Source organism: Eubalaena glacialis, chromosome 13 (genome assembly GCF_028564815.1).
Source record: "Eubalaena glacialis isolate mEubGla1 chromosome 13, mEubGla1.1.hap2.+ XY, whole genome shotgun sequence".
In the NCBI taxonomy this organism is placed as follows: Eukaryota; Metazoa; Chordata; class Mammalia; order Artiodactyla; family Balaenidae; genus Eubalaena; species Eubalaena glacialis.
Window position 1 is genome coordinate 28,485,407 of NC_083728.1, and position 72,089 is coordinate 28,557,495.

General features: G+C 40.3%; 1 protein-coding gene across 2 annotated transcripts; it reads right to left on the reverse strand.

Moving 5' to 3' along the window:
* Window positions 1–7,102: 7,102 nt before the first annotated feature.
* Window positions 7,103–59,506, reverse strand: CSNK2A1 (casein kinase 2 alpha 1). 2 transcript variants are annotated; one of them, XM_061208200.1, is made up of 13 exons: window positions 59,369–59,506; window positions 29,882–30,091; window positions 27,746–27,857; window positions 23,285–23,386; window positions 22,720–22,770; window positions 20,623–20,682; window positions 19,049–19,132; window positions 14,276–14,386; window positions 13,268–13,369; window positions 11,668–11,768; window positions 10,689–10,837; window positions 9,576–9,662; window positions 7,103–7,383 (listed from the first exon to the last, which is right to left on the reverse strand). In XM_061208200.1, the coding sequence occupies exons 2-13, from the start codon at window positions 29,980–29,982 to the stop codon at window positions 7,268–7,270; spliced, it is 1,176 nt and encodes a 391-aa protein (XP_061064183.1). In that variant the 5' UTR covers window positions 29,983–30,091; window positions 59,369–59,506; the 3' UTR covers window positions 7,103–7,267. The 2 variants fall into 2 exon arrangements, with proteins under 2 accessions (XP_061064183.1, XP_061064184.1); XM_061208201.1 differs by lacking the exon at window positions 7,103–7,383 and adding an exon at window positions 8,863–9,110.
* Between the last annotated feature and the right edge of the window lie 12,583 nt (window positions 59,507–72,089).

Below are 72,089 nucleotides of genomic sequence, written 5' to 3' on the forward strand. Positions count from 1 at the left end.
CTCTCTGGCTTGGTGTCTGTCCTTTGGCCTCTTGTGCCCCAGCAATCCACCAGAACGTGCCCTGGGTAGCTGCCGCCAACTTCAGCATGGGACCCAGAAGGAACTACATGGAGCAAACCTGAAACCAATCAACACAGGAACCCAGTCCAGCCCAGTCAATCCTCAACCTGAAGCAGAGCTGCTTGGCTGAACCCAGTTTAGATCAGTTGAACTATAGCTGACCTAGAGATCTGTGTGAGGATAAATGTTTTTTGTTGAAAGGACCAGAGAGTAAAAAGCAAGAGAAAGAAAGTTTATCTATAATGATTGGTTAGAAACCTGGACAGGGATTCCTGGAAGCACAGCTATGAAAAGGCAGTCCAGGAAGCAGAACTAAGCAAGAGACATGGGTTCTGATGGCAACTGCGGGCCCTGGCAGCTCGAACTTGCTAAGGCTGACCTCTCTCAAGCCAGCCCCAGCAGTCCCTCCTCTGGGAAGGCTTTCCTGACCATTCTTCCTCCCCCAAGAGTACAGGACTTCTTTCTTCCTAAGGAGTTTTTGTACATCACAAACTCACTTCCCAGAAGCAACTACAGCTAATATTTTGTTTTCCTCTTATCTTTTTACCCGGAAGCGGCCTTTTCTTTCAAGTGCCAGGGGATTCTTTGTTTTTACCTTCAAAGGCACTGAGGCTGTCTCCTATCTCCCTGGGGGCATTCAAACCTTAGCCCCTATGCTCTGAGGCCCATCTGTATCCAAGCCTGGTGTCGGGGGCCCACTGTGACTTCAATACCCACTTACCTTCAGGATGAATGCTGTCTTCCTTTCTGCCACCTGGGAATTTCCACTTTTTTCTTTGAAATTGGCTATTTATTTGAAAGTAAATTACATCAGTCAGCATCCTCACATATTTGGAGCAGGAGGTGGGTACCTATCTGAGTTAGCTCAATCCACCATGCTGACTAGCAATATGATTTTTTCCTGGCGAACAATTTGTTTCCTGCCTTTCTGCTTGACAATAACACATTTCCCCATGGTCTTGCGTCTCATCTCTCCCAATCTCCAGTGTTCAGCATAGGACCAGGCTCGCAGACATCAACACATGTTTGTTGAGGGACGTATTTTATAAACAAATGAATTCTGGAAAGACCAGTCAAGAAGATGAGTCCATAAGAAACTCTGATTCTGGGCTGAGGGGACAGAGCTGAGTGGGTGAGCAGGGAACAGAATGAGGTGTGGAGAGCTGTGAGTATTTAGGTTTCTTCATAGGAAGTTCACCGTGGAGTTCCCAGAACTGTTCAACACACAGAAGCAAAGTCCTCCCTTTCTAGATAAGTCTACAAATGTTTAGCTATAGCCGAGACTCTGGCTCACAGGGTGAAATCAGGAAAGCAATTGCCAGCTGCTGCTGCTTTTCCTTTTCATCATTAGAGCCAAGAAAATTCTGTCAAAGCAGGTGATGCACGAGTAAAGCTGACTCAGAAATACGCAATCCCCTCGGGAACTTCTCTAAGAAAGGGACTGTCCATCCTATAAACTCCCATCTGGAGGTGCCTGGGGAAGAGCTTCTTACACTGAGACCACTAAGAATCTCTGGTGATTATGACCACAGGGAGGCAAATCCAGACTGTAATTTGCTATAGTGCAAAAATATATGGCTTTCAGTAGAGAAATTAAAAGTTCAGAGGAGACAAGAGTGATAGAATCTTAGAAGAGAAGAGTGAGAGGGCAATGGTGACCTTCATGGAAATGAGAAACAACTTGCATCTGTTGAAAACCTGTCATATTTAATGCATGGATTTTTTTCTTCTAGAACCAGATATTTTACTGCCATCTACTGTAAAACTGTAGAAATAAATGCACAAGTCTATGGCATTCCTATAGACGTGGCATCTTTTTCTGCATGTAACCTGCACAACTATACAATTCAGAGTGGAAGTGAATATTTAGCCCAACTCTACTGTGTGCCAGGCACTTTCCAAACATTTATCATCTAATCTTATAACCACCTTGTAAAATAGGTATTAACACCCCAATTTTACATATGAAGAAGATATTAGAACCTCTGGGGCAGGGAGGAAGAGAAGAGGGGCAAAAGGGGCTTCATCTGTATTGGTAATATAGACTTAACTTGGGCAGTGGGTTCATGGGTGTGTTACAGCCTCTTTACAACTTGGTACATCTAAAATGTTTTACAATAATAATTTAAGTCAGTTGTGAAGATTCAGAGAGGTTAAATTACTGAGCAAAAACTACACAGCCAGACATAACTCTTATCAGAACCAGGGCATTTATAGTTCTACTAGGTTGCTTCTCTGAAGTGGTTAAATTTAGCACAGAATCATAGTAGAGTTATGAAACCTAGAAAGCACTTGTCCACATTGACTCCAGAACCAGACTACCTTGTGACACCCTCTATGTATCTGTTCTACTTGGAGAACAGCCTGAATTTCACATTGTTATATACCAATGGTGGAAAGCAGGGATATTGTAGCACCTAATCCTACTAAATTGGTCAGGATCATTGCTCAGCCTTCAGCCACTCAAGATTTCACCAAGGGCTCATTAAATTATTAAATAATTTAAATAAATAAGTAAACATTAAATAAACATTTTGTCATGTTAATCCAGTCTGGCCTGTGGCTTATAATTATAGCTGCACATCTATGAACAAGGCTCTTCTCATCTTGAGATATTCTTTATTCAACAATACTCCCATTAACTTATTGTGTGTGGAGGAGGGGGAAGGTGGAACTGGGAGTGGAGGATGGAATTACTATTTATTGAGCATCTATTATGAGCCTGGTATGGTGCTAAGCATTTTCCTTGTGCTACTCCATTTGATCCTCTTCAATTCTGAAGGATATTAACACACTTAAAAAAAAAAAAAAGGTTTTTATGAGGATGCACAGATTAGTAAGACATACAAGGTCATCAGGGACTTTACATGCAGGTGGGGAGAGAGACAAAAATAACATAAGGTCAGGTGTTATAAGGAAAAAGGGCACAGGGGTAGTGACGGCAGTGGGGGAAGCAGAGAGAGGTGACTTTTACATAGGATGGAGCATCAATCAGCACAAGGGAGGAGGAAATGACCAGCAAGGAAGTACAGGCAAGGACTGTTAAGATTAAACAACTACTCAAACCCAATTCTAATCTCAGGAGAGAAATCTGCTGGTGGGAGTGATGACAAAACTAGATTTTTTCAAGAGATACTCAAAAGGTCAGTTCTAATTGTAACCACACTTGACAATAGGTGAAACAAGATGAAATTTAAAGACTGAGAGGAAATAAAAATTTCAAAATCTGTCAACCAATCCACAATTTTCTCTACTACTTTAGGACTACAGTAATTAGCCATACCCTGAAGATCTAATTTTACAAAATATATTCCTCTGTCTCTAACAGGCCCACTCTAACAATTTAATCTTCCTATCTGTCTCATGGATAAAATAAGAGTAAATGTGAGAAATTAATGTTCATGTAAGTTAGGCATTTCAGATATAAGATATTACACAATGGTTCCTTTTATCTAAACCACACTTCTCAACTCCCAATATTATTAATATATGGATGCACTGAACATTTAAAGGAAACTAGGAATTTGGGATAACAGCATTTCCTGATTTCAACTTTTCAACTGTGGTTAAATGAGAAAGAATAAATGAAAATTCAAGTATATACTGTTGTAGAATTCACTCATTTGACATTAATAAGCATGTAAACTCTGTTTCACCTCTTTTACCAGCCCTTTTGGTAGTTTCTACGAAAGCTGCCAAATATGTTCCCATTTGCTCACCAGCATACCTTCATTCCAGGCACCAAGACTGCACGTTGCCTCCTGCACTGGAGGTCTCTCCAAGGCTGACCTTCCACAGGGCTTACTGCCATTCACTGAGCACTGGTCTTTTCTGCTAACAAACCAACTGTCTCCATGGACCTCTGTATTTACGCACCAACTCAAACTTTCTAAAATCGGTGTCAGAGCTGAAAAGGAACTCAGAAGACATCTCATCCAGTCTCCCCTGACTGAACACACACTGGTCCCAAGAGAGCCAGAGGAGAGATCATACTGTGAATTACTTGCGAAGTCAGGGCCAAGGACTAATCCCCCATACCAGGGGCCAGGGGTATTAGGTTGAACAAGGGCATAACAGGTGCTAGACACTTGACATTTACTCTCATTTAATCCCAAAGAAGCAGTGGCTCCATTTTATAGATGATGAAACAGATCCAGAAGTAACTTGCCAAGTAGCCAAGTATGTGACGAGGGCAGGAATGAAACCAGTCCTGTTTAGCAACAACATCATGTTCTCTTCACTGTATCTCAATGTCAAAAACTCCTACACTTCAGTGCTCCTCAACCAACCTTAATTCATCCCATTTCACATCTCCATCAGCCCAGTATTAAATTCAAAGCACTTGAGAACTAAGCCATCTATCACACACACGGTGTCGGTTGGAGAAGCATATTGCTCAGGCTGCAGGGACATTTCATTTGTTTAAATGTTTTTATTTAAAAAAAATTAAAGACCTTCATGGCACAACTTCTTCCCAGCACAGTTATGTTTTAGTTATACCAAATACAATACAATTACAACCAATAAATCATCAAGGTGGGGAGGGGGAACTTACGACTTCAAACTTAAAAGGGGGGAGGGAGCACTTCAAAGTTAAAAAAATACTTAAAGAACCTTTCAGAGTAATTGCCAACACAACTGTCTTAGATTGGCTTTCCATTTCCTGCCATCTAATCAATGCAGACACAGGTAGTGCTGAGAAATGAAGTGTCCCAATACAAGGTATACAGATGAGGTAATTTACAACAACACAGAAGTTGTTACTCTGTAAACCCTTGCCCCCCCCCCATTGGGTCTTTTTTTTTTTTTTTTTTCATGCTTCTGCAGTGACTCCCTAAGTAGCATTTTAAATACTTCTATTTCTTTTAAAAGGCTCTCAGAGTCCTCTGCATTCACCTTACGTTTCTTGCAAGGTCTGATGCATGTTAGGAGGTCCAGCTGTTTGCAGCTCCCCACATCAGCCTCAGCTACACCTAGGTTCTCTGAGCTACAAGGGTGGGATGTGAAGTCTTGATTTACAACCCTCCTCCCCACCTCAAAAGAAATAATTCATCAGTCATAAGTGTCCTGTTCAAATCACAATCCAGTGCAAACATAATCTCAAACTGCATCTCTGGCACATCTGGTGCTTTGAGGTTCTGCACAAATTCAACATGGTAACCCCCACAGCATTCTAGGGCATAAAAGGGTCGAGAACAATAAATATCCACTGTTAAGTGGCCACGAAGAAGATCACCCTGCCACATAGTCAGAATGTTTTCCCTATGGTTGAGAAGCATTATAAAAGGAGGCTTTAAGCTTCCTCTAAAGTTTACCATTATATTCACTAAAGCCACCACCTTTGATAAAGTTACTAGAGCTAAGATGGGTTACAAAGTTAGATAAGTTCATTAAATTCAACTCCTCAAACAATTATGTTTATCTATGACGCCCAGGTGAGAAAGACTTGTGAATCTATAAAGGTAGGAGAATGGGGAACTAAGACTTCAGGCCTTAAAATATGTTGGAAGAATTTTTCCTAGTCCCCACAAGCAGCTACGGTAATGAAGCAACAGGAGAAAATACAGAGCTGATGGTTTTGCTGTTGTGCTTAAAAAACTAGGCTTCCTCAGTGAAGCACCTGATAAACTTAGGTGGCTGGATTACAGTGGAAAATCCACTTTACACAAAAACACACAAAAACTGGCGACTTTTCCCATCCCCAATCCCTGCACTGCTGAGACACAAAATGAATTTATGGCAAAGGATCCTTAATCCCCAGAGACGCTTTGGCTTGTGGAGCTTTTTTAAGGCCTCTCTGCCTGCCCGGTACCATGGGTTGAACGAGGATTGTATAAAAATGGGGGCCTTGGGAAGCCTCCACGGTACAGGGCTGCAGGCCCCTCAGATGTGAACGTGAGCCACCCACCCAGCGAGACCTTTACACAGGGAACTTAAATCTAACCTTGATAAATAAAACCAAACGTTTATTTACACCAAAGAATTCCAACACTGGATCTTTCACATATGAAGGACAAAGTATTATATATATACACACAGCAAGGGGTGGCAGGGCTGTAACAAGAGAGTTTAGTTTTCCCACAATTACAGGTCTACCACTTCAGTTTCACTGGAGATAGTGGCTCTGCTCCTACCTCTCAGGTACATTTACAAGACTGAGGGGCAGGTCTTCTCAATGGATGGCATGTGAGGGAAGGGGAAGGTAGGAGGAAAAGAAGGTAGAAAGCTTAAAATAAAATGCAGTGGCCACATCTCTCATTAGCTCTTCAAGAGTTACTAGCATGAAACCAACATAGACAATGTTTTTTTCTTTTGTAAAAAGCAATAATTATACCCAGTAACTAACTGAATTCAAAAGGGCCAAGTCAAAGAAAACTGAAATAGATTTTGCCTTCCCCCTCCTACCAGCTATAGAGCATGTTGGGAGATGAAAGGGGAAGAGGACCAAGGTAAGGAGCCTGGGAGGGACGGTATTAAAGTTTTAAACTGAACTGAAACTAAATTTTAAGTGAGTTGGATTTAGGTTAGGTCAATAAGACATGATTCATACTGAACAGACGTTTTCAGGACCTGTCTGCACTTTCGGTAGATTTTCAGCATCTCAGTGTAACTAAGACATATTTCCACTAGATTCACCAGTATAACCCCACTGAAGCACTCTTGGAGTAAAGTGATGTAAGTGACTAGCAGTACACTGCTCTTATAGGTTGGGTCCTTCCTTCCTCCTTCCTTCCCACCTCCCTTCAAGAAGCTACATTTTTGTAATCTCTGGAGGAGAGCATGAAATACAAACCCCTCAAAGTGTGGGATGGTAGGGGAGCAATGGTGGGCATGGGAAGAAATCTCCACCCAAACGCAGCAGCCAGAATTGAGGCTGGTTTATCTTTGTTCTTTAGTGATGAGGAACTGAATTTGGAAGGGGAGAAAAAAATTTGTCCGTGAAATATTCCACCTGCAGATAATTTTTCAGGGAATCCCCTGAGTTATGAAAAGTTCGAGTTAAAAAAAAAGAGAAAAAAAAAGAAAAAAAAGAATATCAGCCTATTATAATTTTTTTTTTATGACTGAACTACTATAAATCCACAAGCAACGGTTCAGACACGGTGCTTCTGAAGTATTTCACCCCTCCCCGCCAGGCGCAAGCTGCATCAAGGGAGTAAGTGGACTCCCCAACCTCTGCTCAGGCATCAGGAGACAGAAGGGGCCATTACTGCTGAGCACCAGCGGCAGCTGGAACAGGCATCCCGAGGGGGTTGGCAGCAGCAATCACTGGTGAGCCTGCCAGAGGTCCAAGGGGTGAAGGGGTTGGCACTGAAGAAATCCCTGAAAGACAACAGCTGACAGTGAGCTAGAGACACTAACCATGGAAATCTTAGTCACCAGTTTTTCAGAGCACCTATCGCAAAAGTGACACAAATTCTCATTTTATTAAAGGCCTCTCAGATTTTTACAAAGTAAATCTAATTTCAAATTAAATCTTCACAAATTAAAATGACAAGCTCCAATAAATTTAGTAGACAGGTAAAGAAATCTAAGTTTGGAGAGTTTAAGCAGTTCGTCCAAGGTGCATGGCTAGCAAGTGGCATCTATGCTTGGATTCCAACCCAAGCCTGTCTAGGGCAGCATGTCCAACCAAACTTTATGCTCTGTAATCTGTACTAACATGATGGCCACTAGCCATATGTGACTGTTGAGCACTTGCAATGTGGCTAGTGTAGCTAAGCAACTGATTTTAAAATTTTATTTGATTTCAGTTACTTTAAATAGCCACATGTGGCTAGTCACTATGAACTGAACAGTAGAAGGCTGGAGTCAAAGCTCATGCTCATGACCACATTCCCTAGTTAGCCAGCATTTTCAGTGCAGAAAGGATCATTTCTCATTTGTAAACTAAAATAGTGTTTTAGGATTTACTTCCATTTAGTTTCTTCCACCCATGATCAGACTACCTGTTAGACTGCCCTCAATCAGCTAGTTCTTTACATTTTCAAAATGTTATATATTTTCTGAATAGCTAATATAGTTACATGACTCAAAAATAGCTGAAAAGAGTATACAGTGAGAATTCTGCCTTGCCCTGTCACTTGGCCAACTTATGGCACCACTTTTGGGGTGTATCCTTCCAGAAATATTTTATGCATATACTTAAATATAATTTTATAAAAATATGCATATAAGAATCACATATAAGAATGTGATTATATATTCTTGCCCATTCCTGGTCTTGGACATGGTCCTGCATCTTGCTTTCTTCATTTAACATTACTACTTTGGAGTTGAAACTAGACAAGAACACGAAACACTCATTCTTTTCTCTAGCCATACAGCATTCCACTGAATGGATGCCCTGTAATTCATTTTATCAGTTCCCTACTCTACACGGAGCTGTTTTTAATGTTCTTTGATTACAGATAAGGCTAGAATGAGTAACCTTGGACATATATCATTTTGCACGTTGGCATGATACCCAGAGGATAAACTCTAGAAGGCAGCTAGTTCTTTAAAAAAAGAATTCAGACAACAGCAATTCTTTGAGGGTGTCTGAGTAAGTGCCCTCACGATCATGAGTATATCCATGTGGATGCTGCCTACATATATAATTCTTAGGGGACAGGTCTATGGTTTCTTTTGGGTAATTGTGGTTTCTGGGTAAAAACTCGCTCTAAATCATGACTCAACAACATTAAAGATAATTTCATATAAACCATTATAATTTACTAGGCACACTGTAGTTGCTCTGGAAAAACTCAGAGAACCATTCTTTTTTTAATTAATTAATTTTATTTATTTTATTTTTGGCTGTGTTGGGTCTTTGTTGCTGTGCGCGGGCTTTTCTCTAGTTGCAGCAAGCGGGGGCTACTCTTTGTTGCGGTGCGCGGGCTTCTCATTGCAGTGGCTTCTCTTGTTGCGGAGCACGGGCTCTAGGCGCACAGGCTTCAGTAGTTGTGGCTCGCGGGCTCTAGAGTGCAGGCTCAGTAGTTGTGGCTCACGGGCTTAGTTGCTCTGCAGCATGTGGGATCTTCCTGGACCAGGGCTCGAACCCATGTCCTCTGCATTGGCAGGCAGATTCTTAGCCACTGCGCCTCCAGGGAAGCCCGAGAACCATTCTTATACGCATATATACCCATGTACAAACCCCATCTCTACTCTCCCTCATTTTCTTAATCTTGTTTCTGAGGACAGCATCACCTACTGTCACTCTAACCTGTGAGATGAAAGGATCTCTTTACTCTTCATGGCTTGTTGAGACTTTCAAGTCCCAAATAATTTCTGTGATTCTGGCCTAGAAGAGACTGTTGATACTCTTACTCAAGGCAGGGCCATTAAGGTATACCAGGTTTCAAAAGCATCCTGAAACCTGGTGGGGAGAGCCATACAGGTCAGTATGTCAATAAGGTAATCATTATAGAGAAGAAGGAGGGCCACAGAAATCAGGTCACAAAGAGGGAGCAAAATTAAGAATGATAACTGACTTCTATCTTTTTTTAAAAAAATAAATTTACCAATGAACTGACCTGACATCATACTGGCGCTGCTGACAGGCGTACTGCCCCCTGGCATGCTAGATGAGCCCATTCGAGCCTGGTCCTTCACAACAGTGTCTAGAAAAGAGACAAAAAGGTTAGATTTTGTTATGCTTGAAGGATTAAACTAATGGTCTGGGGCCTTAAAGCAGTCATCCTCATTCTTTACATTTTATTTATATTCCATATTATTCCCTTAGTAATAGAATTAAGATGTCAACTACCTTCACTATGAATTGAACAAGCAATACAAAACAGAACTATCTTTCCTGTCAAACTGTGGTAAAGGCCAACTACTAAACTAAATAGTAGGAAAAGGAGGTAATTATCCATAGTAGAGCTAATTTAAAACAAAACCAATCCTGTTAGAGTTTAATGACATAATACAATCTACCCTTACCCAGACAGAAATATATTATCAGAGTGAATTGGTTTTACTGCAGTTCACAGCTTGGTGCCAAATAGGCCAAAACTACAGGCTTGTGCAAATTAGTGCTATGACCACAGACTTCACTCTACATCTCCATCAGCCTTTCAGTCTGCTTCAGGTACAGGAGACTGAGCAAGAGTGTAATTGATTCACTAAAATACCATCCCACCACTCCCCAAGGAACAACCCAACACAGTGAGGATGGGGTGCAGCTAAGTAGCATTTTCACTCATGACAGCAGTTAGCTATACTCACAAACCTAGGTCAAGGTGTTCATACAATAAGGTTTTCAAGGCTTTTTGGCTCTCTCCAACAAATGATTAACAAGAGACAGGACAGATACAGGGCTGTATGTTCTAATCCAACCACTCCAGACTAGCCACTGAGAAGTGTCACCCACACAGTAAGAAAAGCAATTTATTTAGGAGTGATCATGAGTCAGGTACTCTGTTAGATAAGAATCCTCTCAACAATCATGGTCCCCACTGAAGAAACCAAGGCTCATTGTGGGTGAAGTAACTTTGCAGCAAGCTAAGTACAGGAGGTTGGAATTCCAATTCTGTTCTGTAGGGCTCTGGGCCCAGAGTTTTCTTCACAGCATATATTCTCCCCTGCCTGGTACAATCTACTGGGCAGGCCTGCACAGGCTCCGTGGACTGAACAGCTGCACTCACAGAAATAGGGGTGCTCCATGGCCTCTCTTGCGGTGAGCCGTGACTGGTGGTCGTACCGCAGCAGCTTGTCCAGGAAATCCAAGGCCTCAGGGCTGACAAGGTGCTGGTTTTCACTGTGGACAAAGCGTTCCCATCGCTTACGGGAATGTCTGCAGAGCCAAAAGGGGGAATGAGAAATGGACGAAGGGGCAGAGAAGCCCAACATTTCACTCCTACATTTTCCTTAGTGGCTAGGATTCCAGCCAATCACAAGAGAAATAAAAACTCAAGAGACTAGTCTTACACCGCTCTGCCACTGCAGAGACAACAAAGCTAATTGGAGAGACTGGAAATAGCAGTGTTGCAGAAAAGAGAAATCTGGGTCCCCACAATTTTATGAAACATAATTCAGGTTACTTTACAGGACTGAATGCTCCTGCACAGCAAGGAGGGTCAGGTGGCTGGGCTAACCAGGCTTCCCTCCCCATCCCCCACACCCCCTTTCCTGGCATCTCTGCCACTTGGCCAGCAAAAGCCTTTGTATCAAGAAAGTCCACCTCTTCCTGTTAAGTGGTGAATGAGTTAGTATTGTGTCTAGTCACTATTTTTAGAGTCTGTTGTTTGCACATCAGTCTTGAAGCATGTACTTATTCTATGACTATTTCTTTCTCTTAGAGACAATTCTGTCATTTAGAAAAGCAAGCTGAATCAGGAGATTTTGATTTCTGACTCAACTGTAACCCTTCTACTAGACTCTACATAGTCAGGAATCTTCTGACTACAACCTCCACACTCAGAATCCTGTAAGTGAATCTGGGGAAATGGCCATTCAATCCAATGCTTTTATCACAGGCCTGCCTATGCAGCATTCTGTAGCAGTGGACCAGAGATACCTCAGCAGTCTTGGCAAAGAGAACATAACTATTCTGGGGATCCAAAGTACCAGTTTACACCCAAACTGCTTAAGGCACAGATGCATAGATTTTATTTTGTGACTTACCTGCCTAAGATATCGTTAAAACGTGGATCTAATTCAATGTTGTATTTGTCAATATAGTCATATAAATCTTCTGTCCCCAGAACCTTGGCTATCCTCACCAACTAGGATTGAAGAAGACAAAACCCACACCAAAAGCATATTATATGATTAAGTCAACAATTAACCATGACTGAATTAACAGAACGGGATCATCATGGCTACAGGTATGAATGTTACACCCAATTTACTTCAAATTTTTTTGCACAACTTGAATGGATTTCCACATAACGTTTCCTAAATTATTACTGATGTGAATGTATCAAACAGAAAAAGCAAACCACTTTATAACCTGCTTCCTTCCTTCTGGTGATGTCTTATTTTTCCCCTTACAACCCAGCTGAAGATGTCACTTCCTTTGGGAAGCTCCCCCCCAACCCCATATACTCAGACCACTCATTCCCATTACAACTGTCTTTTGTATCTTGTCTACACTTCTACCCTGACATTTACTACTGTAACTTACTTTGTTATATGTTTGGTTCCCTTACTAGATAGACTAAGAAGAACTTTTGAGATGAGGGGCTATTCTTTCTTTTTGTCTATATTCCTCAATTCTGCATGGCACCTGATAAAGAGTTGCTGATTTTAACTGAATTCACATGGTATTCTTCGACTCATGAAAAATGGTCATCATATGTATATAACATTCTTGAAATGATAAAATTGTAGAAATGGAGATTACAACAGAGAAGCATGAAAGAGGGGGAGGGGAAGGTGGTGCGACTATAAAAGGGCAAATGAAGGATCCTTGAGGTGACAGAGATCTTCTGTATCTTGGTTGTACTGATATCAACATCCTGGTTGTGATACTGTACATAGTTTCGCAAAAGTTATATTAGGGGGAAGCTGGATAAAAGGCACACCATATTTCTCTGTATTAATTCTTACAACTTCACATGAATTTACATTATCTCAAAATAAAGTTTAATTAAAAAAAAAAGTCATTGTGCTCAAACAAGGCAACAGTACCTTCCACAAGGCCCTAGAATCATTCCAGGTTCCCTTGAATGAAATGGCCCCTTGATCTACAAGGGGAAGTGCAGCTAGTATAAAAAATACCATCTATATTTCTACTGACATACATCAACTCAATCCGTATGACGAGACAAAAGGATCACAGAAATACCACATATAAACCAACATGTTGGAGAAAACATTCCTAACCCTAATGAAAGCTCACATTAGGAGATTCTAAGGTAATATCCTATATTTTAAACCATTATTCTTTGAGTTGTAAAATATTTCCTAAAACATGTATATACAAGTATATCTCACAATTAAACAAGCAATGCAAAGGAAAAACTCTAATTTCAAAAAGCTAAACCAATAGTTCCCAAGACACTAATCTGAGGATCAATGTCAGGTTGGCTGACAAGCCATTAATTGAAAATTATTCTAGGGTCCCACTCTCAGATTCTAACTTATTAATTTAATAGCTCTCAGGTGGGGGGGCTAGGCATCTGTATTTTAGCAAGATCCACTGCAGTTTCTAATGGGTAAGCAGATCTGGCCATCACTAGGTAAGACCAGTAAATTTCCTAATAGGAACAACGTATATCACCTGATCATAATTGTCATGTCCATGGAAAAATGGCTCCTTCCGGAAGATCATACTTGCCAGCATACAACCCAAGCTCCACATATCCAAACTATAATCATACATCTGCATTAAAGAAAATGTCGTCATCACACATGAAATGACAAGAATGAATCCTGTCACTTCAAATTTTTTTAGAAAAGCTTATTAAAAACAAACCACTCCACTGACTTAAAGTCCAAATACCAAAAACATGTTTTTCTTCTATGCATTCCCACCCATGCTCCCCCACCCTCTCATTTTAAATCTGTACATACTATTTTGAATTACTTTCTTCACTTACATAAGAACACCCCAATTGTCAGCCTATGGAAACCTTTTAATGTGTATCATTTTTTTATTGCATGAATGCTTCAGAATTTAATCTTTAACTTCCCCTACAACAGGATAGTGTTGTTTTTCACCATTATAAATAATGTTGTAAAGAATATTTTTATGTATAAAATGTTTTTTGAACTCAGGGTTATATCCTCAAGACCCCAGAAAAGAAATTTCTAGGACAGAGTCTGAACTTTTTAAGGTATCTGATAATAACACCTGGGAGGACTGGGGCAGGAAAGGTATTCCCAAGGATTTTGTTTCCGTGAGAAGAGTGCTTTCTTTTCTTTTTTGGTAGAGGGAAGGTCTGTATCTAGATATAATTTAAGAAGAGAACATTTTTTTTGTTTACTTTTAAGATTGGTTAAATCTAGCTTACAATTCTCAAACTAGCTGTGTAATTTCTGATTAGAAAAAGTGTCTTTCTCTTCAGTTAGGATCAAATGCAGATCTATTTATATTCTACTGACATTATGACAATACAAACATAAGTTGTGGCAGATGAATTGAAGTGATTCATATTTTACATTCATATAAAAGGGATAACCATGGATGTGCATAAATGGCCTACTCAAAAGTGCAAAATGACATTTTTTGCAAATTATGTGCAAAATAAACACAGGACCAAAATTTTATCTGCCCTCCTCTTCTCACCTGATAGTCTACAAGTAGCTCAGGACCTTTGAAATATCGGGAAGCAACTCGGACGTTATATTCTTGGCCAGGATGGTAAAACTCAGCCAAACCCCAGTCTATTAGCCGTAGCTGAAAGAAAAAGATAATAAATGAGTGACTTTATCTTTTAAGTTACCCCTCACACTGTCATTAGAGTACTTTTTTTTTTTGGCTGCGCTGTGCAGCTTGTGGGATTTTAGTTCCCTGACCAGGGATTAAACCCGGGCCCTCGGCAGTGAGAGCGCAGAGTCCTAACCACTGGACCACCAGGGAATTCCCTAGAATAATCTTTTAAAAAATAACAGCCATGTCACTCTCTATTGAAACCCCTTCAGTGACCACCTATTGCATTTAGGATGAAAATAAAACTTCTTAGCTTGACATACAGGGTTCTCTCCAGGATCTAATTCCTTTGCTCTAGTGAGACTACAGTTCCTGAAAAATACAATCTCATTTTGTGCTTCTGCAAATTTCTTTTTTTTTTTTTAGTAATTTTTTTTTAACATCTTTATTGGAGTATAATTGCTTTACAATGGTGTGTTAGTTTCTGCTTTATAACAAAGTGAATCAGTTATACATATACATATGTCCCCATATCTCTTCCCTCTTGCATCTTCCTCCCTCCCACCCTCCCTATCCTACCCCTCTAGGTGGTCACAAAGCACCGAGCTGATCTCCCTGTGCTATGCGGCTGCTTGCAAATTTCTTAAACTGCTCATCTGACTAGAATGTCTCCACTATTCAATCTAGACTCCTATTGTGGTGAACACCTCATCTTTTGAGTTATTTAAGTTAGCTCCTTTAATGAAGTCTTTTCTAATTATGCAAATAGAAGCAACTGTTGTCTTTGATATGCCCCCCTGCCCAACCAACCTCAGATAAATTTCTTTAATAGAACCTACTACAGCTCTTTACTGAATATTTGTTTGCTACCTTTTTAAAAAATATGGACTGGGGACTTCCCTGGTGGCGCAGTGGTTAAGAATCTGCCTGCCAATACAGGGGACATGGGTTCGATCCCTGGCCTGGGAAGATCCCACATGCCACGGAGCAACTAAGCCCGTGCGCCACAACTACTGAGCCTGCACTCTAGAGCCCTCGAGCCACAACTACTGAGCCCGCATGCCACAACTACTGAAACCCATGTGCCTAGAGCCCATGCTCTGCAACGAGAGATCACCGCAATGTGAAGCCCACACACCACAATGAAGAGTAGCCCCTGCTTGCCACAACTAGAGGAAGCCGCGCATAAGAACAAAGACCCAATGCAGACAAAAATAAATAAATAAAATAAATTTATTTAAAAAAAAAGAAACTGAGTAAAGAAGGAAACGTTTTTAAAAAAAATATGGACGGTAAGATCCTTGAGGGTAGGGACTGTTTTATTCACTTTTGCTAATTTTTAGAATTCAATGTAATGCCCAGTACACAGGAGAAAAGCTAAAAATATTTACTGAGTGAATGCGGTAAGAGAAAAGCCACACAAAACAGCTCTTACCAAAATGTATCCTGAAAGTGGAAACAGTAGTAGCAACGACAAGAGGCAACCGTAGCAACTATACCCCAATTAAAAAAAAAAAGGCAACCTTATTTGCCCTTCATGTGCAAACCATGACCATGATTTGAAGTGTGAGCAGTAGGGTCTGAGTAATGCCTGACTGCTCCAGCACTGTCTCCAAAAGTTCACTGTTAATTAGGTTCAGTGTCTTCTTTTAGTAAACAAAGGGAAATATAACAAAAGGTATGAAAGAAAATATAACTTTTTTATCATCTTTCTCTTCAGCCTCTTAATATCAGTGCTCCAGAGCTGTCCCTGAGCTTTCTGTCTTACCAATAAGTATTCCCAGATGATTATTTCTGGTCTTGTGGCTTCACACACAGTATCTCTGCTTTTCCCACCTATACTCTCTAGCCCACACATATCACCAGCCATCTCTCTGTGATCACCTAACAGACATCTCAAAACTAAACCTCTGATAATTCCCTGCAAAACCTGTTTCTCCCACAGATTCTTCCTCCTCTGTTACCTTCCATTTATCCTGTCATTCAGGTCAAAAACTTTTCACTCTGGACTCTTGTCTCCCTTCCACCCCAAGTCTAATCTGTCAACAAATCCTGTTGGCTCTACCGTATTCTGACCATATCATCACATCCACTGCCATTGCTCCGGTCCATGCCATCACCAATCTCTGATTTACTGCAATAGCTGCTTTTCTTAACTGGTCTACCTTTCACTTTTACCCTCAATTCTCCACACAGGAACCAGGATGATCCTTTTAAAAAGTATTTTTATTTAAAAATGATTATAAATTCATAGGAATTTGGAGATGTTCTGTGTACCCTTCACCAGTTCCCCTGATGGCAATATCTTACGTAACTATAGCACAATATCAAAACCAGGAAACTGACAATTCAGAGACCTTTCTTTTTCAGCAGTTTTACATGCATAAGTGTGTATATAGTACTACACAATTTTATCACATGTGCAGCTTCATATAGCTTACACCACAAGATAAAGGACATCACCACAAGATAAAGGACATCACCACAAACGTCCTTTGCGCTATACCTTCCTCTCACTTTCTAACTCCTGGTAACCTCTCTGTTTTCCAACTCTATCATTTTGAGAGTATTATAGAAATGGAACCATCCGTTTAACTTTTTGAGACTGCTTTTTTTCACTCAGCATGAGACCCATCCAAGCTGTTTCATTATCAATAGTTCTTACTAATCAGTAACAATACTACATGGTATAGATACACCAGAGTTTGATGAATCATTTATGCACTGAAGGTTTTTGTGTGGACGTAAGTCTTTGTTTCTCTGGGATAAATGTCACTGCTGGATTGTTTATAGCTTTTAAAGAAAATGACAAACTATAAAACAATAGTTTGACATTTTCCAAAATGAGTATGCCACTTGACATTCCCACCAGCAATGTATGAAAGATTGAGTTACCCTGCATCCTTGTCCGTATTTGGAACTGTCACTATTTTTTATTTTAGCTGTTCTAATAGATGCGTAGTGAACTTTTAAATACGCAAGTGAGAACTTACCAACCCTCTGCTCAAATCCTGCAAAACCCCTGTGTCTTCGGAGAAAAGGCTTGACAGTGATCTTCCAGGTTTTGCATGATCTGGTTCTATTTATCTCTCTGATCTCCTTTCCTTCCCCTCTTCCCCGTGCTCATTCTATCCCAGCTCTATCCTTGTGCTGTTCCAACACGCCAGGCACATTCTTGTCTCAGGGGTTTACATCTGCTATATCCTCTTCCCGAGACTGCATGGTTGATTCCCTTCAAGTGTTCTCCAAAACGTCACCTTCCTAATAAAACCTTCTCCTTACCACCTTGTTTAAAATTGCAACACCCTCTGCCACTCCCTATTCCTGTTTTATTTTTTCTTCCACATCACTTTTAACTTTCTATCGTACCAGTCTCCCCCAGATGTGAGCTCCTATGGACAAGAATTTTTTATCTATTTTTGTCTCACACATATATCCCCAGCCTCCAGAACAATACCTATTACATAGTGTGTGCTTAAAAGAATACTAACTGAATGAACAAATCACCTGTATCCCCAAAGCCTACAACAGAGAGCCATCACTGCATAAAAGGTGGGCTTGGGTCACCTTAAAAAACAGAAATGTAACACTGCAGCTTTCATTAAAAGTACTTGTAGGGGCTTCCCTGGTGGCACAGTGGTTAAGAATCTGCCTGCCAATGCAGGGCACACGGGTTCGAGCCCTGGTCTGGGAAGATCCCACATGCCACGGAGCAAATGGGCCCGTGAGCCACAACTACTGAGCCTGCGTGTCTGGAGCCCGTGCTCCGCAACGGGAGAGGCCACGACAGTGAGAGGCCCGCGCACCGCGATGAAGAGTGGCCCCCACTCGCCGCAACTGGAGAAAGCCCTAACACAGAAACGAAGACCCAACACACCCATAAATAAATAAATTTAAAAAAAAAAAAAAAAAAAAAAAAAAGTACTTGTAGAGCTCAGGGGCCTCATGATACTTGCTAATAAGCAGCAGTATTTTCTGAATATTTCATCCATTTCACAACTGTACACACTTAATTCTCACAATAACCTAGTGGCATGCAAGACAAATATTACTTGTATACCCACTGTATAGGTTAAAAAAAAAAAAAAAAAAGAGGCAGATGAGGAGAAAGGCATTTCCCAAGAGAGTAGTTTTTCAATAAATAAGACTAGAAACCAGGTTCCCTGCCAAAACTAATGTTTTACCCACTACACTAATCTGTTTTCTTTTTGATAGGAATATGAATGAATGAATAATGTTTTAATCATTGTGATTTTTTAAAAAAAATTTTTATTCTAGTTGATTGACAATGTTGTGTTAATTTCTGCTGTAAAGAAAAGTGATTCAGTCATACATATATATACATTCTTTTCCATTAGGGTTTATCACAGGATATTGAATATAGTTCCCTGTGCTATACAGTAGGACCCTGTTGTTTATCTATTCTAGAAACTCCCAGTCCATCCTTCCCCCACCCCGCTCCCCCTTGGCATCCATAGTTTGTTCTCTGTGTCTGTGAGTCTGTTTCATAGATAAGTTCATTAATGTCATATTGTAGATTCCACACTGATTTGTTCATTCATTCATCAAATATTTATTAAGTGCCTAACAGGTACCACGGACTATGACAGATGCTAGGAAAAAAATGTTGAAGATGGGTTGTTAACTCTATCATGTTGATAAATAAGACTTGTCCATCTATCACTTTACCTTTCTGTGCTCATGATCAATCATGACGTTATGGGGCTTTACATCTCTGTGCATAATCCCCATGCTGTGACAATAATCCAGGGCCTGTGGGAGAAAGGTAAGAAAGGAAAGCGTTAGCTTGTATAAGAGCGATTTTTTAGTTAAAGTCCCTTACCTTTTCCTCCACAGTTTTCCTTCTAGCCTCACAACACTCCTGAGAGTCAAAGTAAGGACAATCACTTCCGCAGGTATTTTTTAGAGACTTGTGCAAACCCATGCATGGCCTCTAAACTTCAAATCCTGTTCTTGCACAGTTGTTTCAACATCCTTTTTGTTAAAAAGACTCAAAGCGTACACCAATTACATGACTTCCAATTTCTCCCCCTTACCCAAAGCCTGGATTATTTTCACAAACATGAGCCCCTCAAAAGAAGAAAACTGATCTGTACTACAAACCTCGTATTCAAAGAACAGTAATTCTTTAGCAGCTAAGAGTCTGCAATAGAGGTCGGCAAACCACGGCCCATGGGCCAAATATGGCCTGCTGCTTGTTTTTGTGAATGCTTAATTGGAACACAGCCACATCTATTTGTTTGCATGTTGCCTGTGGCTGCTTTCATGCTACAACATAAGAGGTGAGTAGTGTGAGAAAGACCCTATGGCCCACAAAGCCAAAAATTTTACCATTTGTCCTTGTAAAGGAGTTTGCCAACTCCTGATTTATGACATCAAACCCAATTTGAAAACCATGTCCAATCTCAAACTAGTGAGTGGCATAACCTCTGGGGCTTGCTAATCCAGGCCTTCAAGTAAGCTGATGTCATTGGCCAAGTTCTTGTCCTTTCTGAAGGGCAACTTGGGTTCCTATGGTTCCCAGGGTTAGGCAAGCATATCCTTAACTTTCGGAAGTCCTGCTTGCCACAAGAATGCATGAGCCAATGGAAAGATCAAATATTTCTGCTGGCATAGCCTCTTCAGGGTACTTCTAAGGTTCAAATGCAGGCTTTATGTCAATCCTCATTTAGTAAGACACTAGCCGACTCTTAGCAATCTTCTTATCTATAAAGCTGATCTTCTGACTACCGGAAGCAATATATTTGGTGATCCCACTTCAGGAATCAAAGTTCATTCTAAATCACCAATCTCTAAGCACAGATTTACATAATCTTTAGGACAATGGCCCTTTGAGGGCTGAGTTAAAGTTTACTGTTTTACTTGTTCAATTTTAAGTGAAATAAAGTATACCAGAAGCCAGTACACCAGGAGTTTTTTTTTTTTTTTTTTTTACAAGTTTTGACAATTTAACTGTAACTTTCGTAAGAGCAAGATAGAGATTACAAATATTTGTTAAGGAGTCCCACCTCTCTTCTAAATACCCCTTCTAAAGCATTATAAATTATATTCTTACTAGACCCTTATTCCATAACCTTTACATCAGCATAAGAATTCTGATGCTACTAATTTATTAAAAATTTATATAAACAGACCCCCAAACCCCATATTTTACAAAGTTATCCCACTGGCTTTTCTACAGTCATTTGGATTATTTAACAAAGGGGAGATCTAAAGATATTTAGTATTCAAGGTTCTCTTACCTTCAGAATCTCATACATGTAAAATCGAATATCATAGTCTGTTAACGTCTGGTACAATTGCTGTTAAAGACAAATGGAACATCTGAGCCATGAAATAGTACTGAAAGGAAGGAAATTTCTCATCCTCATTTGTAGTAATTCAAATCAAGACTGGGCTCATTTACCACTGTTCTAAGATCTGTCTGTTCACCAGTCTCTACTTCTCCAACGTTAACACTAAAGAGATACTTTGGGTCTTTATATATAAAAGTGAAGAATTACTTAAGTTCATATTGCTGAAGCTATAATCTACTTTTGGGAACATACCAATTTACATATGCAACATGCACTGATATACATTTGTAGTTTTTCATTTACCTCCAGATCTTCTCATAAAACACATGTGGGCAAACACATAGCCTCCTTAGTAGGGAACTAATTCACCTTTGGCCTACAGCTACAGGCACTGCAGATCACCAGTGGGTATGCAGATGGATTGCTGCCAAATCTGCTGAGCCAATTTAACAGAACTGTCCCAATTTGAAAGTAAACTCTGAACATGTCATGAAAGTAAACTCTGAACATGTCATGTATCTTTTCCAGTTTCTAAAGAGTTTCAGACTTTAAAAAAAAATGTACATATCATTAAATGGTCAGTGGTGTCCTCTGACAACATTTTCCTTGAAGTTATCATTCTGATTCTAAAACAATTCTTCTTCCTTTTTTCCTCCACTCAGCAAAAGAATTCACTCATTTATTGATACCTAACATTTCTTTTTTTAAATTTATGTATTTATTTATTTTTGGCTGCATTGGGTCTTTGTTGCTGTGCGCGGGCTTTCTCTAGCTGCAGCAAGCGGGGGCTACTCTTCGCTGCAGTGCATGGGCTTCTCACTGCAGTGGCTTCTCTCGTTGCAGAGCACAGGCTCTAAGCACGCGGGCTTCAGTAGTTGTGGCTTGCTGGCTCTAGAGCACAAGCTCAGTAGTTGTGGCGTACGGGCTTAACTGCTCCGTGGCATGTGGGATCTTCCTGGACCAGGGCTCAAACCCGTGTCCCCTGCATTGGCAGGCAGATTCTTAACCACCGCACCACCAGGGAGGTCCCATATACCTAATGATACTGGCCTGGTGCAAAGGCAAGTCAAATACCTTTACAAGTTAAAACCCAAGAGAGTGCCTACATTCTTCTGTTGTGCTGGAGTTGAGAATTGTTGAAATTGGCCAGAAGTCAGAGATATCTGTTGCAGAGGTTTGCGCTTCACCAGAATTTACACTACCCTTCCCCACCCATCTCTTTTTAAGATCTAGAACCCAAAGCTTCTGAGGAATCCTAAGGTATAAGCAAGCAGTCCTTGCTTTTATATATACACAATACATTTCTTCTTGAACTTTGTCATTTTAAAGAGAAATGCCCTAAGGCCGGATCCTGACTAAACATGAGCTGTTGCTTTCATTAAGTATGACATCACTGAAAATTGTCAAACGAATGGTAAACTGTCAAATGGTGAGAAATAAAAGTACTGGTCATTAGAAAGAGCACTAAACAAATAAAAAGGCAAAATACCAAGATATGGAAAGTGAGCACTGTTTGTACAAGAGTATGTCTATATTTAAATTTAGCACTGTAAGGGGACTTCCCTGGCGGTCCAGTGGTAAAGAATCCGCCTTCCAATGCAGGGGACGTGGGTTCGATCCCTGGTCGGGGAACTAAGATCCCACATGCCTCAGGGCAACTAAGCCCGCATGCCGCAACTACTGAGCTTGCGTGCCTGAACGAGAGAGCCCACGCACCCTGGAATCCGTGCGCCACAACTAGAGAGAAAACCCGCACGCCACCAACTAGAGAGAAGCCCGTGTGCCTCAACGAAGATCCCGCGTGCCACAACTAAGACCTGATGCAGCCGAAAGGAAATGAGGAAGGGAGGAAGGGAGGAAGGGAGGAAGGAAGGGAGGGAGGGAGGGAGGGAGGGAGGAAAGGAAAAAAAAATTAGCACTGTAAGGATGAAAAGCTCTTTTTAAGTAAGTTAGAAGGAAGCTCTTCTAACAGTAACATCCCTGAAAGACTTTCTATGTGGTCTAAAAACCCAACAGCTTGAAATGGTTGGTTATACATTATACCTTGAAGTCTGTGTTGTTTACGTGTTCAAAAACCAAGGCGGGAGTTCGTGACTAGGGGAAAGAAAAAGAAAACACACATTAGTAATAGCCCTGGCAGCTTTAGTGGGCACAATGTTTGCGGACACTACGTGGTGAATTTGGCAGTCCTTGCCTCAGTAGTAGGAAACCCTCTATTGCTATAAGCCCTCCCCACTCTGATCATCACCACACTTAGGTCATATTGGGGATGGATTTCAAACAGAAGACATGGAGCTGAAGTCTCACCAGGCTCTAGGCAGCCCAACAATGCGCCCATCGCCCATCGGCATCGGACCTGAGTTTGCAAAATGGATTAACACATTTCAGTTTCCAGTGCTATCAGTCTCTTAGCCTAGAAGAATAAGAAATAGTCTGTGGGTGGAGGTCTCTTTGAAAGAAAGACCCAAGCTAGTTAAGTGGTATAACTGATTAAGCACTTTTAAAGCAGGACTTAATGGTAGAGGGAGGAACAAACAGAGGCCAGTTGTGCTCAGGGTCAAACACCACCTCAGCCCTGGTGGGCCTTACTAGCGCCTATTATACTCACCACAGGGTCTTTTACAATGTCTGCCAGTGTGATGATGTTGGGACCGCCTCGCAAATTCTCCAAAATCTTTATTTCACGCTTGATTTTCTTCTTCTTTACTGGCTGAAAGGGTAAAAGTACATCATTAAAAAAAATTATTTCAGGATATTTCAACAGGTAATGTAATACATGAATGGCTTACTTATGAGCTCCCTGAAGGAAGGAAATGTGTCAGATTTATCTCTGAATCCCCCTTCTCCTAGCCCTGTGCCAGGTACTTTGCAGGTACTTAGCAAATACTGAATTGAAAGAAAAAAAGATTTCCACTCCAAAGACCAAAACTCTGCAGAATATCCATTTAATTCCAATCATCAGTCCTAATGTGTTAACTTTTAAAAACTATACAAACTAGGAATGTAAATGGTAATACTAAGATATATCTAGAAAAATCTTTTTATTAATTAGCATGAAACATGGGGCTCTTTCCATTCCTTCCTCTAAGTCTTATAAACACCCTACAGAAATGAAGGAGATCAGGACCAACAGCAAAGATGGCCACACCATCTTTGTGCAGTATAATCTTTTGGGTTAAATGTGTGCCTAATGTGAATCCTTCTTTCATTGCCTGCTAGCTGTGTGTCTATGGGCAAGTTATATAACCTCTCTAAACCTTTCATTACGGGTAAAACGATCAACAAGAGTACTTATCTCATAATATTATTGCAAAGATCAAATGAGATATCTGAAAAGACCTCAGAATATGGCTGAGACATAACACATAATATCTGTCTGGCCTTATAACCAATATATCCTCCACATTCCTTTATCTTCACCCATCATTTCCACATCTGCTCTGGTATAGAAATCTCTTTCTTGTTTTTTTTGAGAAGGGCTTTGGTCCAAATGCACCTCCTCTACAAAACCTTCTTTCTAAACAGTCTAAAACAGTGCTGGTCCAAAAGAAATATAATGCAAGCCACATGTGTATTTTATTTTTTATTTTTTTATTTTTTTGGCCACGCCTCACGGCTTGTGGGATCTTAGTTCCCACACCAGGGACTGAACCTAGGCTGTGGCAGTGAAAGTGCTGAGTCCTAACCACTGGACCGCCAGGGAATTCCCCACAGGTGTATTTTAAATGTTCTAGTGCCCTTGTTTAAAAAATATAAAGAAACAGACAAAATTAATTTTAATAATACATTTTAGTTAACAAAAATATAACCAAAATGTTATCATTTCAACATGTAAATCAATATAAAAAATTACTAATGAGCAATTTTATATTCTTTTTTTTTTGTACTAGGCCTTTGAAATCTGCTGTATTTTATGCTTACAGCATATCTCAGTTTGGACCAGCCATATTTCAAATGCTCAAAAACCACACGTGACCTGTGTCTGCCACACTGGACCAGGCAATCTTTCCTATTGGTGTTGGTCACCTCAGACTACTGACACACTGCATACGCTTCTTAGAAACTGTTGTAAGTATATATCATCTCTTCATTAACAAGACTACTGGTTACTAAACTTTGATGATCAACCTGGGATTTTTAATATACAAACTGTATAGATCTGCTGAATCAGAATCTTGAGAACAGAGCTGGAGATCTATTTTTAGACACTTCTCAGGTTGATAATCCAGATCTAGGAACTACCAAACAATACTGTAGACTCTTTTAACCTTTTCTTGAGTCCTAAGCACATGGTACAGCAGGAAGCAAGCACATTTTGGAAATAGACTGTCCTCAAAACCTGGCTTTGTAGCTGTGTAGCTTTGGGAAAAGCACTTAAGTGTTTCTGAACTTTACACTTGCCTTGCAGAATTGTGATGTAAATACTACAGCTACAAAAAGGCCCAATGCAAAGTAGACAGTCAATAAATGGAAGCTGGGAATTCCCTGGCGGTCCAGTGGTTAGGACTCCGAGCTTTCACTGCCGAGCGCCCGGGTTCGATCCCTGGTCGGGGAATTAAGATCCCGCAAGCCATGAGGCGTGGCCAAAAAAAAAAATAAAAAAACGTATTAAAAGTAAATAAATAAATGGAAGCTGTTTTACTAATAGTGAATTCCACATTTAATTCAATCCATGGCCTCAGCCTTGCTTCTATTAGAACTCACTACACTGGCTAGGAAACAAGCTGATCACAAGTTTTCTATTTGCTTTGACTATCAGATCTTTCTGATCTGCTGGAGTATCTAGGAGATGTTTCTACTCTCCAGGAACTAATCCATCAATCTCTCTCCTGTTTTCTACTAAATCACTATATCCCAACTGCTGGTTGACGGCAAAAAGCTACTGGTTTACAAAACTTTTATTCTACAGAACCCTTAAAATCTATAAACTTACAAAAGCTAGACAGACCAGGCAGGTCACTTAAATCCTAATTTAATGTGATCAATGCAAATTTTGTCTAATAAATGGGGGGAAATTAAAAAATTTAAATATAGTTATGAATGAACTTAATCTATAATTATACCATCTAGCTACACGGTTACAGTAACATATACAGTACAGTTAGGAAAAGACTGAGCTAGAAAAAAAAATCTTTCCAAACCACCCATCACTCAAGACCATCAATGGCTCCCAACAACCTAGATGAGATAAAAATCATATTTTTCAAGGCTGGAAGGAAATGGAGATGTTATCTTTTCCCAGGCCATCACTAATTTAATCTCCCTTTCCAAGTTTACTTCCCATGTATGATCACATGACAGCTTCCACATGAAACATTTCTCTCACTTACTTCTTCCTCTTTTCTTAATCTTGTGCATTCTAGATTATGCTTCCCTTCCATGCTCCCATGCACACCAATCCAAATCCTTCTCCCACTCAGGGCCTGAAAACAGTTCCAGGGAGCTTTGCCTAACCATCACCACTCTCTTCTGAACTGTAAGACTCACTATTTATGCCTTTCAGATGACTCTAAATAATATATCACCTCAGTCTATCATATACTTTTCCATAGGAATATCATCTTACAATTACACAGAACTTCTGTTTCCAAAGTATATATCTATATACAATTTTGTATTTGATCCTGGTAACTCTCATTTTCACAGATGAACCAATATGTCTTAAATAGTTAAAAGGACTACCATGGCTAATTACTTTTAGAGTTTGGATTAGAATCCAAATGTCCCGATTTTCCAGCCTAGTTCTCTTTCTACACAAGATAAGATATAAATACTTAAACTTTGGTTCCCGAAAGGTATGCCAAAACACCCCCAGCAAATTCACAGGTGTTCTGTGGAATTTTTAATTTTTGAGGGAAAACGCCAATTAATACTTGCTGTCTGCCAGTCACTGAGTACACTACCAGCCTGAGGTAGTTCAGTTTCAATATTAGATTGCACTACATTCTCTTTAACGGCATATTTTTGTAAAGCTGGGTTTTCAGCAGCTGCTGTGACAAAAAGCAAGTATTGTGCAAAAATCAATGTGGAACAGGAAATGAGGCTGCTGGTGTCCAATCTGATTCCAACATTTGAGAAGCTGTGCAGTGACTAACAGGTATACATATTCCAATAGTAATTAATTATGGTTATATAAGAATAAAATAAAATTACTTTTCTCTTTCAACTTATGTGTATAATTTTTTAAATGGCTACCAGTTGAAACATAAATACTTTTTTTAGTTATTTGGACTTAACTACTTAATAAACAAAACTGTATTTCTTTTGGCTTAGGGGTACCATGAGAGTCACTGAGGCAATATGGGTGCTATAAATTGAGAAAGTCTGGGTCCCTCTGCTTCTCATGTCAAATATGGAAAAAGTTCCTGTGGCAAGGAACTGTATGCTAAGTTCCTGGTATATGGCAGTGTACAGTACAGTTATAACTAAATCACAATTTGCATACAGGTAGCCCATTGGCCAAATCTAGCCTGTACGGTGTTTTAAAAAACTCGAGCCAACATTTAAAAACCAGAGGAATTAGTATACAAATATAAATGTCTAGCTTCTTTTTGCGAAACAGTACCAAACAACATTAGACTTGCACTACTTCTGGGCAATCATCAGCTGGAGCTGGAGCACATGCCATAGTACCCATCACTCACATCTTCTAATCATGGGCACTTAAATCAGACTAGCCGCATTAATGTCATCCACCTGTCCTCTAAAAGTCTGCATTTGTGACTCCTCATCTTTACACAGTAGAGCTAACAACTCATTGAAAACAAAAGCATGGAATAGAACTAAAAATGTAAGAAATAGGAAATCAGTGTTAGGCAAGACCTAGGACAGAGAAGACTGAATCTTTACTCCCTCCCTCTGCCACAATCTAGCTGTACGATTTGAGTCAAACACTTCTCTTGCTTCAGTTTCCTGATCTGTCAAATGAAGATAATCTCTTCTATCGACTTCAAAGGAGCAATAAAATCAAGGTGTTAAAGCACTCCAAAAACCCTTTCAAGCGCTACTTTAAAAAAAAATTCTAAACTCCAAAAACCTGTGAAGTTATAATCTCTCTTCTTGTACTTACCTTGAGAATTTTAACAACAACTTTTTCATTATTTGTGATGTTGATGGCTTCAAATACTTCACTGTATTTACCCCGGCCTAATTTTCTAACCAGCTGGTAGTCATCTTGATTTCTGGGAACAAAAAGAGTCACAGTCACAATAATTTAAAAAGTTCAAACTATCAAGCACTAATTCAACTTACAAAACTATAGCCAGTAGAGTAAAAGAAATAAAACGTATTTCAAATAATCCCCAAATTTGCTTCTTTGTATTTTAAAAAAATTTGGCCAATTTAAAATGTGTGTTCCAAATCCTAGAATTAAAAAATTTAAGACTTTCAGTTATTCTTTCAAACCCAAGTTGTTCACATCTCTATTGACATACCACACGTAGATAGCTTGTATTGGGGTTTGTTATGTATGTTTGTCTCCAACAACAGACAGCTTTCCCTTGGAAAATAATTTTTATATATTCCTGTCCCTCAGTGCCTGGCTCAGTGTTGGCATCTTACAGGAAGTCAATACAAGAATATTTCAATTCAGCCACACTTTGGGAGCAGCCGATTTTTAATGGGTCTCTTTTGCAGATAAGTGGCTTTTAAACATATAGGTTTGACCTCCAACTTGCCCTCCAAAGCTCTGAGGACAGTACACGTAATGAAGTTTGCAAACCACACTACAGATCATGAACCACAGTTAGGTGTCCCTTCCCCTACTTTTACCCATATTCCAAGACTACTAAGCAACATCAGAGGTGAAAAAGAATAAGGGAAATGCTAACATTTTCTCCCTGCCTCTGCTTACAACTTAAGAGGAATTTGCTCTAAAGAATGAGAGTCTTTTCAATAAGGCCTAAATGCTATTTACTCCCGCTGGAGACACTGAAAATTCAGTGTAAAAAATGTAAAAAATCAGCCATTCATTTTCCTCAAGCAAAAAAAAAAGAAAGTGAATGAACAAAGAAGGTAAACGGTACTAAGGACAGTGGACAATGTAATAATCATGGCAGGTCTAGGGAAGGAAGCTCTTAGTTCTGGTTGAGTTCTTTTCCTGTGGGAGGGCACAGAAAACAAATGCAAGCAAGCAAATAGCACCACGCCAAAAACTCAAAAGGGTTGTTTAGTGCCATTTAAGCAGAACTAAGCTCAAAGCACTTAATTTGAAGAGAGTGGTTGAAATTTCTGCAGTAAAACTCAGGTATTCCTGGAGTCCAAAGCATGTGATGTAAGAGGAAAATTGTTAGATTATCAATAATGATAACACCTATTGGCACTGTACCATGGTTCTTGATGGTATCTTTGAAGCACACTGTGCCTCCTTGTGCAGAGGTAATGTACTTACCGTTAAGAATCATGGCCCAATCAGCATTAAAACACACCCTATGACAAATTTTGAAGACCATTTACATGCTATGAAAATCACATGTGGACAGATATAAAATGTAGTGTATGGGAGCTGCAGCCTTACCAAGTTTTCAAATTGCTATCTTTTGCATTTGAATATCAAAATAATTTTATCACAAAAGGTACGACCTGATCAATTAAATACATACTATGTTGGGACAAGAAATGCAAACATCCAAATGAGACTGCACAGAAAATTAGGAGGGCAAACACAGCTGTTCAGACAGACTGCAACTGTTCAGGATGGAATTTGGGCTGAATTCCACATTACACATGGCTAGCCTCATGATAAGGGCAAATGTTTTAAGGGTTTAATTTTGCTTCTCATCAGAAAGAGGACACCTTTCTGGAGAACTGTTTTATCCTTCAGTATCATCATGGGACAACATTCTCTGACCTCAAAAATACTTTATGTAAGAGCCTGGTGTTTTCAAAGTCTCTCAAGTATTAATTCTCACCTAACTGCAAAGCCCTTAGCTGAGCAAGCTAATAGATAACTCTTTGTTACCATACAGAATATATACATCGGAGAAAAGAATAAGAGACCGAAATGTTTTTTAAATGGTAAAACCATCAGAACTGTTAACTGACCAAAGCCAATACCCTGTTTCTTTACTGTAGAAGAAAACAAAAATTGTGTTCAATCTTGAGGTTTATAACTGTAGTCAGGAAAGTTTCCTGTTGTAAATTACTCAACAAATCTACAAAAGTCAGCCCTTTGGGTGAGTACAGTGAAGTAAACGGAAATTATTACCCCCATTCCACCACATGTGACTCGTAATCCCAGTACTCTCGGGGTCTGTGCGTATTAACATCTGTGTAAACTCTGGCCCTGCTTGGCACGGGTCCCGACATGTCAGACAGGTTGGCGGACAAAGCTGGACTTGACGTTTGGAGAGATGGCAATCACTGTGTTGAGAGGCAGCTGGGGGTAAGACCTCGTTTCAGAACTGTTTTCTTCAAACTGCAGAAACAAAACACACAAAGGCCAAGGAACCATTTTTAAAAAGCACATAGGAAGAAAAAAAATCATTCTGAGTAATGGCCTCAAATATACCTCTGGCTCTCCTACCTGTTAACCGATGAATATATCCCAACTGTGCCAATCACAGTGTTTCCTGAAACATGGGGAAAAATTAAAACAAAACACCAAAACCCCAAGAAACATACTTAAACCTATACTGGCCCTAATCCTATTCTACAAAGTACCCTGTTACCTCTTCATCTAAAGTTTGGATGCTCTTTAAAAGATAGCCTGAAAGGGAAGAACGGCATTGTGGATAAACCCATCAGCATTACTACTATTTATAGATTCTACAAAAAGTATTAGCAAGGGATTCCCTAGTGGCACAGTGGTTAAGAATACGCCTGCCAATGCAGGGGACACAAGTTTGAGCCCTGGTCCGGGAAGATCCCACATGCCTCGGAGCAACTAAGCCCGTGCGCCACAACTACTGAGCCTGCGCTCTAGAGCCCGCGAGCCACAACTTTTGAAGCCCGCGCACCTAGAGCCCATGCTCCGCAACAAGAGAAGCCACCGCAGTGAGAAGTCCGTGCACCGCAATGAAGAGCAGCCCTGGCTCGCTGCAAGTAGAAAAAGCCTGTGTGCAGCAACGAAGACCCAATGCAGCCAAAAAGAAGTATTAGCAAGAACAGCACTTTCCTTTCAACAGCTTTCTACAGCTCAAGTAAGGGTGCTAAAACACTCTAGAATGGTGGCAAAGCCAAGAGTACAAACCTTAGTCTGACTCTAATATTTGATGAAACCAGGAAGAGAATAAAGACTTGTTCTCATACATCAAAGTTCAATGTCATTTTATTATTTGGGGAACTTTACGTAATAATAGGTAGGCCAGTGATCACCATTTGAAAGATACACTTGATTTCATTAAAAAGAAAAAGAAAGAAACTAGTAATTTCCTCCTGATTTATTTAATATAGGAGCAAGCTTAATAAAAACTGGTGGAGGGCTTCCCTGGTGGCACAGTTGTTAAGAATACGCCTGCCAATGCAGGGGACACGGGTTCGAGCCCTGGTCCGGGAAGATCCCACATGCTGCGGAGCAACTAAGCCTGTGCACCACAACTACTGAGCCTGCGCTCTAGAGCCCGCGAGCCACAACTACTGAAGCCCGCACGCCTAGAGCCCGTGCTCCGCAACAAGAGAAGCCACCGCGATGAGAAGCCTGTGGACTGCAACGAAGAGTAGCCCCCGCTCGCCACAACTAGAGAAAGCCTGAGCGCAGCAACGAAGACCCAACGCAGCCAAAAATAAATAAATAAAATTAATTAATTAATTAATTAAAAAATAAGTAAATAAAAAAACTGGTGGAAGACAGTAATATATATTGGCTGAACTAATGCAGAATTTGATACCAAGGAAAAGCTGGTAAAATTTTAGAAACGTGCTTTCTACCAAATCAGTAAACTAAGTCTCCTTTCATCATGTCTTCCCCGACCACTCCAATTTCGTTATCTCCATTCCTGAGATTCCTATAGCATTTGTAGATTCCCTTTACTCTGCATTTAGTTACAAATGTATTGAGGGAATACCTTTCTTCTGTTTGTTTGATGGGACGCTGTCCGATGCATAAATCACAGAATAAAGCCAATCATATTTAAAAAAAAATATATTGAGTCTACAGATGTTATAACCTGAGGAAGACACATCACCCATGCATTTTCTGGCCAAGACTGTGTAACCTCAATCTAATTACAAGGCAAAGACAAACAGAAAATGAGGAAGCTTCTATTAAAAATTCAGGGGTGGGGAGTAATACACTGTGCTCTTCAAACATGCCAATATTATAAAAGATAAAGGAAGGCTAAAGAGACATGACAACTAAATATAATGTCCTACTCTAGACTGTATCCTGTACTAGAGGGGGGAAAATGCTATTAAAAATACTATCAGATCAAATGACAAAACTGGATTTAGATTAGGTGTATACAAGAATGCACTCACACATGATAAAGCAAATGGGGTAAAATATAACAGTAAGTAAATCTGGGTAAATAGGGATACAGATGTTTCTTTGTACTATTTTAATTTTGTTGAAACATATATTTTTAAAAATTGTGGTTAAAAAAAATTGTGGTAAAATATACATAATATAAAATTTATCAAAATTAACAATGTTTAAGCATACAGTTCAGAGGCGTTAAGTTCATTCACATTCTAGTACAACCATCACCACATCCTCCATCTCTAGAAAATTTTCACCATCCCAAAATGAAACTCTGTACCCATTAAACACCAACTCCCTCCTCCCCCAGCTCCTTATATAACCACCATTCTATTTTTCATCTCTGAGTTTGACTACTCTAGGTATCTCATGTAAGTGTAATTGTAGAATATTTGTCCTTTTACACTTGGCTCATTTCATTTAGCATGTCTTCAAGGTTCATCCATGTTGTAGTATATGCCAGAATTTCCTTCCTCTTTAAGGCTGAATATCTCCATTGCATGTATATACCATATTTTGTCTATCCATTCATTCATCAATAAGACACTTGGGTTGTTTCCACCTTTAGGCTATTGTGAATAACGCTGCTATGAACACTGCTGTACAAATACCTTCTGGAGTTCCTCCTTTCAATTCTTTTGGGTGGAATTGTGGATCATATGGTAATTCTATCTTTAATTTTTTGAGGAACCAGCACACTCTTTTCCACAGTGGCTGTATCATTTTATATTCCCATCAGCAATGCACAAAGCTTCCAATTTCTCCACATCCTCTCCAGCATTTATGTAATTTTTTTTTAAATAGCAGCCATCTTAATGGATATAAAGTGGTATCTCACTGTGGTTTTGACTGGTACTTCTCTAATGATTAGTAATGCTAAGAACTTTTTCAGGTGTTTACTGGCCATTTATTTATCTTCTTTGGAGAGATGACTATTCAAGTCCTTTATTTTTAAACTTTTTTTTCTTTTGCTTGTTGAGTTGTAGAAGTTCCTTATATATCCTGAATACTAATCCCTTATCAGATATGTTATTTGCAAATACTTTCTCCCATTCTGTGGGTTGCCTTTTTATTCTGTTGGTGGTGTCCGCTGATGCACTAAACTTTTAAATTTTGATGAACTCTCATTTGTCTATTTTGTCTTGTTGTCTGTGCTTTTGGTGTCATATCTGTACTATTTTTATTTCTGTCTCTTGTAAATTTGAAGTTACTTCCAAGTAAAAAGTTTTTAAAAAATGGGTATAAGAAAACTGAGGCCCAGAAAGAGGAAAATTTACCTATAATCACATAGCTACTTAACAGGAGAGTTAAGGACTGGAAACCAAACTTCTGATTCTTGTGACGATAATCTTTTTTGCCATGTAATCATAAACTAGTTAGATAACAACAGCTAACATCTACAAGCATTCACTACGTGCTTTATGTGAATTATTTCGTAACCCTTACCACACAAGGAACTGGTAAGGACAGTTACCGTTACCCCCATTTTACAGATGAGGAAAATGAAGTAAAGAAAGGTTAAGTAACTTGCCAAAGGACACACAGCTAGAAGGAGCTGATGACATTTAACCAGACTACAAAATAGAGATAACTGTATTCACCTCTCAGGTTTGTGGTGAGGATTCAATGAGCTAATAAGTGTAAAGTGTTTAGAACTGTGCCTATTTGAGACCTCTATGAGACTCACTTACAACAATCTACATGTTCTTTCCAATGTTGTATTTAAGCTGGAGCTTAGCTACTACACCAAAAAGTAAGCCAGAAGAGATGTCTCCTTATGCCCACAATTTCAGCGGCTTAAAGCTTTTAGAGGAAGAGCAAGAAAGACTAGGATGGGGGTTAATGCTATCCTCCAAAATTGTGACAAACAATGGTACTCCCACCCCCCCCCCCCCGCAGCAATATATGAGATCAAAAGATCCATCTGTCTACCTACGAATTCTCCAATTCATAAAAGCCCCTATAACTTGCCTCTGTTCAACTCTGGGGTCCCATATGTATACAACTTAAATGGCCAGAACACAATAAAATCATTCAGATACTTACTAAAAAGTGGACCAAGACTGTCTTCAAATTTATTTCCAAATATTTATTTCTTTGGTTTTATAAAACCACCTGGGTGATAATAACCTAATGTATCTTTACCTAATATCGATTAATTATAAACACACACACACACACACACACACACACACACCAAACAAGCAAAAAACCAGAAAGCAGACACTTTTATTGTAACTTTTCTTCTTCCCAAAGAAACAAGGTCATTTGTGCTTTAGGACTGCTGGCTTTTTTGGTGACTATTATCACTGCACTAACAGCAGCAAGACACTAGGGAGATGGGTAAAGGTGTGTGTATGTGCGCAAACAGTCAAAACGGTATAGACAACAGCATTAAACCAGTAGAAATACTGTCCCAGGAATTGATGAATTTTAATGATACTAAACTCTTAAATTCTTACCTTCTTCTCTGAAACAGTATCTTTCTCTTCAGTCTCTATATTCCTTTATAGGTATTTTATTCTTTCTGTTGATATTCTATAAGACACCCTTTAACTGTGGATCTCAAAGCTCTTCCCCAATGAACTTACGAAGTTTGTAAAATCAGCACAAATTTAATAAATGGGATTAGATGCAATATGCAATGTGATGAAGCAAGCAGTGGAGTCCTGGGTTCGAATCCCTATTTGGCTACTGGACCTCTACTGGGGTTCTTCCAGCTTTGATTCATCACTTATAAAACCTGCCTAACTGCACTTGCAGACTGAAGGGAAGCTCAAGTGAGATGATCTTCCAGAAAGGGCTCAAAAACACCGAACACATGTAATTATTAAATGATTACTAACCCATTGCTCCTTAGTGAAAACTAATAAGAAGCCTAACCTTAAAAGGCTGTGGTCTTCACTCCTAGTTTTCTTCAAAGTACAGAAATTATAGGAGCTGTGGTTAACTCCCAGCCTCTGAGGGCCAACTCATGGGTGGACAAAATGAGACCTCATTTCTCCGTGGGAATCATCTGACTCACGTGGAAAATATTCCCCAACTCCCATTTATTAGCCCATGTATCAATCACACTCTTATCACCCAGTCTTCTGCTCTCATAAGGCCTTGGCATTCTCTGAGAAGCGCAGAGCAAGGCTATTCACTAATGAAACTCCCGAGATTCTCAAGTACTTGTTTGACTGGCCCTTGCAGCTTTGTGCCTCATCAACCGGGACCTAATTTATGAACTGGTGAATTTGATTCTCCACTGGGAGGACAACGAGCTATTTTGCAGTAACCCAAAGAGGTGCTTCACTTTACTGTCATGCATACCAAATAATCTGCTTAGAGTAAGAGAGTCATTCACATGAATTCCAAATAGTTGGCCTTCATTAATTATGCAGGGAGAAGAAAACAGGGGTGGGGGAGGGTGGGGTGTGTCTTCTTAAACTATAGCTTAACAACTTCAGATAAATGGTGCAGGGAGGGATGAGGGAGGGTGATGGAATGGGGTAAAGAGGGGATGTGAAAAGACAGAAAAAAGAAGATAAACATTATTCTATTCAGAAATACTATTTCACTTGTATTGCTGTAAATGTGTATGTATATTCACATGCAGCCTAACAGGAAGGAAATACAGGGACTGCCTAAATCTCTCAACTATAGATTTGGTTCTTTCAGACATTCCTTCCTTTGTTCATCCCTTAAATATATGAGCACCTACTATGAAAAAGTATTATGCCAGGCTTTGGGAATACAATAATGAGCAATGCAGAACGGTGAGACGAATGTGCCTTTAAGATTTTATCTGCAGATTAAGGATAATGGAAATTCATTGAAGAATTTTAAGCAGAAAAGTGACCCATATGTACATTTTGAACAAGTTTACTCTCTGGTTGGGTGTGAGACAGGCAAGAGAGAATAGTTTCAGGGAAACAGAAAGCTATCAACAGTAGCCTATGTAAGACAGATGATGAAGGCCTGACCTATGGTGGTAGCAATGGAGATAAGTGAACTAATATGACGAACAAAATTTATGGCATAAAGTCAATAGCTCTGGGTGGACTGGATAATGGGGTAAGGAGTGGAAGTGACTTTTAGATTTCTGGCTAGAGAGACTGTTGATGCCATTCATGGAGACAGAAGACATTCTGGAAGAGCTCACAAGTCAGGTTTTGAACATAAGGTTAAAATGGCTCTTTGACATATTAAAAAGGGTACTGAATAGGCAATCAGGTATTACAAGTCTGGAGCTAAAAGAGTTTTTCAGCTTTAAATACCTGCCCCCCACACCTCTCCCCCAGAATTCTATGTGGCAGGCATTTCTTTTCCTAATCTACAGATAAGAAAACAGCCTAAGTAAATTCAGTAGCTTTAGCAAGAATATCCAGTAGAGATGGAGCTGGGATTCAAAGCCAAAATGGCTGGCCCCCAAGGTTCATGTCTCTTCATTCCTATCGAACTGAACTTATCACTTTCTACATCATACCTTAATTTCCTTATTAGACCCTTAGCTCCTTGAAGTCAAGATCCATTATCTAATTCATCTTTTGATTTTACAGTACCCAGCTCAAGTCTCTGCATTTTGTAGGACGTCCAGTAAATATTATTCGTCAATCAAATCAATGTTGGTTTATTTTCAAAAAAAATGAAATAAAAATGAAGTTGCCTCCAAAAGGTAGAGTACCCCTAAACACTTCAGGTCATCTGGTACATAGCTAGGAAAACTAAAAGACTAACTCAAGGGTTCTTGAGTAATTTTCTCTTCACTCCCCGCCCCCCCATTATAGCTTCTTCTATTAAATAACAGGGCCGCAGTTAAGATTTGTATTTCTCTCCCACAACAATTAGAATTAAGAGAATACTGAAGAAACTCTAGTTTAGCAATTTTTACAATGGCTTATCTGAAAGTTGGGAAAAGTGCTTGAGTCCTGAGTATCCTGAAGGTCAATTCTCCTATCTACCATTCACAATAGAAGTATACCTTAAAAAAATATAACTTACAGAAAAAGTATTACGTTTCCTTTTAATTTCCATTTTAAATGACCTTACTTAGTTCTTACTGTCCTCATGTATTGCATAAAAGGAGATGTAACTTTCATGGCTAATAATTTCTAATTTCAGATCACTAATTCTATTTTAAAAGCCCTCAGACTGACTCTGAAGACATGGCTAAGTTTTGTTTGCTCAATGCTTAGCCTAATAAAAGCCAATTAATCAACTATGAAAAATTCTTGTCAACAAAATTTTCCCTACTAAAGTCGGACCACACCTGCAACCAAAGCCAATTATTAATACATGGCTCTGCTTGACCTATACTTTAATAAAATGCAAGGAAAAGAAAACTTCACTAAATCATCAGGCTAAAATATGTACTGTGAAACTAATAAGTTTATTGACATAAATGTAACAGAACTAATTAATTTCAATAAAAACTCCTTTTGCCCTCTTCAGTCAGTCTCTCCCTCTAATCTCTTCTACTCCATGTGATTTCTGTTTTTCAATCTGGCAACTAAAAAAGAAAATCAGAGGCTTAGTGAATGGACCAATATCAGAAAATGCACAAGTATAATCAGTCATTTGTACTAATGTATTTTTATAGATCAATTTTCTAGTATTAGAACTAGAAAAGATTATTCTGGAACTCTAAATTTAAAAAATCTTCAAACTGTGAAACAGTTTTATTATGTCTTTTAACCCTAATATTTATTAGGGTCTCCATCTTAAGAAAAAAAAAAAGTTCCCCCTCCCATCCCTAGATCAACCATAGTTAATGAACAAGAGCTCATACTCATCCAGGCAGGACAAAGAGTTCTATAGTGGGGCTTCCCTGGTGGCGCAGCGGTTAAGAATCTCCCTGCCAATGCAGGGGACACGGGTTCGAGCCCTGGTCTGGGAAGATCCCACATGCCGCGGAGCAACTAGGCCCGTGAGCCACAACTACTGAGCCTGAGCATCTGGAGCCTGTGCTCCGCAACAAGAGAGGCCGCGACAGTGAGAGGCCCGCGCACCGCGATGAAGAGTGGCCCCTGCTCGCCACAGCTGGAGAAAGCACTTGCACAGAAACGAAGACCCAACACAGCCAAAAATAAATAAATAAATGAATTTATTAAAAAAAAAAAAAAAAAAGAGTTCTATAGTAAAGAATGCAGAATGTGCTTATCTTGCACTGACTGCATGATTTAGGACCACTTGTTTAGAGGAAAAGCAGTTGTATGAGGAAAAAACACCTTTGAAGCACTGCAGCAGAGGATGAACTCTTCTTAGCAATCAGGCAGCAAAAACTGGTAAGAGGATTTGTGGAACAAACTATGTATATGTTTTTGCCTTGTTGTAGAAGCAAAGACAAACATTTAGTCATACAAACTTGTCCTTTCCCCTTTCAAAGTGGCACTGTTTAGAAGGTCAAATGAACACAAAAAAAGCATAAGTAGTTAATACTATCTGAATTACTTGTTTCAAATGTCCATAGTTGCCCTTAATTTCCAATTATCTCCTCCTTTCAAAATCAAGAGCAGAATGTTCATTCATTAAGCATTTATCTAATACTTATTATGTACCAGGAAACATGCTTGATTGCCAGGAAGGGATCCTTTCTCTAGGCCCAGGAGAATAAAGAGAAAGTAATTCTGCCCTCCAACAAATAAAACAGACCATTAAAATCTCTAATCAGTGCTTGAAAGAATTAAGTCAGGGTGCTCTGCAGGAATTGAAGGGAACTTAAGTCACCCACCAACCCATTATCATCCATTCAATAAATATTTATGGAGTACCTCAATGTTTGGGGAAAGGCAGTCAGGGAAGAAATAACATCTAAGCTCAGTTTTGAAGGATGCACAGGAATTATTCAGATGAGAAACACCAATACAAGAAATTGTAAAGCACAATTCTTTAAGTTAGGAATTTTAAAGACCTATAACTTTGTATCCCAAAATGACCAAAAGCTGGCACATCCTGTTATCCTCTATAAGAAGCACATCAGATCAACAACCTTTTAATCTTTTCCAATCTATGTTGGAAAACACTAGTGCACTCTACTCAACTGTTACTATATTTGGCCCTCTCCCCCGAAACAATGATTAATTCACAACCACTGCACTTTAGATCTCATTCTCTTCCTTTCTCCACTCCTCTAACAAATCAGTTCTACTGCAGAGGTCACAAAGCAAAATGCCTAGAAAGGACAAGTAGCTATAGTTTGTAGACAATCCCTGAAAGTGTGATTGTTTCTCAGTTTTCAAAGTGAGAAATCAAGATTTTTGCAGGTAACTTTCCTGTCTTCAGTAATGGGGGGCTAGGTTATTTAGGTCAACTCTCCTACTGAGAACCAAAGAGAATGGACTAAACACACACACACACACACACACACACACACACACACACACCATCTCTCTCTCACATTCTTAAATAAGACCGACAAGCATATAGCCAAAAGTGAAGAGAAAATGAGAACCCAGAGAAGTAAGCAAGCAAGGAAGCCCAAAGCGTCTTTGTTGATCCCTGAAATTAGAATTTTGTTCTGACAGAAACCAAAGCCCAGGGCTCTCACAAGGTGAGGAGTCCCTCCTCATAATAAATAAATAGATAAATAAATAAACTGAAGGTAGGAAAGAAGGGAGGGAGGGAGGATAAAGACGAGGCCCTCATCATAATAAGCCGAGACTTGAGAGAGTTACAATCTTAGGGTGGGAGTGAACAGGGAGTAGAAGATCCAGGGAAGAACTATAGCCCTATAGAGGGAATGTCTGATCTGAAGCTTGTTTTAAGGTGGTCCCTGGACCAGTAATGTCCACAGATACCTGACATGAACAAGCTCGCTGTGGGGAAAAATACCTTGCTGTGGGCTTCAAATGAATCCTACAAATAATTTTTCATATACAACATCCAACTTGTAATCAAAGATAACTAGGTGTTAAAGACTCCAATAGTTAGACTGGCAGAAAAAGAACAGACAACAGAAAAAAACCCACAGAGACTTAACAACTATGTTGACTATGCTTACAGAAATAAGTTTCAGAATATCTGCAGGAAACAGGATACTTAAAAAGTAACAGCAGATTTCAAAAGATGGAAGAACAAAATAGAACTTTCAGAAATAAGAAGTAACTGAAATGGACTGATTTAACAGTAGATTCAGGGAACTCTCTGGTGGTCCAGCGGTTAGGACTCCACGCTCTTGATGTCGAGGGTGCTGGGTCAATCCCTGGTCAGGGAACTAAGATCCCACAAGCTGCGTGGCGGGGCCAAAAAAAAAAAAAAAAAAGTAGATTCAAGAGGATGAAGAGAAAACTAAGGAACTGGAAAACAGGCTAGAAATTATCCACAGTGTAGCAGAAAGGCCAAAACTATGAAAAAATAAGAGAAGAATAATACCGTGAAGCGGTTTGATATACTTTTAATTGGAACTAGAAGAAAAGGAGAAAATGGGACAGGGCAGAGGCAATAGCTGAAGAGGTTAACAGTTGAGAAAGTCCCAGAAGCAATTAGACACAATCACATTCCAGAAGCCAACAAATACCAAACAAGATCAATAAAAAGAAATCACAACTAATCATGCAATAAAACAGAAGAAAAACCGAAGATAAAGAGAAATTTAAAAAGCAAGCAGAGAAGACAGACTGCATTCAGAGAAACAACATTAGAACAGTTTTCTCCAAAAGCAACAATGAAGCCAAGACAGTTTAATACCTATAGTGTGCTGATGGAAAAAACCCGCCACATTAAAATTCTACATCCAGTAAATATCTCTAAAGAAAGAAAATAAGGAACAATAATCCCATTTGGAAGGTTTGAATTGAAAGAGAAAATGAAGAGCAAAATTTATGGAAAAGTTCAAAAAAACATCTTTGATAAGTTATGGCTCCAAGTTACAATATTTACGATGGTATCTTACTGATAGAACAAAAACACCATATATTTCCAAACTAGAAAGATTGGCGGTGGGGGGGAATGGAATAAGAAAAATCCAAAAAAAGGTAAGAAAAAAGAAGAAAAAAACCCAGAACATAAAAAACAGAGAATAAAGTTACACAAATATGATTAATTATATTAAATATAAATGAAATAAATCATTCTGGTAAAAGACAAAAGACTGTCAGACTGGATTAAAAAAGAAATCCAAATGAACCAGAATAACCAAACCAGTCTTGAAAAAGAAAAATAAAGCTAAAGGAATCATACGATCTAATTTTAAGTTATTTATTGCAAAGCTTACAGTTTTTAAAACTGTGTCATTAGCAAAGGGATAAAACATAAATCAATAGAACAGAATGAGGTATAGAAATAGACCCACACAAATATGGCCAAATGATTTCTGACAAAGGTGGAAAAGCAGTTCAATGAAGAAAGGATAATCTTTTCTGTAAATAGTCTTGGGAAACTTGGACATCCATATACAAAATCACGACCTTCAATCTAAACCTCACACCTTATTAAAAAAACAACTCATAATGGATTGTGAATCTAAATGTAAAATGATCAAACCTTTATAAGAAAATCTTGTGATTTGAGATTAGGCAGAGTTCTTTACATGGCACCAAAAGCACAATCCATAAAAGTAAAACCTGAAAAATTGGACCTCATCAACACTAAAACATTTCTGCTCTGTAAAAGACACTGTGAACAGAATGAAAAAAATGCCACAGATAGAATATATTTGCAAATCACATACCTGATAAAAGGACTTGCATGTATGAAATACAAAGAACTCAACAATAAGAAAACACTCCAATTAAAAAACAAGCAAAAGATCTGAACAGACACTTCACAAAAGATCAAATTAAAATGAGATCCACTACAGTTATTAAAATAGCTAAAAAAAAAAAAAAAAAAAAAAATATTGACGACACCAAAAGCTGGTGAGGATGTAACAGAAACTAATTCGGAGCAACAGAAACGAATTCATTCTTGATGAAAATGCAACATGGTATAGCAATCTTGGAAAAATCTGGCCACTGATTATAAAGTTAAATAAACACCATATAACTCAGCATTCCCACTCCTAGGTATTTACTCAAGTGAACTGAAAATCTATGTTCACACAAAAACCTGTATGCAAATGTTGACAGCAGCTTTATTCATAATCGCAAAAAAATGGAAACAACCAAGATGTCCAACAGGTGAATGGATAAATGGTGGTATAATCACACAATGGGAAACAAACTATTGATTTGTACAACAACATGGATGAATCTTAAATATATTTTGTTAAGGAACCAGATCCAAAAAGCTAGATATTGTAGGTTTCCATTTATATGACATACTGAAAAAGGCAAAACTATGAAAGACAGAACATGAGTGATTGACACATGGAAATGCAACTGTTCTGTTTAATACTGCAGAGGTAGATTTATTACTCTAAGTATTGTTAGAACCCATAGAACTGTGCACCACGAACAGCAGACATTTCTGGATGCAAATTCCTAGCTCTGTCCACTAAGAGCACCTAGAAGTAGTGTCAATGAGTAGCAACAAGAATAACTAGTGTCCAAACCTTGGTTTCTCAATACCTTTCTCCAATAAAAGGAAGGAGGGCTCTTTAGAGAAATGGCTGATTCTAGGATCGAGGCAGGGAAAATATAAGATAGCCTGGCAAATCTTGTAGTCAAAGGGACATGGGAGCCAACCTGAAAGAGTTCCAAGTGCAAAAGCTTGAACAGTTTGAATAAAATATAATGACAGTATTAGATGGTAACCCCAAAAAATAAAATAAACATCCATGAGTCCACACTATATAAGTAAATGATTTAATAAATTAAAAAAATCTTCCTTACACAAGAAATCAACTTACACATGTAGAAAGAAAAAAAGAAATAGAAAATTACCATTAGATCAGCACAGTAATTGCCGCAGGCAAGATCCACTGACTGATGCTAAAATTGGTTAGTAAAACTTTTAAGAGAACAGGATATTTGCATAGCCTCTAAGTATCTCCTCCAGGATACTCACTAACTACTATGACGGTTTTAACATATGTCCACAAATTATTTGATATGCCTCCCTTGAGGAGGTGGAGCTTAATGTTCCTTCTCTTGAAGGTGGGTTGGACTTAGGAAAGCCCTTCTAATGAATAAGTATGGAAAGGGAGAAACAGCAACTCTACAGTGCAGAAACCTGGTAGACACTATCTAAGCATCACTAAAGATAGGTTATGTTAATATCATATACCCTAAATATGTAATGAGAAGAGCACATCACCTCTGTGGCATTCTCAAAAAGCCATAACCATAATCTAATCATGATTAGAGATTAGAAAAAGATTAGAACCTAAATTGAAGGACATTCTACAAATCTCACCAGTCTTCTCCAAAACTGCCAAAGTTTTGAAAATCAAGGAAAGACTGAGAAACTGTCACAGACTAGAGGAGACAAAACAACTAAATGTAATTTGGTATCTTGGACTGGATCCTGGAACAGAAAAAGGACATAACTGGTAAAATCCAAATAAGTCCACAGTTTAGTTAATAGTACTGTATCAGTGTTAATTTCTTAGTTTTAATAAAGTGTCATGGTTATGTGATACGTTAACATAAGGGGAAGCCGGGTGAAGGGTATATGAGGATTCTATCTTTGCAACTCTTCTCTAAATCTGAAATTATTTCAAATTAAAAGTTAAATATTGACAATACTAGGTGCTAGAGAGATCTTACATGCTAGTAGGAATGCAAAATAGTATAACAAAGCCCTTCTGGAAACAGTTTGGCAATTTCTTAGGAAGTTAAAAATTTTCACGTAACCCAGAAGCCCCACTCACTATGTTCATAAAAGCCTATACATGCAGATTTACAGCAGCTCTGTTCATAATCACCAAAGAATCTTAAATGGATAAGCAAACTGTGGTCCATCCAAACAATGGAATTCTACTCAACAATAAAAAGGAACTAACCACTGATACACACAGCTTTGATGAATCTCAAAAGCAATACTGAGTGAAAGAAGCCAGTTTCAAAATATTATATACTGCTTGATTCCATTTACATAACATTCGTGAAAAGATAAAACTATAGTAACTGAGAACAGAACAGTGGTTGCCAGAGAATAGGGGTGGGCTGGGTAATATGAGGGAGGTGATACAATTGTTCTGTCCCCTTGTTGTGATGGTGGTTACTTGACTCTTCGTGTGTCAAAATTTATAGAACTGTACACACAAAAAGGAATCAATTTTACTGTATACTGATTTAAAAAATAAAATTAAAAAAGGGGGAAAATCCTATCATATGCTGTATCCTAAAACATAGGATAACATGAAGAACATATCTGAAATACTTAGAGGAAAAAGACTTAGGAAAACTGATACAAGAAGAAATGAAAATTCTGAATATCTAGCCATTTCCATTTCAATCAGTATTGTAACTGGCTATCAGTTTTCAACCTCCATTCTATTCTAATGTCTTCCTACTGCACAGCTTAGTATTTCCATAACACTTTGTAAAAAGTTTAAAACTTTTAAAAATGTTAAGCAAATGAGTACTGAACATGCTCCCCCCGCCTTTTCTGTGCCATTATAATTTATGCCCTCCGCAATACAGCTTGCTAGGGGAAATCCTACTCACCCTTCAAGAATCAGCAACTTTTACGTCCACAATGAAGCCTTCCACAACTCTCCAAAATGAACGAAAATACTTCCTCTATGGGGCCAAAGCACCCCCATATACTCATTACATTATCACATGTGTTTTGTTTACATACTTCTCACTCATTAAACTATCGATTCAAGGACCTGAACCATGATTTATTTCTCTTGGTATATACCCTGTGCTTATCACAGTGCCTAAGCATGTTGATATGTTCCATAAATGTTTGATGAACTGATATTAAGACAGTAATAGACAATATTTTGGCAAAAATCAAATTTCCTTGCATACGGGCCTGCTCCTGTTCAGAACTGAGAAAAGCAGTTTGGCTGTACAGGTATAATGGATATTTGATGTGCAGCCAATTTTAAAGATGCTCTTTGGTCTTGCATGTAAATTTTATCACATAACAGTCATACTATCACTTCCCAATGAGATGTGAAGCCAGTCAGTATGTGTGAGAGATGTTTCTTTGGAACCACAAGCTTTTATGAGGCCATGCATTTTACCCAGGTGATGAGCACAGTGCCGTACAATCCTTGATAGAGTTACAGAAACAGTTCAGTACTCTATTACTGAAAAATGTGAACCTTGGATTTAACAGGAACACTGGAGCCACTAGGACCAAATATGACCTATCTGATTACAGTGGGGAAACTGCAGAATATAAGGCGTAATATCCTCTCCCTCTTCCTCCTTTACTATCATGGAGATAGGTTACCCAGGAGATACTCCCTGCAGGTGATCAATAAGCAATAATTAATAGGGTGGGTTGTCCTAGACTTGCCAACAACAGATAATAGGCTGGAACAGAGGGCAGCAAACATTTTCCAGCTTCCAATTCTAAAGAAATGTGAACGCCTATGCCTATACTACTCCTTGGGATTTGTATTTATCACTTTTAAACCTAAGAAGTCTAAGACCTAGGTAATACCTTTCCCATTTTACAGAACGTGAATCTGAGCAATTTTTACAGTGTCACAATGAGGTGGTGATTTTAAAATATTCTGTCTAGATTCACAGCCTATTCGTTCTGCTTTATAGCAAACATATATGTCCTATTTGGCCCACACAGTATTTTTTATTCCAATTTTTAAAACAGATAAAATCCACACAACATCACATCCATCATTTTAAAGTGTACAATTCAGTGGTTTTTAGTATGTCTGTAGCATCCAACCATCACTACCATATGATTCCAGAACATTACCTTCACCTCCAAAGAAAATGAATATCCCATAGCAGTCACTCCTAATACCCCCTCACCTCTTAAGAACCACGAATCTGCTTTCTGTCTCTATAGATTTGCCTATCCTGGACACTTCATAAAAACAGAATCACACAATATGTATCTTTGTGTATCTGGCTTCTTTCGTTTAGCATGTTTTCAAGGTTCATCCATGACGTAGCTTTACAGTAGTTCATTCCTTTCTATGGCTGAATCCACTGTAAGGATATACCACATTTTGTTCATCCATTCATCAGTTGATGGACATTTGTTTCCACTTTATGGCCATTATGAATAATGCTGCTATGAACATTCTTGTGCAAGTTTTCCACAGTGTTTTTAAAAAGTGAATCAGATATTAAGTTGAATTATTTGTTAAAGATTTTCATAATAAATATTTCTAAGTGTGACTTGGTTGCCAACACTAAAAGACAAATCAACCTTCAGTTTCTCTTAAGAAGGAAGGAGAAAGATCTGTCTTTCTGGTAACAATGATTCTGCATTCCTGCACTGACAAAATCACTTGGATCTGCTAACGGTGATTATCCAGCTCTAAAACCAACCCACTGGAAGATGCCACAGGTAAACCTGGACAACTCTATACACTTATCTTACTGGTTTGACTCCTGCAGGTATTTCAGTTAGCAATCCCTGCTCTACACTAAATATATAAGTAAATTAAAAATGATATATTTTAAAAAGGTAATGGGGAAAAATATGGGCAAAGAAGACATTCAGCATTATCAGATGCAACAGCAAGCCGGTTTAAGCTCTCAACTTAACACCATTTGCTCCTTGATTTAGTTTCCATTACTAGTCCAATTAGAACTTAACAAAAAACACCTTGGAGTACTTTGCAGTATGCTTTTTGCCAATTAAGAAATACAGACCTAACCATAGATATACAGAAAATTTCTAATGATCGAGACTCCTCCTCTGTACTCCAACAGCACACTTTGCTTACCTTTTCCATCTAGCAGTGTCACTGTACTGTTTACACATCTGTTGCCCTAGCTAAACAAAGCTCCAAAAGTAGAGAATAGTGCCTTTGTATCCTGAGGAGTCTACCACAGAAGCTGACATAGAATACCGTTCAGAAATATTTGTTGAAAGAATACTGTGACACCTGAGGAACAAAAACAAAGCAGGAGGTATAACTCTCCCAGACCTCAGACAATACTACAAAGCTACAGTAATCAAAACGGTGTCCTATCGGTATAAAAACAGACACACAGATCAGTGGAAGAGAACAGAGAGCCCAGAAATAAATCCACACACCTACAGTCAATTAATCTTTGACAAAGGGGGCAAGAATATAAAATGGGAAAAAGACAGTCTCTTTAGCAAGTGGTGCTGGGAAAGCTGGACAGCTGCATGTAAACCACTGAAGTTAGAACACACCCTCACACCATACACAAAAATAAACTCAAAATGGCTTAAAGACTAAGACATGACACCATAAAACTCCTAGAAGAGAGCATAGGCAAAACCCTCTGACATAAGTCGTACCAATGTTTTCTTAGGTCAGTCTCCTAAGGCAATAGAAATAAAAACAAAAATAAACAAATGGGATCTAATCAAACTTACAAGCTTTTACACAGCAAAGGAAACCACAAACAAACAAACAAAAAACAATAACAAAAAGACACCTTACAGTCTAGGAGAAAATATTTGCAAATGATGCAACCGACAAGGGCTTAATTTCTAAAATATACAAACAGCTCATACAACTCAAAAACAAAAACAACCAAAAAATGGGCAGAAGACCTTAACAGACATTTCTCCAAAGACGACATACAGATGGCCAGGAGGCACATGAAAAGATGCTCAAAATCACTAATTATTAGAGAAATGCAAATCAAAACTACAATGAGGTACCATCTCACATCAGTCAGAATGGCCATCGTTAAAAAGTCTACAAATAACAAATGCTAGAGAGGGTCTGGAGAAAAGGGAACCCTCCTACACTGTTGGTAGGAATGTAAGGTGGTACACCCACTATGGAGAACAGTATGGAGGTTCCTCAGAAAACTAAAAATAGAATGATCTAGCAGTCCCACTCCTGGGCATATACCGGGACAAAATTATAATTCAAAAAGATACATGCATCCCTATGTTCACAGCAGCACAATTCACAATAGCCAAAACATGGAAACAACCTAAATGTCCATTGACAGATGAATGGATAAAGAAGATGTAGTACATATATACAATGAAATACTACTCAGCCATAAAAAAATGACAAAATAATGCCATTTGCAGCAACATGGATGCAACTAGAGTGCAGTTATCATAGTAAGTGCAGTAAGTCAGAAAGAGGAAAGACAAATACCATATAATATCACTTATATGTGGCATCTAAAATATGGTGCAAATGAACCTACCTACAAAACAGAAACAGACTCACAGACATAGAGATCAGACTTGTGGTTGCCAGGGGGAGGGGGAGAGGAATGGACTGGGAATTTGGGGTTGGTAGACACAACCTATTCATTTAGAATGGATAAACAACAAGGTCCTACTGTATAGCACAGGCAACTATATCCAATCTCCTGGGATAAACCATAATGGAAAAGAATATTTAAAAAAGAATGTATGTATGTGTATAACTGAATCACTTTGCTGTACAGCAGAGATTGGCACAGCATTGTAAATCAACTACACTTCAATTAAAAAAAAAATACTGTGACAAATAAGTCATGCAAGTGTTGCTGTATTAAAAATAATAAAAAGGGGAAACTGTTATTTGGACCATACAAATTATTTCAAAATGGAGTTTATCAATGAGATCAGAGGTCCATTAACTCCCTAACGTATATACAAAGTAGCACTGTGCAGGTACATTTTTTTGAAGAAAAGATCAGGAGCTTTCATTACAGGCTCAGTGAAATCTGTAAACCCCAGGAAAACTAAGAATCGCTGAATTAGACAAAAGGAAAGGTACATTTTTCACATTGCAAAATATCAATTTTAAAAGGTTAACTTGATGGGAATTCCCTGGCGGTCCAGTGGTTAGGACTCCGTGCTTCCACTGCAGGGGGCACGGGTTCGATCCCTGGTCGGGGAACTAAGATCCCTCAAGGCGAGCAGCAAAAAAAAAAAAAAATAATAATAATTATTAACCTGATAATTTACATAAATACTAAACAATTAAATTTCTCAAGTTACGCATATCCCATTTTTTCCTGAAGGAAGAGGAAGACATTGTATCCTAGGTTTCAATTTATGTTCCAGCATGAGACCCATGCTTGATGAATGATTAACAAAATGTCAGCTTCAGAAAAGATACAGTGGCATTCAGAGTCAGGTGAGGACACCAGTTTTACACAAGGGAACTTCAGTTTTGCCTTCCATTACTGTTTAAAAAAATAAGAAATTGAATTTCTTTACAAGTGTCCAAACTTTAATCGTTTAATCTTACACTTTAAAGTATATCCCCTGAGGGCTTCTCTGGTGGCGCAGTGGTTAAGAGTCCACCTGCCAATGCAGGGGACACGGGTTGGAGCCCTGGTCCAGGAAGATCCCACATGCCGCGGAGCAACCAAACCCGTGCGCCGCAACTACTGAGCCTGCGCTCTAGAGCCTGCGAGCCACAACTACTGAAGCCCGTGTGCCTAGAGCCCGTGCTCCACAACAAGAGAATCCACCACAGTGAGAAGCCTGTGCACCGCAATGAAGAGTAGCCCCCGCTCGCCGCAACTAGGGAAAGCCCGCGCACAGCAGTGAAGACCCAACACAGCCAAAAATAAATAAATAAAATAAATTTAAAAATAAGTAAATAAAACAATAAAGTATATCCCCTGAAATATACATGGAAACAGAATTGCTTGAGAGTCAGAGACTTTAAAATGGTTTTTTCTAAACTTAAAGCCAGGACTACTTTAAGATTGGAATCCCCTAGAGTCTTAAAACTGTTAAGATACTCAATTACTGAACTTTCTGAATTAGGGCTTACAGCTTTTAAAAAGTCAAAACACAAAGAGAAAATATTTATATGGCAGACTTGGATAAATGATCAAGACCTTTGGACCTAAGATCATTGGCTTGGAGGCCCTGTACCTTGCACAAATGGCCGGAAGGCTGAGGGGACCAGAATCTCAGCACTTCTGTAACTCTCCCTGATACAGTCCACTGGCTAAAAAATTCTGATTTAATTAACCTAAAGAGATCGTAAGCTCAATAGTCAAAATCCATGCAAGTAGGCTGAGAAAACTATTATTATTTCATAGCTCCCCTTTATTTCAAGAGACAAGCAATCACCTTTTGCAGTTTTCAAGTATAGTTCTCTAATATACTACCATTTCTTCTGGGAGATCATCTATTTGGAGGTCACTGGCACAAGAAAACAAAAAACAACCTAAACCTCCTAACCCTATAGCTTGAAATAAACCAAAAGAAAATAGATTAGTAGGGAAAATGAATGTAAGATTAAATGAAGCTATCTTTTTTTCCTCTACTTTATCAAACTAACGCCATATAAATAATGTTTTTTTTTTTAATTGGGGAAAAATACACAGGCCAAAAACGTTAACAATTAGCTCCTTGACAGTTACCCATACCCACTCCAACCCTCAAATCCCAAGACTCCAAGTGCACACTGAATAAGCAAGAAAACTACCTATTCAAAGCCAACAGTATAAGTTTTTTCGGGCCCTGTTAAGGGTCTGAATTCAGAATATAAATATTCACAATAACACCTGATAACTTCATGAAGTTATCAAGTTACTGCTTGCATAACCCTGCAGGATTTTCAAGACGTTATAATCTTAATATATCACTGGGCCTTATTTTTATTCCCATCTGCAAAACTTACAGGATTCTTGCTTTAAAGACAATACACTCAAGCATTTCCATAAAACAAACCAGCAAGTATGGAATCACAAAAAAAATTAGCATTTGGGCCTTCTGTGTGAATTTCATTTCTCCACCTTTAAGCCAGAAAAGGAATCAAAGTGTCAGTGTTACATAAATAACATAGCAACAGTGGGAGGTCTTCCAGTGAAGGGAAGAATTATAAGAAAACCTAAGCATGGTAAAGAATATGAAAAAAAATTATATATATATATAAATAATATATATTATATAGCTATCTCTGAATCACTTTACTGTACACCTGAAACACTGTAAATCAACTACACTTCAATAAACACAAAAAACAAAAAAACCCAAGCAGTTTGATTCGAATTAACACAGTTATATCTCAAACACTTGACGTAAGTTTGAAGTACAGTAGTCTCCAATAATACAAAATATAATAAAGGATGGGCAAAGAAGCTATCATCTGTGTATCTTTTTACCAGGCAACACGAGCGAAATAAAGTCACAATCTGAAACTTTATTCCACTGGCCACAACCCTCTGGAAAAAAAAAGATTCATTTGCGACCTAGAGTAATCTAAAGTAGAATCCATCTATGTATGTAATAACTATCATTTGAATGCCTCTTATAAACCAGATATGGTATGAGATGTAGATTCTCTTTTTAGAAATAAACATAGATTCAGAGGTTAAATAACCTGCCAAAAGTCACAAGGATACTAAGTGGCAGAGGCCAGATTTGAACCCAAGTCAAATGTTAGGTTTCAAAGCCTAAATAGATTATTTTCACTAATTCAACACTATTTCCCCAATTCTGCACACTGATTCAACAACAGCTTACCTTTGTAGTATGACAATGAAATGGATTGCTTTAAATTTGGAGGCAAGGTGAGGGGTGAGGGATATGAGTTTCAACAATCTGGAGTCTTCATTATTCTCCTATCTGAATGGGCTGGCCACCAGGTCACAGTGGTATACAAAATCAGGTTTGAAAAGATGGAAGAACAACTCCCAAGGCAGATGGCTATTTGTATTCATTCTACAGAGTCATAAATACAGAGTACTATAAAGTACTGATAAAGACAGGTTCCTGCTCTGCCTAAGGAGTGTATGTATGATTTAAGAACACAGAGCAAAGAAAGCAAGTTAGTGGATTACCTGAGAGAGCAAGACACAGAGAACATGTTAATGCAGGAAAAAGTTCTCCTCCAAACACACAATACAAAAGTTAATTCCCAAACTGTGATCAAAGAACCACTGGGAATAAGACCTCTGATCCCAGGTTCACAAGTCTATAGGTGAGCAAAGCTTGAACTTTCCCCAAGTCTGCGATGGGAAGATTCACTTCTCTATCTAGAAGCAAGAGAACCCTAGATTCACCAAGACCAGATAACCACTTTGGCAATGCACACTGAAGGTGAGTACTGAGGCAATCTACACTGGGAATGAGTTACATACTGACCCACCCCTAAGCAGCAGCAATTCAGTACCTCACCCACCCAGCAGGCCACACCAGAAACAGAAGTACAGGTCAAAAGGCCTCACTGAAAAATAAGAACTCCTGGCAGCAAAAAATGAAAATAGAGTAAAGAGTAGCAGCACTGGCAATGAACACACTGTCTTCACTGACAGGGAAAGGAAAGGCACCCGGCATTTTATAAATTATCTCCTTTAATCCTCAGAGTTACCCTGAGGTAACATTAGCCGGCACTTTAGCTATTAACCCTCACAAGAATATTCTGAGGTAAGTACTGACCCCCATTTTACAGATGAAGAAACAGAAGGCTAATAAATAAGTTGTGCCCAAGGTAGTTGTTATCCTAACTGCAGAGATGACAAAATCCAGGCTTAAGAGTAAGTTAAGTAACCTTGGTTACTTAACCCAAACTTGGTCTGTCTCACTCCAAAGCTGGAGCTCTTTCCAACTATCCTGCTGCCTCCTTCCCCCAGTCCTCCCAGTAATCTGTTAAAGAATTCCATTCAGAATGAGAAATTCTCAATCCACTGCCCACCAAATTTCTGCAGCTGTTTCAGAAACTATACCTAAGATACAAAGCCAAAGGAGTTTTCATAAGAAAACACTCCAGAAAGCTACTAAGTTATGGAATGATGCGTTATTACAAAATGTCATTGGACAAATTTACAATGTCAGGGATAATTCAGCCTCAGGGCTAAATTTGATGTCAGGGATAATTTAGCCTCAGCACAGCACCTACCTGAAATGTAGCAAGAACTCAGGGCTTGTTGAAAGAGTAACATTGTTTAAAACTGGTTATAAATTCAATAAAGCCAAATGGCTAGTTTGTACTTTCTGATATAACATGATAAAATTTTTAGGAAAATAATTTACACATTCATTTTTAACAAGGTTGCTTTCTTAAAAATTATATAATATTAATGAGCTAGCTAAATTGAGAAATGCCCATTAGTGCATTAGTCATAACTTCAGAAAAATTTCAAGTGTTCACTTTTCCAAGCAGATTAAAATGTTTCAGCTAATAAAAACCTGTCAGAAAATCCACAAGACCAGAAAGTATGAAAAGAAAAAAGGGGCCAATATAAAGGCATTTAAGATGTGACACATAAAATTATAAAACATTATTCTAAGTGTACCCTGGTATTTAACCCTAAAACCCTCACTTCAGATGACACATATTTTCTATGCAAGAAAACACTATCATCATTAATGTAAAAAAAGCTTGCCCACCACAGTAACCGTTGCTAAGTACATTTCTTATGTCTAAGGCTGAAGACACAGAATTTGTAGAAACCAGTGAAAGTGAGAAATCTCACTCCTAGTATGATACTGTTAATTCTTTCACCTTAAACTTTTAAAAAGACTCAGTCCTTGATTTCTATAATGTGAAGGAAAAAAAGTTTGGTCAACAAATTGGTCAGCTGCGATCTACCCTGGACCATACCAAACATTTAAGAAAAACTACCAGTTGTCTATAACCCAATGTAAATATTTGTTACAATGAAAAATGACAGCAGTTCCTTTTCTTAATAATCCTAGAGGAATTTCTTCATTTGAAAAGCTAGCTGGCCTAGATTTCTCTCTAATAAGAAACAACTAAATGATATAGTACTACTTTTGAAATTATCCATCTTAGGAGTTCAAAGAAATTTAGGTGTATGAACACACTAACACCCTTGTGAAACAAACTTGGCCCAAGTCACCCAATGAATTGTGATAGACCAAGGATCAAATCCAGTTTCTCATTTTAAACCAAGTATCACAAGCATTACCTTAAAATGCTAAGTCCTTACCTAGTCCAATGCCAAATCATATCATTCTCAGTTTCTGAACTTGTACAAATTGTACTGTAATATTTATGTAAAAGCTGTCATACAGTTGTCAAAACAATTATCATAAATGTTATAACAGTGAACATCTTTTGGGCACGTAACTGTGTTAGGTACTATGCTAAATGTGTTACGTGCATTATCTCAACTAATCTTCACAATGACCCTCAAGAGGAAACTGAGGCACAGAGAGAAAACCTAAGGTAAAATCTAAAAAAAGGACAAGGCAGGGGTACACAGGGAATATAGTTTAAAAGCCATGAATCCCCATTGCCTGGACCAGGATTCTAGGCCAGCTGTAGGGCTGAGATACTTGGTTTAGTCACTTAACCTTCATGTGGCCCAATTTCTTTTACTCTAAACCTAAAAGTCAAACAGATTATCACAAAAGTCCTTCGTACCCTGAAATGCTCTAAGTCTGTAATCATCCTTCTATTCAGGTAACTAACTCAAAGAGAAACTGTCTTATTTCCTCCATCCTCTGAAGTTCCCTTCACTAAAGTTGAGAGTCCACATTTTATGAATCTCATCAATAACATATAGATAAACAACAAAAAAGGCTTTCTTAGAAGCTAGAACTCTATTCTGCAATTATGATCCCCAAACTTTTTTTTTTTTAAACTGTATTGGCTTTTTTAGAAATTGAAGTATAGTTGATTTACAATATTATAATAGTTTCAGGTGTACAGCAAAGTGATTTAGTTATACACCCAAATCTTATTAACCTCAAATGACAATGACAGGGAGAAAAGACCTTACAACAACTTTGGGTTTGGGGTGGGAGGTATGAAAGACCAGACAGACTACTGTATATAGTAGTGGCTATCCATTCATAAAAAATAATCACTCATTTCCATTTCTTCTAAAGAACAGGAATTAAGTCTATAAAGGGTTGTCAAATAAACTCAATGCCTTATTCAGCGGATAAAAATGAATGAAGGAATTATCCAAGACGTTTATTATAGGCATGGAAGAATGATCAATTTATAGAAATTCTACCAGAATGGCCTAGAGCTCTAGAATCTACATTTTACTGAGCTGGTCATTTAGCCCCTTCAAATTGCATCTAATGACAGTAACAGGATGCTTAAACATCTAGGGAAGAGGCCTAGGTTCCACTCAACACCATTATTCTGTGAAGTCTTCCAGAACCAAATCACTACAGAATAATCTTTGCTGCCTTTGTTCTCTAGAAAATAATCCCCCAAAGATTCTTAAATAAAATCAGCAAAACCCCTCTAATTAGTTTTCTTTTTCTTAAAATTTTTAAATTTTCTAATTAGTTTTCTATTGCTGCTGTAACAAACTACCGCAAACATAGAACAACACAATTTATTATCTTACAGTTTCTATAGGCTAGAAGTCAGGTAGGCTTGACTGGATCCTCTACTTATGGTCCTGCAAGGCCAAAAATCAAGATGTCTATAGGGCTGTGTTCCTTGGTGGAAATTCTGGGGTGGGGAATTTGCTTTCAAGCTCATTCAGATTGTTGGCTGAATGTGGTTCCTTGCGGATGTAGGGCTGAGGTCCCCATTTCCTTGCCGGCTGTCAGCTGGGGCTGCCAGCATTCCTTCTTGTGCTTTCCACGTGGTCCCCTCCAGTAATGGCAGGGCGAGTCCCTCTCCTGCTTCAAATCTAACTCCAGCTGGATAAAGTTCTCTGCTTTCATGTGCATAGACTGGACCTACCCAGAAAATCCAAGATACTATTCCTATCTTAGGATCCTTAAACCACAGTTACATCTGCAAAGTCCCCTTTGCCACAAAACAGTAACAAATTCAGATTCCAGAGGTTAGGGCACATATATCTTTGGGGGGGTCATTCTACCTAACACAATCCACCCTATGGGCTCCAAAGACTCATATCTCTCCCACATGCAAATATATCCATTCTATCCTAAGGTCTCATTCCATTAAAGCATCAACTCAAAGTCCAAAAATCTCATCTAAAGCTCATCAATTCAAAACTCCCAAATCTCACCATCTAAATCAAACGTGGATGAAACTCTGGTTATAATACATTAAGTGCAACCCATGGAGCACAATTCCTAGGAAAAAAAAAAAAAAGTTATCTGTTCCCAACATACAACGGTGAGACCGGCATAAGGCAACTTATGGACATTCTAGTTCAAACAGGGAAAATATAAAAGAAAGTAGGGAAAATATAAGAAAAAGCAGATCCATCGGTCCAAAGCAGTTTCAAAATGTGGGCAAGCTCCATTCCATTTCAAAGCCAGGGAAAACTCTTCTGCGGCCTTTGACTCCACCTCTTTGGGCTCTTGGTTCCACCCTCTGAGTCATTCTTTTTTAATGAAAAGGAGCACATTCACATCTAAGTAGTTTTTTTACCAGCCTGCTTCCTACCAGTAAAACTGGGGGTGGGGATGGGGGGGGTGGGTTGAGAGCTCTCTTTAATTTACTACTTTGTGTTTTTCAATCCAAGCTGGCACTGTTTTTGCTAGTATAAAACGCTCAAGAACCTAGTGGGCTTCACATGAATTTCACATGAGCTCACTGAGACTCACACCCCACAAATAAACCAGGCTGTACCTTCAATACTTTGCTTGGAAATCTCAGCTAAATATTCAAGTTCATCACTTACAAGTTTTCTTTTCCACCTGACCACAGGACACAATTCTAAGCTTATTTGCCACTATGTAACAAAGATCCTCTTTCCTCCAGTTTCCAATGCACACCTCACTTCCACCTCAGCCCTCACTACTTCTACTAACGATCTGTTCTAGGTCTTTTCTATTATGCTCCTCAAAAACTTGCTGGGCCTCTTCTACTGCCGCTTTCACATTTTTAGGTAATAGTACCCCACTCTTGGTACCAAAATCTACACTAGTGTTCTACTGCTGCCATAACAAAACCACAAACGTAGTGGCTTTAAAACAATAGAAATTTATTGTCTCACAGTTTCTGTAGGTCAGAAGTTGGGTGGGCTTGGCTAGGTCTTCTGCTTAGGGTCTCACAAGGCCAAAATCAAGGTGTTATTCTTGCTGGAAACTGGGGAATAATCCACTTTCAAGCTCATTCAGGTTGTTGGCCAAATTCAGTTCCTCGTGGTTGTAGGACTGAGGTCTCCATTTCCTTGCTGGCTGTCAGCCGGGGCTGGTCTTTGCTACTAGAGGCTCCCCGCATTCCTTCTCATGCTTTCCATGTGGCCCCCTCTAGCAACAGCAAACGGAGTCCCTCTCATGATTCGATTCTGATTTCCCCTTCTGCCCCATCTCTCTCGACTCCCAGCTGGAGAAAGTTCTCTGCTTTTAAGGGCTCATGTGATTAGATTGGGCCTACCCACTAAATCCAGGATAATCTTCCTATTTTAAGATATTTAACTACATCTGCGAAGTCCCTTTTACCAAGTAACATATTTACAGATTCTGGGAATTAGAGTTTGGACATTTTGGGGGTGGTGGTGGTGGTCATTCTGCCTACTACAAACCCAAATCCTATGTAAAGTTTTAAACTTAGTTACCAAAGAAAACTTCTCCTTTCTCCTAAAGAGTATGTGAAGTACAGCTATATGTTCAGAGACAGAGACAATGGTAAAATCAAGGACTCTCACCCTGCAAGAGTGTAGCTAGGCAATAGAACCAAAAATACACTGTAAAAAAGAAGCTACTTGTTTCATTCCCAAACAGCTAGGCAATTAACCCATTAGGTAGAAACTAACCTACTGCTCCCCCTTAAATGTGTGCTCCTCTTCTCTACTGTATTCTATATAACAGGATATAACTAGGCATGTTTGGTTTTTGCATTTAAACAAAAGTTACCCCAGGGTGACCTAATTTTGTAATCAGCTGATAAACCAATCTAAGCAAACTTCAAATATTTTCATTCTTTCTTCAAGTCATACACCCTCCCCCAATAGCAAATGAAAGGCAAGTATTTCAAAGTCACAGAAGGATACAACTGCCCAGGTAAAACTGCTGGTGAACTTTTAAAAACGACAAGAGGCAGAACTAGTATTGGTCCTGGTCTTTCAGCTCAAGGTCCACCAAGCCAGTTAAGCCAACTGACTTACAACAAAAGAAAAACACCTCAACAACTACAAATATAATTTTCTGAAGCCTTGCCTATTGTCAGATTACTGACCATAAACTTTACCTAGATTGAAGGAACCCCATATATACCAGTTAGTCCCTTTAATAAAAGTGACAGGTAAGGTCTATGGAGCACTTACTACCTACCAGGCACTGTGGTAAGCACTTGACACAAATTATCTTATTTACTCCTCACCATAAACTTACCATCTAGGAAATATTATCACCCCCATTTTACAGATAGGAAAACTGAGGTTTACAGAAGTTAGGTCACACAGCCAAATAACAGTGGCACTTATATTTGATAATCCAGATATTTACTGCCACTCCTTAGATGGAATGGGGTCTTCCAACTCTTAGAAATTCTATCTTCCCTTTCTAGCTTTCATTTCCTCTCCTCACGCCCACTTCTCAATAGAATTTAGCAGCTGAAAGGTAATCAGGTCTTCCTCAATTAATTTGCTACCTCCTTTCCAGAACTCTTTCCTTCCCACAATAGCAACAGCCAAGAAGCAACTTCTCCTGACCCTTCCTTCCCAAAAACAAACTACATAAGCTCCACCCATCACTTGCCAAAGCTAGAAATGTTCCAACATTGCAAAAATATAAACAACCGACAAACAAAAACAAAAGTCCTACTCTTCAAAGGTCACAAACTAACATGCACACTCTTAGCCAACCTTTCATTCTACATACCTCTCCTCTTCCATCCAAGCTCCCAACTAACCCTGAACTCCAACTCCACCCGTTCTGCCCCACTTCATGGTCCCTTCCCCTTTATCCTCAGCGACCTCGCCCCGGGTCCCCTTCACCTTGCACCCCAGTGTGCAGGTGGGAAGCCCAATTTCGCCTAGAGGGACCTTAGAAGGCCCCCACTACAGCTGCTCTGCTCCGCGGGAGGGTCAACCCCAGTCTACACTGCCGGCACCACTCCCCTAGGCACCCTCCCCCAGCATCCCCCCCGGCGGCCCCACCCCTCCAGCTCCCTTCCCCCTCTGGCGACCCCCTCCTCCAACTTGCCCCCTAGTCCCCGCCCCAGCCCAGCCCTCTCCCCCGCAACAAGCCGGACTCTCGAGAGCCAGTTCCCACCCTCCTATCAGCCTCTGCCCCCAAGCCTCACTCCCCACCCTGGGGGGTGGCCCAGGGCCTCCCCGATGGGCTGCAGGAGCCTCGGCTAGTGTGTGTGTCGTGGGGGGGGGGGCAGGGGAAGGCAAAGGGCTGCTCGGGAGTCTGCTGGAAGCGTTAGAGGCGGCCGCGCCCCGCTGCCCCATCCTGGGCCCACCCGCAACCCCCAACGACCTCGCCTGGCGACTCCCACGGTACCTGTGGTGGAAGCTGCAGCGGCAGCGGCCGCTCTCCCCTCTTCACACAGACAATATGGCGGCGGCGGCGGAGGAGACACACGGCTCGGCCGCCAGCCGCAAGGACCAGAGCGAGGCTGCAGCCGCCGCTGCCGGAAGCGGAAACCCCCCTCCGACCGGGAGGCGGGGCGGGACCGCTTCCGACTCCTCCCCCAGCGGAATCGCGCAGAGTGCGGCGCCATGCTGGGATGTGTCATTGTATCCCTAGGAGTTCAGTTCCGGACTGGGGCGCAAAATGGAACAAGTTCTCAACGTAAAGCATAATAAGGAGACTTGCAATAATTAAGCGCATTTTATTTCAGTACCTGTACGAACTGACGAGAGAGAGAACACGAACCTCCCACTAAGTGTATAATTGGTTTGACCCAAGGTAAGATGGTGGTCCCTAGGTTTCCCGCACTTCACCCAGCTGGCGAGTTCTACCAGTCGGCAAGCCCGCCCGCCTTTCTTGGAAAGAAGCATGCGCGACCTTCAGAGCTGGAGAGCGAAGCGTTTTGGGAGTTGAAGTCTGCTGCTCCGGCCCCTCGTCTAGGGTTGGGGTTCCAGCAGCACGTTTTTTTCTGCTCAAACTTCGAGTTCCGGAACAAGTGAACGAAAGTTGGACCTCGGGAGTGGTGTGGCGCAGCAGTCGAAGAAGTGACGGTAGTAGCCCTCTAGAGACTGAGACCCAATTCATGCCTCTTACAGGAGCCCTTTGCAGAGCTGCCCATCCAGAATAAACTGTTTTCTCCCTTCGATCTGCCTCCCTCCACCCCGCTTGCCTGGGCAGCGGCTCCAGGGCAGCTATAGGGCAGTTTTTACCTTGCAAAACTGATCATGACGTCCTCTTGGTTAAAAACCTCTCAAGTCTTTCCTTGTGCACCAAAGATAGCCCAAGCTCTTCTCTTGACATCCAAGTTCCTGCATAATTTGGACACTCCCTTCGCCCCCAAGCCGCCTCTTCTGCCCCTCTCATTTCAATTTCATGATGCTCCCACCCACTAAAACTGCAGATTATTCTTGGAACTTGTCAGCCTCCCTCTCTTTGCACTGGCAGTTACTTCTGTTACTGTCACCTCCTGGACTGGCTAACTTCTGTATGTCCATCGGGCTAATCCTTTCCTCTCGGGATCTTCCCTACCTTTAGTTCCCTCAGACCTAGGCACCATCACTCAGCAACCTTACTGGTCCCTAGCCTGCCTGTTCCATCAGACTGTGAGCCCCCAGTGGACAGGGCTGAGTCTGATGATCACCCTGTTCCCTGCAGGCCCTGCTAAAAGCTTGTGTGTGTGTTACTGAGAGGAATTCAAGTGTTAGCCTCCCCTCTGGTAGGGCAGATGTGTGAGGTCTGGAGCAAGTGTTAGAAGGTTGGGTTATTTTGGTACCTGCTTTTATCCCTGAGCTGCCTCAGAATAGCTGCTACCCAGGATGGGCCTCCCCACCCTCTCCAGCCCTCCTTTCACAGTTCATCAGTTGACTGGCACCTCTGCTCCCAAAGAGACAATCTCCTCCCCTGTGGCATGGGGTGGTGGCAGCTGCAGACATATAGTGATGGTCTCAGGGAGGTGTCCATGACCTTTTCTGAGCCTCATCTGTCAGACAGGTCTGTGGCATTTGACCCCAATGGGCTGAGAGTCCACAGAAATGGCTCTCTGGGTGCCCACAGGCTGGTTATTTCTCCATTATGGGTCTTGGTTTCCCCACTTGTGGACTGAGAAGGTTAGACAAGATGATTCCAAGGTTTCTGTGAGGCCGTCTTCCAGGAAATGAGGCCTTCACTTAGCTTTTGGATAATGTCTTTTCAGCTCTTGTGGCTCCTTTTCCCCTATCTTTATTCACATTTATTCACTTCACAGCTGTTGATCACTTGCCATGAGCCAAACAGTGTGCTAGACGCTGGGGATGTGGCATGAGCAAGATAGATACCAGTTTCTCATGAAATTCACCTTCTAAAGTGATAAATAATGCATAGATAAAAAAAATAAGTACTGTGAAGGAAAAATATAAGGAGCTGTGAAAAAGAATGGAAGAGGGGAGAACTTTAGCTTGAGTGGTTCAGAAGATCCCTCTGAGAAAAAACAGTAAGAACAAAGGTCCTGAGGCAGGAAAGAGCTTGATAAGTTTGAGGAAGGAGGCCAGTGGGGCTGAAGCACTGTGAGTGAAGGGAAGAAGGGTAGGAAATATGGTGGGAGAGGTGGCCAAGGCATTCAGGCCATGATTAGGAGTCTGGAATTTCATTTGAAAAGAGTGGGGGTAAATCCCAAGACTTATCCCTCACACCTTTCCTGTGATCTCGGCCCCTCCTACAGCCTCAGTTCTTCATTCTTCTACCCAATTCCAGCCTCCATCCCTGACATCATTCAGAGGGCTCACCCAGGCACAGACATACAACCCTTTGCACTTTGTAGGACACAGTTGAGACCCAACCCCTGCCATTTCTCAGGCTAGCCTGGTATAGGTCTCTGGTTCCAAAAAGCTATCAGTCTCCAGTGTTCACTAGTTATGGAGCCTCCAAAGACCAGCTCAGTTATCTTTAATACTAACTTCCTGACCCCCATAGCACAACTCTCAGGCTAGACTTCCTTCAAACAACAATAACAACAGCCACAACCACTGTTAAGATGTTCACAGTACTTGTCCTGTGCCGCACATTGAATGTTCATTATCTCATTTAATCCTCGCATCAGCCCGATGAGGTAGGAACTAAAAGTATCCCACTGTACAGACCAGGAAACTGAGGTTCAGTCAGATTACAGGACATGCCCAAGGTCACATACAAGAGATGGAGCTTGCATTCCAACCAGGGCCATAGGCACTGCGTAAGAAGAGCCTCAGCATATCAGCTTTCTATTGTTGCTCAACAAATCACCCCAGAACAGAGTGGTTTAAAACGACAATAAATTTTTGGTTACGTTTGTGTGGATTGGCAACTTGGACATGTCTCAGCTGAGACAGCTCTTTTCTGCTGTACATGATCTTGCCCAGGCTTACTTCTATATTTGCAGTCAGTTAGCAAGTTGGCAAGCTCACTGGTCCTATATGGCCTCATTCACAGGTCTGGCAGGTGGCTGGGCCTGCTGGCTTGAGTGCCTAGGTTCTTCTCCATGTGGCTTCTTCAGCAAGCTAGCTCAGGCTTCCTCATGATGGCGTCTGAAAGGAAAAGAACGAAAGCAGCAAGGCCTCTTGAGGCCTAGGCTCGGAAGAGCTGTAGCATCACTTTCACTGCATTTTATTGATCAAAGCCTGTCACATGGCCAGCTCAGATTCAAGGAGACTAGAAATAGACTCCATCTCTTGATGGAAAAAACATCAAAGTCATATTGCAAAGAGTCATGTGTGGGGGTGGGGGGATCATTGTGGCCATCTTTGTAAACAACATAGCACGCTAAGTGACCATGGGTACAGAACTGGTTAAGTAAGTTATGGTACAGCGACACATGGTGCTATTAACAGGGAGAGCACTTAGTATGTGTCAGACACTATACAAGATGCTTTATGTGTGTTAACTCATTTAATCCTCACAATAGCCCTATGTGACAGTTACATGTTTATCCCCATCTACAGATTAAGCACACCAAGTCTCAGAGAGGTTAAACCGTGTGTGCAAGGTCACTCAGCTAGTAAGTGGCAAAGCTGTTAAAAGTGATGAGGATCATTTAATTTCTGGACATGGAAAGCTGTGAGAAAAAGCAAGAGACAAAACAAAAGTTTGGTGAGAACACATTTTAAAAACACTTTAAAATGGGTATATGTATATGTATTATATAGTTTTAGACAAAGTTCAGGAAGGATTTACCACAAACTTTTTTCTTTTTAATATTTATTTATTTATTTGGCTGCATCAGGTCTTAGTTGCGGTGCGCAGGATCTTTAGTTGCGACACGTGAACTCTTAGTTGTGGCATGTGGGAATCTAGTTCCCTGACCAGGGATCGAACCCGGGAGTGTGGAGTCTTAGCCACTGGAGCACCAGTGAAGGCCCCACAAACTCTTAATGGAGCTTATCTCAGGAGACAGGAAGAGGAGAGAACTTTAAGCACTTCTGCCTGCACTGTGTGAATTTTTTGTTTGATTTTTTTCTTTTTGCAACACACATGAATTTTTATTTCAACACTGAACAAAGAAAAAAGCATTTTTAAAATGTTCTTCAACTTGTCTCTCACTTCTGTCTATTTGGTTTTTACATTTACTGTTTTGTTTTTTTTTTCTTTTTGACACTACCCCAGCCCAGCCCCTTTTCAATTCTGGCCTGAAGTTTTGTGACTACCGTAGGGGGCCCCTCCTTTCTCCCCCTCCCATGTGCTCTGCACACTGCTACTGGAGGAAAGTTTATTAACCACCATGTACCTTTCTTGCTCAAGAGTTTTCAGTGGCATTGCATCACCTTCAGAGAAAGTCCAAACCTCTTGGCCTTGTGTATGTGGCATGTGTAAAGTTGACTCAAACTTGGTTGGATTCCAGCTCTGTCATTTACTAGCAGTATAACCTTGGAGAAGTTATTGTGTTTGACCTCTCTGAGCCTTAGTTTCCTTACCTGTTAAGAAAAAGAAAGAGAAGGAAGAAAGAAAGGGGAGAGGATATGATACTGAATATAGTTCCCTGTGCTATACGGTAAATCCCTGTTGTTTATCTATTTTATATATGGTAGTGTGCATCTGTTAATCCCATACTCCTAATTTATCCCTCCCCCCTTCTCCTTTGATAACCATAAGTTTATTTTCTATGTCTGTGGATCTGTTTCTGTTTTGTAAATAAGTTCTTTTGTTTTATTTTTTAGTTTCCACATATAAGTGATATCACATAATATTTATCTTTCTCTAACTTACTTCAGTTAGTATGATAATGTCTAGGTCCATTCATGTTGCTTCAAATGGCAATATTTCATTCTTCTTTTATGGTGGAGTAATATTCCATTTTGTGTGTGTGTGTGTGTATATATATACATATATACACACACACACACATACATACTATTTACAATAGCCAAGAAATGGAAGAAGCCTAAGTGTTAGGCTGCCTAAGTGTTAGGCTGCTTCCATTTCTTGGCTATTGTAAATAGTGCCACTGTGAACATTGGGGTGCAGCATGACCTATCTTGCAGCAAATTAGATTACTATTCAATGACTCAGTCTCTCCCGCAGTCAGGACTGATTGATACTCCCTACTCCGTTGATATTAGATATGGCCATGTGATTTGCTTTGGCCAGTGGAATGTGGATGAAAGAGATCTCTCATGTTTTCAATTGCCCCCTTGGAATTTCCACCTCTGCCTTAAGGATGGGGCTGTCATTAGTGCATTCTGTCTTTTGAAACAGAGTTCCCATCAAAGTTGCCATAGCAAAATCTGGGATAAAAATAGTTTTGTAGTTTAGTGTTTAGTTTGTATTATTATTATTATTTTTTTGGCCAGCTGCACCACATGGCTTGCAGGATCTTAGTTCCCCAACCAGGGATTGAACCTGGGCCCCTGGCAGTGAGAGCGCAGAGTCCAAACCACTGGACTGCCAGGGAATTCCCTGTATTAAATTTTAAATTGTATTTTTTTTCATGAACTCTATCTCTTTTGAATGTCAGGAAGCTAAAGAGGTAGGAAGAGAGTGCTCTGTGTCAATTTAGGGAAGCAATAGCTTCCATCCAAATCCCCAACATCAAACAGGCTGGTCCAGAAGAATGAGAGACACATGGAGTAGCCAAACCCAGCAGAACCCAGGCAAGATCAGCCAAACCCCAAATGGTTTGGGAGAGGGAGAGGGAGAAATCAATATTTGCTGCTGTAAGGCACAGACATTTGGGGTGGTTTGTTATGTAACATTATTATTATGATATACCCATCTCATAGGGTCCTTGTTAGGATTAAATAAGTGATACGGTAAAGCCCTTAAAAATATGCTGACATATAGCAAGGGTACAATCAATGTGAGTGATTATTATTGGGGGTGCAACTGTGAACAAAACAGTCCCTGTTCTCACGGGTCTCATGTTTTGTGGAGAGATGTGTCAGATGGTGTCACATCTGACATGTGGAGAGATGTATGCTCTGTCAGATGGTGATGAGCGCTATGGAGGAAAATGAAGCAGGGAAGGGAGAAGGGGATGCTGTGGTGTAAATTCAAATAGGTGGTCAATGAAAGCCTTGCTGGGGAGGTGATTCTTGAAGAAACACCTGGAAGAGGTGAGGCAGGGAGTCATGAGGGTATATGGGAGAAGATTGTTCCAAGCAGAAGGTGGGCAAAAACCGTAAAGTGGACTCATGCCTGGTGGGTTTAAGGAACAGCCAGTTCCTACCCAGATAGGGTAGCTGAGCTGAATATGACATCAGGGAGATTCCCCTGGGACTAGTTCATGCACAGTTTGTGGGTCATTGTAAGGACTTTGGCTTCTGCTATGAGTGAGGTGGGCCGTATTGGAGGGTTTTGACCAGAAAGAGGACAGGACCTGCTTTGCATTTTTACAGGATCTCTGTAACTGCTGGGTGTAGAATAAATGGAATATAAATGAGGGCTGAAGCAGGGAGACCAGGTAAGCGGCTACCGCCACAATCCAGACAGAAGATGGTGATGGTTTCAACCAAGGTTAGACTTTGGGGTTATTTTGAAAGTAAAGCCAAAGGGACAGATTGAGTATGGAGTGTTTGAGAAAGAAAGGAATTGAGGATGACTCCAAGGTTGTTGCCCAGAAGAATGAAAGAAGGAATTTGCCATTCACTGAGATGAGGAAGGCTATAGGAGGAGAACTTTGTTTCAGGGGAAAGGAGGGGAGAATTACCGGTTCCATTTGGAACTTGTTAAATTTGAGGCACCTATCAGACTTCCAAGTGGAGATGCCTAGTTAGAAGTTGCATGTATGAATCTTAGCCCAAGCTGGAGTTGTAATTTTGGGAGTTGTGAGGGACTGAATTGTGTCTCCCCAAAATTTATATGTTGAAACCCTAACCCCCCAATATGACGGTGTTTGGAGATAGGGCCTATAAGGAGGTAATTAAGATTAAATGAGGTCACAAGGGTGGGGCCTTAATCCGATAATCCTTATAAGAAGAGGAAGAGACATCTGAGTGCCCCCCATCTCTTTCTTTTTCCCTGTGTGTGTGTGTGTGTGTGTTTGTACAGAAGAAAGGTCATGTGAGGACACACGAAGAAGGTGGCAAACCAGGAAGAGAATTCTCACCAGAAACCAACCCTGCTGGCACCTTTATCTTGGACTTTCAACCTCCAGAACTGTGAGAAATAAAAAATACATTTCTGTTTTTAAGCCACCCAGTCTGTGGTATCTTGTTATGGCAGAGTAGATTAATACAGGAGTCATCATTGTGGAAATGGTTTCTAAAGCCATGAGTCTGGGTGAGATCTCCAACAGAGTGAGCATAGACAAAGAAGAGGACAGGACAAAGGACTGAGACCCCGGGCCCCCAACATTAAGAGACAAGGAACCAACAATGGAGCCTGAGAGGGAGCAGCTAGTGAGGTAAGTGTCCTGGGAACCAAGTAAGGAAAACATTTCAAGGGGGGAGAATTGCTGGTCTATGTCAAGTGCTGCTGAGAGGTCAGGGAAGATGAGGACCAAGAACTGATTCAGCCAAGTGGAGGGCATTGTTACTTCGACAGGAAAGAGTTTAGGTAGAATGGTGGGAGCAAAAGCCTGATTGGAGTGGGATTGAGAGAGAGTATATGAAGATTAAGATATAAATACATACATACATACACACATAAGGGGAAAGGAAAGCTCTTAACAGTAAAAGGACAACTAATAAATACAGAAAAAGAGGAATTAGAAATTTACCATTTGGCAACCACCGTAGTAATAATTGTTTCAGGAGAGAATCATTAATGGATGCTGCAATAGTGGATTAAAGTTTGACAAGAAACAGGATATCTGCATAGTCTTAGAGTATCTCCTCACAAGATACTTATTAATTACAAAGAGTAAAATAGTAACTTTACAGTGGAGAAACCCAGCAGACACCACATCAACCAAGTGATGAGGTGAGCATCGCCAGTAATGGGGCAAATTGACCTCATGTCCCGCCTCATGTGATGCACTGAGGGGATCATAGCATCCTTTCAGTGGTATTTCTGCCAAAAATGCATAACTGATTCATGAGGAAACATTAGACAAACCCAAATTGAGGGATGTTTCTGCGGAATGACTGGCTTGTACTCTTCAGAAATGTTGAGCTCATGAAAGACAAAGACAGACTAAGGAGCAGTTCTAGATTAAGGAGACTAAAGAGACACAAGAACTAGAATGGGATGTGAGATCCTGGACCAGGAAAAAATTTTCACTTACTGTAGAAGATATTACTGGGACAACTGGTGAAATTTGAATAAGGTCTGTAGATTAGATAATTGTATCAATGTAAAAATTCCGGATCTTGATTATTGTAAGAGAATGTCCTTGCTTTTAGGAAATACACACTTGTTTTTAGGGGTAAAGGGAATCATACCTGCAACTTACTGTAAAAGAGTTCAGGAAAAGGAGGAAGAGAGAGAGAGAATGATACAGCAAAGGTGGTAAAATCTGGGTGACTGGTATTTGGTTATTCTTTGTACTATTTTTGTACCTTTTCTGTAATGGAAGGAGAGACATGGAGGCAGTGGTATGGACAATTTTTGAGGAGTTTTGCTGTGGGACTGAGGATGGGGTGGTAGGTGGAGAGCAAACGGGTCAAGAGAAGTTACTTAAATGCAGAAACACTAGCATGTTTTTATGTTGATGAGAATGATTCAGTAGATTGGAAATGATGATGATGCAAGAGGGAGAAGAGAGTGGCTAGAAGGGAGAAAGATGGTGGGGTCTGTACACAGTGGAGGGTTGACCATGGCTTGGAGCACAGGTTGTTGGTCCCTGGTCACAGAAGAGAAGGCAGAGTATTTATAAGTGGGTACCAATGAGGGTAGGCAGGTAGCTGTGTAGTGGAAGTTTGTGGAAGTATTTTCTAATTGCTACAGTTTTCCCTGTGGAATAGGAAGCAGGGTCCTCAGCTAAGAGTGAGAACGGAGGAGACGGTGATAGAGGTTTGAGGAGAAAAGAGGAAGGAATTGCCTGGGGAGAATTAATGGACAAGGGAACTCTAGGGTAATTGTCAGGCAGAGCTAAAGACCTCATTGAGACTAGCCATCATGTAAGTAAAGTCAGACCAGCCCACGTGGTGGTGTGTTGGTCCCTAGCCACATTCTACTGCAGGAGAACAAGCACAGAGGGACAGAGGGTGTCAACTGGTGGGTGTTTAGCCAGAGCGGGGCAGGGCCATCTCGGGTGTGCAGTGCGTGGGAATAATGCTGCCCTGTGGCTTTACTCAGCAAGAAGACAAATGAGGACACAAGGGAAAAGGTGATAGGCTCAACGGATCAGAGCTCCCAGTAGGGCTGAAGGGTCGTTGGCATTGGGGTACTGGATAGAGTGAGCTAGAAAGATAGGAGGCAACTGTCATTGAGCTGGCTGCTAGAAATTGAGATAAAGGAAGGGGTGCAGGTAACAAATGTGACACGTTGCCTTCCCTGGGCCACCATGTTAGAAAAGCCACCTGTTGGTGCTTCCAGCCAACAGCCAGCCATTGAGCCTTCAGATAAGCATGGCCCCTGCCAACATCTGACTGCAACCAAGCAAGAGCTGTCCAGCTGATCCTTTCAAACTCCTGATTCACACGATAGTAAGGAAAAAATGGTTGTTTTAAGCCACTAAAAATTGGAGTGGTTGTGATTCAGCAATAGTAACCAAATAGAACTGCTGGGTCCACTGGAGTGTCAAGGGCGTATTAAGTTCTAATGCCCTAAGGCATGGGTTTTCTGTAATCAAGTAACTTCTCCTCTTTGGTAGTTGGGGACACCAAGGTTCAGAGAGGTTTAGTGACTTGCCCAAACTTGCACAGCTAGTGAGCAGTGAGTTGGGCTCTGAGCCCAGAGAGTGCGGCTCAGAGCTTGTTTTCTCACTAACCCAGCATACATACTGTCCTCAGTGCACAGCATGGCATCTGGCACATGTGGGCTCATGCTGAACAGCAGACTGAGCTGTGCCTGGGATTTCCTCTGCCTTCCATCCCCAGCTTCTCTCTCCTCCCCCACATTCTTCTTCAAGTTGTCCTGGGTGTCTTAGTCCACGTGGCGGAGGAGATGGGCAACCCTATCCTTTGGGTGACCATTCATGCCTGCACTCTACCATTCAGCAGGTTTTCCTGAGTGCCAACTCTGGGCAGACACTTCTAGGTTCTCAGTACACAAGGGAAACAAGTCAGTGTCCTTGGCCTGCCTGGTGGACCTAAGTCAAGTGGGGAGAAGATAACCAGATAAATCTATCATCACAAACTGGGCTTATTGCTAGGCTATGAGTGAGTGGTGTATGAGCATGCATAGCAGGAAAAGCTGTCTTAGGGTAGGGAGGGAGGAAGAGTTTGCCCAGTGAAGGCAAGGAGGGGGCCGTGACTGGGCTGACCAAGGAGGAGGAACAGCTTGGCCACAGATCCTAAGAGAGGAGCATGCTGTTGCATTAAAGGCATGTGGAGGAGGCCGATGGGACCTGAACATACATGAGGGCGGTGGGAGAGTGGAGGGAACATTGGGAGAAATGAGATGAGGGAGGTGGGCAGAGGCATTTGGCTTAAGAACAATAGGGAGCCATGGAAGGTTTAAGCAAGGGGGTGACTTTATATGATTTTTCACTCATAAAAGATCTCCTTGGCTGCTAGGTGGGGAGCAAGGAGGAGGGGAGCAAGGGGTGGGCTGTGTGAGAAGTGATGGTGTCATAGACTTGAGTAGAAGCAGTAGGGGAGACAGAGAGGAATGGATTGATTTGGGCTGTGTGTTGGAGCTGGAGTCCAGCACAGGGAAACTGAGGTCCAGTTCTTCCACAGACGGCCCCCCAGCTCTCCCAGCCCACTGGGGGCTTTCAGATACTTCTACCTTGTGGGTGGTTGGATTGGGGAATGGGTGCCTAGGGTAGGTGACCCCTGACCTTTGCCTGGTGACCTTTGAGTCTTGAATTGGGCTTTGAAGGAGCCATGGGGACCTTATGGGGCAATGGAGTGTGTCCTTAGAGGACAATCCCATCATCCCTCATTTCACACTGGGTAGGTCACTTCCCCTCTATGAGCCATAGTTCACATTGGTAACATGGAAAGGGGACAGTACCTACCACACTTTGGTGACATTACCCCCATTTTACAGGTGAGACCACTAATCCTCAGAGAGGGGGAGCGACTGTCCAAGGTCACACATGAGTAAGTGACACAGAACCCAGGTCATAACCTGTACTCTTGACCTCTCTGCTGCCCCATGTGCCTCCACCCTTTCCTGCAGCCTTAGGGCCTGAGGATGATTAGCTCGCACAACATGGTCTTTCCAGGAGGCCAAGGAAATCCACCGCTGGATGCTGGGGGGTTAGAAGCATAGGTTTGGATTCAATTTCCAGTCCCACTCAGGGACCTTATTCTGTTTGAACCTCAGTTTCTCCCTCTGAAAATGGGGTAGAACTACACACTGTGTAGCACCTGGTAGGGGAACTGCAGATGTAATGATTCATACGTGCAAGTCGCTTTCCTAGCACAGTACCTTTTGAGGGGCGGGCACTCCTCAGTGCTTGCTGCTGCCATGATTGTCATGCAGTATAACAGTGGGTTGAAATCGGGACCCAGTGTTCCTTTTAACCATAATTATAACGCTTCTTTTCTTTTCTAAAATGAAATTCACAAATAACATAACCTATTGACACACGTATTTTTAAACATAAATAATACCTTAATTGTAATATAAAAGAAAGTAAAATGAAAGTAATTTAGAATAAATCAACACATAAATATTTGGGCACAATATTGTCACAAAGTACAGTCAGTCCTCCATATCCAAGGATTCAACCAACCTCGGACTGAAAATATTAGAAAAAAAAATTTTTTTTTCAGAAAGTCCTAAAAAGCGAAACATGAATTTGCCACATACTGGCAACTATTTACGTGGCATTTACATTGTTTTAGGTATTATAAGTAATCTAGAGATGATTTAAAGTATATGGGAGGATGTGCGTATGTTATATGCAAATACTACATTGTTTTATATAAGGGACTTAAGCATCCACAGATTTTGGTATCTGTGGGAAGTCCTGGAACCAATCCCCCTCGGATACCGAGGGACGACTGTAATCGGGAAGGCATGGATGTGGGTAGAATCACTGTGAAACTGTGGGCTGAATCAGGAGTTCTGACAACTCAAACACCACAACTGCAGGGCCATGGTGGTCCAAAATGTGAGTGGTTCTAGGTAAAGTTTTTTTTTTTTTTTTAGGAATTCCTTTTTTAAAAATTATTATTTATTTATTTATTTTATTATTTTTAGCTGTGTTGGGTCTTCGTTTCTGTGCGAGGGCTTTCTCTAGTTGCGGCAAGCGGGGGCCACTCTTCATTGCGGTGCGCGGGCCTCTCACTATCGCGGCCTCTCTTGTTGCAGAGCACAGGCTCCAGATGCGCAGGCTCAGTAGTTGGTGGCTCATGGGCCCAGTTGCTCCGCGGCATGTGGGATCTTCCCAGACCAGGGCTCGAACCCGCGTCCCCTGCATGGGCAGGCGGACTGTCAACCACTGCGCCACCAGGGAAGCCCCTAGGTAAAGTTTTGAACCAAGCACAGCCTGGTCTGTTCCCAACTAATGTGGTGGTTGCTTTCCTGGCAGATTCACTGTATATTAAAACCAAGCAAATACTATTCTGGAAAAGGCAAAATTATAGGC

Coding starts and splice junctions, on each gene's coding strand:
- CSNK2A1 (XM_061208200.1), bottom strand. CDS start 29,982: ATGTCGGGACCCGTGCCAAGCAGGGCCAGAGTTTACACAGATGTTAAT. Junction 20,683..22,719: donor TAAACAACACAGACTTCAAG/GTATAATGTATA, acceptor TGTCTTTAACAG/CAATTGTACCAGACGTTAAC. Junction 10,838..11,667: donor TTTAACGATATCTTAGGCAG/GTAAGTCACAAA, acceptor TTGGCTCTGCAG/ACATTCCCGTAAGCGATGGG.